Source organism: Malus domestica, chromosome 03 (genome assembly GCF_042453785.1).
Source record: "Malus domestica chromosome 03, GDT2T_hap1".
Lineage (NCBI taxonomy): Eukaryota > Viridiplantae > Streptophyta > Magnoliopsida > Rosales > Rosaceae > Malus > Malus domestica.
The window spans coordinates 5,795,815-5,867,903 of record NC_091663.1 but is presented as its reverse complement, the minus strand read 5'-3'; the positions used below and the strand labels follow the sequence as shown (position 1 = coordinate 5,867,903).

The 72,089-nt window shown below is 35.2% G+C and overlaps 3 protein-coding genes, 2 long non-coding RNA genes and 3 pseudogenes across 13 annotated transcripts; 1 reads left to right on the top strand and 7 right to left on the bottom strand.

The window, feature by feature from the left end:
- Positions 1-5,547: 5,547 nt before the first annotated feature.
- Positions 5,548-9,643, bottom strand: LOC103427111 (beta-glucosidase 13-like). Of its 2 annotated transcripts, XM_070818196.1 has the most exons (14): positions 9,562-9,630; positions 8,609-9,421; positions 8,417-8,486; positions 8,213-8,271; positions 7,990-8,065; positions 7,744-7,821; positions 7,521-7,608; positions 7,121-7,376; positions 6,905-7,020; positions 6,587-6,804; positions 6,464-6,495; positions 6,271-6,373; positions 5,943-6,051; positions 5,548-5,844 (listed from the first exon to the last, which is right to left on the bottom strand). In XM_070818196.1, the coding sequence occupies exons 2-14, from the start codon at positions 9,185-9,187 to the stop codon at positions 5,679-5,681; spliced, it is 1,950 nt and encodes a 649-aa protein (XP_070674297.1). In that variant the 5' UTR covers positions 9,188-9,421; positions 9,562-9,630; the 3' UTR covers positions 5,548-5,678. The 2 variants fall into 2 exon arrangements, with proteins under 2 accessions (XP_070674297.1, XP_008363403.2); XM_008365181.4 differs by having other exon boundaries at positions 8,609-9,643.
- A 505-nt stretch (positions 9,644-10,148) lies between these two features.
- On the bottom strand, positions 10,149-11,229 carry LOC139194047 (uncharacterized). Its single transcript, XR_011578736.1, has 3 exons — positions 10,942-11,229; positions 10,584-10,809; positions 10,149-10,438 (listed from the first exon to the last, which is right to left on the bottom strand). It is a non-coding gene; the product is annotated as an uncharacterized lncRNA (long non-coding RNA).
- Positions 11,230-12,393: 1,164 nt separating this feature from the next.
- Positions 12,394-15,205, bottom strand: LOC139194616 (uncharacterized). Its single transcript, XM_070819501.1, has 2 exons — positions 12,533-15,205; positions 12,394-12,414 (listed from the first exon to the last, which is right to left on the bottom strand). The coding sequence occupies exons 1-2, from the start codon at positions 15,203-15,205 to the stop codon at positions 12,394-12,396; spliced, it is 2,694 nt and encodes an 897-aa protein (XP_070675602.1).
- Positions 15,206-15,534: 329 nt separating this feature from the next.
- On the bottom strand, positions 15,535-17,411 carry LOC139194045 (uncharacterized). Its single transcript, XM_070818195.1, has 4 exons — positions 17,231-17,411; positions 17,056-17,139; positions 16,657-16,815; positions 15,535-16,559 (listed from the first exon to the last, which is right to left on the bottom strand). The coding sequence occupies exons 1-4, from the start codon at positions 17,403-17,405 to the stop codon at positions 15,607-15,609; spliced, it is 1,371 nt and encodes a 456-aa protein (XP_070674296.1). The 5' UTR covers positions 17,406-17,411; the 3' UTR covers positions 15,535-15,606.
- A 668-nt stretch (positions 17,412-18,079) lies between these two features.
- Positions 18,080-21,776, bottom strand: LOC139194044 (uncharacterized). 8 transcript variants are annotated; one of them, XR_011578730.1, is made up of 10 exons: positions 21,468-21,776; positions 21,132-21,334; positions 20,927-20,985; positions 20,365-20,679; positions 20,008-20,066; positions 19,792-19,876; positions 19,299-19,391; positions 19,124-19,217; positions 18,732-18,827; positions 18,080-18,335 (listed from the first exon to the last, which is right to left on the bottom strand). It is a non-coding gene; the product is annotated as an uncharacterized lncRNA (long non-coding RNA). The 8 variants fall into 8 exon arrangements; XR_011578734.1 differs by having other exon boundaries at positions 19,792-19,883; positions 20,359-20,470; XR_011578733.1 differs by having other exon boundaries at positions 20,359-20,470.
- Positions 21,777-34,073: 12,297 nt separating this feature from the next.
- On the bottom strand, positions 34,074-36,454 carry LOC108170163 (beta-glucosidase 12-like; annotated as a pseudogene).
- A 7,819-nt stretch (positions 36,455-44,273) lies between these two features.
- Positions 44,274-45,463, top strand: LOC103427110 (probable pyridoxal 5'-phosphate synthase subunit PDX1; annotated as a pseudogene).
- Positions 45,464-47,984: 2,521 nt separating this feature from the next.
- LOC103427152 (beta-glucosidase 12-like) lies at positions 47,985-51,913 on the bottom strand (annotated as a pseudogene).
- Between the last annotated feature and the right edge of the window lie 20,176 nt (positions 51,914-72,089).

Below are 72,089 nucleotides of genomic sequence, written 5' to 3'. Positions count from 1 at the left end.
GCGACCGAACTAAAAGCTGAACACAATAATATTTTTTTTTTGAACTTGCACCTAACGGAAAGCCTGTTACCTTATTAAATATGAAGGTGATGAAATGGCGTCCACCATCCCACTTTCATTATTCCAACTACCACACGTGCCAAACTAATAAATAAAACCAATTGTCCTTTGTTTCACTATGGGTATGTAGAAAACTTGATTTTTAAAGTGAGCTTTATAAGATTTTTGTTTTTTTAATTCATAAAATATAGCTATTTATGTATGTTTTTCTAATTCATAGAATATTGCTATTTTTGTATGTAAAAAGATTTAATGGTCCTGTAATTTAATTGCAGTCAAATTGTTTATTTATTTTTTGTTGCTCAAGACAGTTTTGATACATTTCTCAACGGTCCTTATTTCAATTTTTTTTCCAGACACTGCTCCTGACGGAAGAATCCCAAAAGGGCCATGAATACTAAAAAGGAAAAACATATTTATCAAAATATTATATGTTTTTGAAACCCACAAAAAAAAAAAAACACCATAATTTAACATGAGATAGAGGAGAGAGAATAGAGAAGAGGGGACTGAAAATTTCATGAAGCTGAATTCAAGCTGTTATACATAGCCAAATCAAAAGTAATCCATATATATATAGATTCTACTATTAAATAGCAATATATATGACCACCATTTTTTGGAGAAAGACATGCGATCAATCAAGATTCAAGATTGGGTTATTTTGTCAAAACTTTGTCTTTATTTTGTTCATTTTCAAAAATAGTGTGAGTTATTTTAGTTTAATTTTTGAAATAGTACATGGTTATTTTGGTTCAGTTTCAGAAATAGCGTGGATTATTTTTCTGTAGTTACCAAAACAATGGAATTTCGTTAATCGGACATCACATATGGAATTGGGTATCAAGTTTAACCTAGGAAGGTCAAGGGATGCCTCGACCCACGCGCCTCCGTATCCGGCTATTGACCGCCCCCACTCGCCGGAAAGATAAACTATTTCTAAAAATTCTCAAACTTCACCGAAATGAAGATCTCAATGAGTAGAGCAAGTTTTATACCTGCGGCCAAGTCCAATTTGGCCGGGAAGAACTTCAAATCGCCAAGAACTCGCCAGAACCCTAGAATTTGGGTGTCCTTTAATTCGATCAATCCGCAACACCACGGCCCCTAAAAATGTTTGGGCTTTGTTCTTGACCTCCAGAGAAGTGTTTTTGTGGTGGTGATTGAAGGTAAATGTTTAAGAAATGGGTGGATCGCCGCCTAGTACCCACGAAGTCGTGTGTCGGCCTTCACAAAATTAGAACCAAAACTCTCTGTTTTTGGGCTGAAATGGTGGATGGGAGGCCATATGAGTGATTTTCAGGTGATGGTGGTGATCAACGAGAAAAATGGCGGAAATTCGTCGGATTTGGAATCGGGTCGAAACTAGGTTGTGCACGGGTTGAAAGGGAAAGGTTTATGATCCCGTGCCTCTCACTCCTTTCTCCTTTCTTCCCTTCTCTTCCTCCCATTGGTCCACTCACCTCCTCCTTCTCTGGTTAGTCCACCTCCTATCAGATGGGGACTTCCTCCCCCGTACCACCTTCCTTCCCTTTCTTCTCATTTTCTGATTGGTCATCTCTTTCTTTTAACTTAGTGGTCCCTTATTTCCTTCCCTTACTTCTGATTGGTTACCATTCCCCATGGTATAAAATATTGATGATATCGGAAATATCGGTAGTCCAAAAACATGGAAATTTCGATGGAAATATCGGGATATTATCGATATCGATAAAAATTGAATAAAAACCACGGAAATTGTAAGAAAAACTTGGAAATTTTTATTGAAACTTTGGAGAAAGTTTATTTAGTCAATTATCTATTAGTTGATCGTAAAAAATTAGAAGGAAATGCATTGCATGATGGATTTAACTAATTTAAGTTGATTATACAGCGAGCTAGCAAACATTGTAAGTGTAGAAAATATGTAGTAATTAATGAAAAAAAGATTAAACACACCATAATCATTTATATATAATGATTTACTACAATATTTTACACTTTATACATTGCATGATAAGATACATGAGTGATTTAGTACCATATAAAGTTCCTATGAGGTTCAAATTTTCACTATCTTCATCATCTCTATGTGTAGAGTAAGTTTATTGTGAAGAGTATTCATCAAATGATAAATCCCCAAAATAGTTTTGCATGTAATTATTAACATGCCACTCATATAAATTAATAAATATAAATATTTTAGCATATTATCACTAAAACATAAGTGATATATCGTGGTTAAGGTGTTGGAGGAGTAAAATGGGAGGGGTTCAAATCGCTTTTGTGTTTTTTTTTCCTCCCTTTTTTCCCCTTTTTTCTTCTTTTTCTTTTTTTTTCCCTTCCTTTACATCGATATTTTCGATATTTTAGCGATATTACACCAATATTTTGCGATATTATCGTCGATATTGTCGATATTTGTACGATATGTACATGGATATGTTCCGAAATATCCGTGATTCGAAAAAACCGAAATATCCTCGATATTTCGTCGATATTATCGATATTTCAGACTATACCATTTCCAAATAGTGGGAGTTCAAATAATTTATAATCTAAAATGTAAGTAATCAATTTCAAAAGTCTGTAACTATACCGTTATAATCCGGACTCGCAAACGGTCTTCGCCTATGCGTTCATACCATCGAGTACTACGCAAATACGCCAAAAGAATAAGTCATACGCTTTTTTAGATGATGGTCAACAGAAGTCAAAATCCTTGCCTTTAGGGCATTTTCGTCAATTCACGCTTTTAAAATTAATAAAAACGTAAAATTAGGAACGGGTTGTCACAGTATGAGTTATTTTAAGGAAAATTAATGAAAAGGGTTTGAAAACTTTGAGTTTTAACGATAAGGACAAAATAAAGTGTAAAGTGAATAGTACCATGATTGACTTTTTAGTGTAAAAATGCGGTTTTCATTAAAGTGAACAGTACCGGGAACTTTTTGTTAAAGTTCCCAAATAAATTACGTTTCAAAAATAGTGTCAATTATTTTAATTTTTTTGTTTATCTTGAAAAAGAGTTAAGTGTTATAATGGAGTAGAAGCATAAAGGCATCCTTCTCCTTCATGATAAATTCCAAACGTTAACGCGAATAAGGAAATTTAAGGATTCTGTTTAGTGTGGGTGAATACATATAAACGCGACAAAGTATAAAGGCTTTCCTGTTTGTAGCTTGATTCATTCCTTGTTTTAATATAGTCGATGATGTTTTCCTCAAGTCATGCATCGATTCCATCCCCTTATATATGCAAGAGATGAAGAAGCTAATTAATGCTAACAAAAGTAAAGAATGTAAAGGAGAAAAAAATAAGAGAAAAAAGAAAATAATATTGCAGTCCTATCGGATTAGGAATGTGATTGTGTAAATCCTAGTGTATCTAGGAGTATCTTGTATATTCCCTTTAGTAGTTTAATTCCTATTAGAGATGTAATCCCATTAGGCTACGGATTCTACCTATCCTACTACTATCAATAAAGGTATAAGGGGATGATACAACATACAACTTTGAATTACATCTCTCTTTTCTCTCTATTGCCGCCGACCCCTCTCCCTCTCTGTCCTTTGTACAGTTCAGTCAAATAGGCCTACAACGCGTTATCAGCACGCTCTTGGCAGAAGCTAAGGAACTAAAAGATCGTGGATGAGGCTTTCTTCTACAAATTCAAAGACTTTCAATTGATTTCTGCCAATCAGGTTCTTTTAAAATAAATTAATATATTTGAAAAAACCTTGAAGCATGAAATAGGATTTCGAGTGCCACGTGTCGAGATGTAATTAGTTGTGTAAATTTTAGACATGATCAAGTCTTTCTTGAGGTGGATGTTGAAATAACACCCACCCTTTACAAATTTCCCAACAATCGTGATGCGTAAAGGGTTTTTTCATGTCCTCCATATACAATTCCTCCGCTTGGTGTACCTAGACAATATAATTACGAAAATTAAAGGAAATTAATTTATGAAATTAAATGTAATATAATTAAATATTTAAAACAACTTGTGAAAACAATTATTTCGTCGTAGTTTTGGGGATTCGATGGAGTGGTGCCTTCGTAGAATTCATAGTACTTTTTGGACGTACGAGTCCAAACACCTTCACTTGTTTAAGAACTACTCTTGACACTATCTTCCGAGACCCATCTATAAGCCATGCAAAGAGCTTCATCTTCTTTTCAGGTCCAAGCCTTTCCTTTCATTGCAGATGTGGCCCTTTGAAAATTGTTGAAAAAATTGAATGAAAGATTATTGGAAGAGGTAAGATAGTATGGAATGGTGAAAATGATGTGAGAAATGGTGTAGGAATGACTTAGGTATTTATAGGGAAAAAATGCTAATTTTTTTTAAAAATTCGTCCAAAAAAAAAAAATTAAATTCCAATGGTAATCTGACGTCAACTAGCCGTTGGCTGTCAAGTGGGCTGGGCTGCAGGGCTGGCTAGCTGGCTGGAAATGGCCAACCCGCTGGCCTGATTTTGGTTTTTTAGCCCAGTGGGGCCCAGAAACCCTTTGGCCTAGCCCTCGGTTAAAAACGGTTTTCGTGTCATTTAGAGCTATTTTTAACCCTACGACCCTTTGACTGGGTCGATTGGAGATGGCCTAACCTAGTAAATTGTTCTCCTTTTTTCTTCAAAATCCCATGTTCTTATATGTTTTGAATCATCAATGCGTAAATGCCGTGATCAGTTCTAACATGCTTGATTTCATCAAGAATGCCCTTAATTCATGTGATCGTGGAATTTAGGTGTAAAACTATGTGTGTTGTATGCGAATGCGGATTTATGGTTTGAAAGGTTAATCAATACGAATGCATTACCTCACTGGTGTAACCCTAAGAAAGAATGGTGCGATGTGAGCTACATCATGAACTATTCTTGACGAATAGCCTATGGCGAGGCGTTAAGAAGATAAGTTTCTAATGAACGCGTCTATGTGTAGACGGTGGCGTGTATGCAAGATGAGCCTCTGTTAGGCGTAGAGAAAATATGCGTACGATAGTTATAGAGAAGATGAACAGTTGTTCATAGTCTTGGTAGGGAGAGTAAGCCTATCAAATCGGGAATCTAGGATAAGATATCCAATCTTCTTACGATTATGATTGCATTATCTAATTTCTAAGATATCCTAATTTGACTTGAATTAGGGTTTTCTTACTTAGGAGACAAGTAACATCTTCAATGTGTAGTATGTCAGACTAAGGACTACGCTCATGGGTTACAAGTATTCTGGTCCCTCTTGCCACCCGAGATGCCACATGTTATAAGGACCATTTTTTATAGGGACCATTTTTTATTTTGTCCATACACATGTTATAAGGACCATTTTTTATAGGGACCATTTTTTATAGGGACCATTTTTTATTTTGTCCACCCGAGATGCCACATGTTATAAGGACCATTTTTTATAGGGTTTTCTTACTTAGGAGACAAGAAAATCATATTCCCACATCCTGTATGTTATAGGGACCATTTTTTATTTTGTCCATACACAAAGAAACATCCATATATAATTGGCATATTTATTTTACGAAAGAGGAAGAACATTCCTAAAGGAATACAATTATGAAAATAGGGAAATGATATGCTTGGCATATTTATTTCACGAACAACAACTGCAGCAGGATATCTTCACCATTATCCAAGGAAATATTTGAACCAGCTTGCTGAGAGTTTTGGGTGCCTCTTAAGTCCATCATTGTAATCTATATAGACGAAACCAAATCGTAAGGTGTATCCAGCAGCCCATTCAAAATTGTCCGTCAATGACCATGCAAAGTATCCCTTCACATTTACACCATCACTGCACAAAAAAGGCGAATTTCAAATGTAAGTATGTCTAGTGTAGTGATAAGTAAAAGATATAAGTTAAACCTTATTTAACTTTTCAAAAGAACTTACTCGATTGCTTTTCGAAGATAGTCGAGGTGGTGGTAGTGGTAATCAATTCTGTGGGTATCATTGAGGGATTGCGGAAGTGACAATTTGGGATCATCGAACTCATCCATGCCTGCAATATAATTAATTTTTTATTTAATGTTTTTTATTGAAGAAGAGGCGAAGAATTATAGATTCATCATTTCATTCCTATCGATTCAACAAATTGCTAAATGTTTGAGAGTTCCCATCTAGTTTTATATGTAGATCACTTATAGATGTCAATTGCATTTTACACCATATACATGTGAAGCATTAATTATTTAGTTAATTAAGGTTTAAAAATAATTACCGTTCTCAGTAATGTAAATGACCGGATTATTATATTTGTGCTTTGCGTAAAGTAAAATCTCTCGAATGCCTTTTGGATAAATAACTAGCCAGCTTGAAGCAGCCTGCAACCCCAATTTATGAAGGTAAGTTAACTAAATGAAAAACAATTACTCTTTGAATGCAAATAGTTTAGCTAATTGTTCGATGCGTACCGGAGGACCAATGGGGACTCCATTAAGCTCGGCTGCCACAACATTTAGGAATATGAGATTTTAAATATTTTGATGAACTTAAATTAGTCAAATTAAATAATTGGTTTTTCATTTTGTACTCACTTGATTCAAAAACGCAAGCATCGGTCAAGAAGCTTGGATTTGCAGAATTATTATCAGGTTGATCGCTTGAATAGTGAGTAGTATAATAATTCATTCCAACAAAATCAAATGACCCTTTTATTAACTTGGATTCTTCTTCTGTAAATTTAGGTAATCTTTCTTTAACAAGAACTTGCATACTGTGCGGATATTGGCCGCTTGTCAATGGCTCCATAAACCTATATAATCATTGAAATTTCGTCACTAAATTTTGTATTATTATCGTATAAATGAACATTTAATTGGGTTGATATATAAGTTTGGAACAAATAAACTTGCCATCCAAACATAAAATCCAAAGATCGATTTGCAGCATTCTGATGACGAGTTTCGTTAGAAATTGGCACAAACCAATTTGCCGCTAATGTTATTCCTATCACGCCTTCTTGAGATGCCTGCACATCACCACCCAAACTTGATTAGTTACGGTATGAAAAAAGGTAAATTAACCCTATCTCATTAATTTAATATTACAACATTGAGTATTAATATGACCTGATATTTAGTCTTGTACACTTCAACAGCATGTGCATGAGCGAGGAGGAAGTGGTGTGCTACTATATAGGGTTCGGTAGCCGAATCACCGCCGGTGCAGTTTAAGTTCTGCCAAGCAGAACATCGCCCAGGTGCTAATTGTCCTGATGCATAGCCAAAATTAATAAAATTATATGGCTCATTTAGTGTGATCCAATGCTTTACCCGATCGCCAAATAACTTAAAGCAAAGTTCTGCATAGTCTCGAAAATGATTGCTGCAACATGGAAAATTAAAAATCAGTTGCACGCTGATTTTGAAGGTTTATGCATTATAGCAATATACATTTGAATATGTAAACGATCAATCATGAAGAAGATAAAGAATTATTATTAATTAGAGAATCAAAGTCTACACTTACACAATTTGACGGTTTAAGAAACCACCATATTCTTCTTCTAAAGCTTGAGGAAGATCCCAATGAAAGATTGTCACATATGGCGCTATACCTGTGCATGATCAATAAAAACAACACGCTCGATTATATAACATGTAACTCTTAATATGTATCTATGTATATGTGTGTGTCTGTATATATATATTTGTAAGGTGGGATGATATATGAGATTAAGCTGTTGCATCACCTTTGTTTTGGAGTTCATTGATGAGATTGTTGTAGTATTGTACTCCTTCCTTGCTCACACCCCCACTTAGCTTTCCATCTAATTATATAATTAAAATTAAACAAGAACATAAGCAAATACATTCGGAAGGGGAACAAAATATGTTAAACTACATATATTATTGGTTATATTACTCAGGGCAAACATCATGCATGGACACACTACTTCGTCCCAACTAATTAACGCGAATGCGGATGATCAACTTACTTGGTAACAATCTGGACCATGAGATAGAGAACCTATAAGCATCCAATCCCATATCCTTCATAATCTTTACATCTTCCTATATAGAATAACACAATATGTGTTATAAGAAAATGCCTCATCTTCAACCTCCTTAATTTTCTTAAGGCCGTAAATTCTTTAATTCTCCTTATACTATTGAATAATTCAGAAGGACTGGAGAACAAAGTTAATGAAATTTTTGAACCTTATAGCGGTGGTATTGATCATTAGCCACGTCCCCATTGCTTCCATCACTGATTTTTTCTGCAGTTAACCATGTAAAATTTTCATTATCTTCATAAACCTCATGGTTTAGGCCTCGTCCCCCATCAATGTCTAACCCTTGTAAAGGTTAAGTATAAATCTGTATTAATCAAGGTTCAATTCAATCTGGCACCGGTGTAGGTACCTGGATACTGGTGGGTGAAGTTATCCCATATGCTTGGTCCTTTACCACCTTCATTCCATGCACCTTCATACTGAAATTAATTTACACATATAAGAGTTCAAAATGAGCATCTTAGTATTTTCCTGCATGTATGCTAATAGGGCGGACATTAAATGAAAACCCTAACAACTTATTAAGTGCAGAAACACTAACTTGGTAAGATGCTGAAGCTGAACCAAATACAAAGCCTGATGGAAAACTGCTCCTGTTCAGGGAAGCACTGCTTCTGTTCAGGGAAGCACTGCTATAACGACTAGGTATATTAGTTAGTAGTTTTTCCACCGGCCTCTCGAATTCCTCACTCTCCCTCTCACTTCCAACCCCAGTAGACCCAAACCCACCAGCCCCTTCAAACGAAAGCCTCCCCTCACTCGCTCCGAACCCGCCCACCTGACTCACCAACTCCCCCTGATCCCCGGCTTCGCTCTCCACCCTGCTGGCCACCACCCCTTCCTGCTGGTCCGTACTGTCGGAGCTCTGAACCGGAATCACATCGCACTCTTCTCGCTTGACCGCCGAGTTCAAAACCCTCCTGCCTTTCTGTTTGTTTCTGGGGAAAGTTGGGTTTTTTGGGAGTTTGGAGGTCAAGATGGGTTTTGGGTGAGCGGCAATGCGTTTTCTGGGTTTGGGGTTCGGGAGAGAGAGGAAGCTCTGAGCTGCTATGGAGTGGATGGCGGCCATGGCTGACCGTTGGGACAGAGTCGGGAGGGGCACCGAGTTAAGTCTGAACATTGTATCTCGCCGCGTTGGGACGGGGAAATGCGATTGGTTTGGATATGATAGCTGTGGCGGGAGATGCGATCAAGTGCGCTAAGGAATATAATTTCAGTTTGGGGAGCCGTTGGGTTTTGTAGATGTTCTGAGATGAACGGATGGAGGTTTTGTGGTTGATCTTGAAGAGGGGTGCAATCGTGTAGGATTTTAATTGGGTGAAAAGAGGGTGGTGTAGATTTTTATGATGAGGTGCTGTGTTGAGGATGTTGTTTTGTTTTTTAGGGAGAATATGGTGATGAAATGCAGGCCACATGAAAAAGATGATTGTTTGTTAAGCCAGACAAAATGGATAAATTAACAAATTTGAGAGATGCAAATAATTGGACGTTGACCTGAATATTCCCAGGAGAACGATGTCGTGCTGCTCTTTTACTCATACCATTTACTCTTTTTTCTAAGTTGGCCATATAAGCTGACGATATGGTAGATATGTCCTATTTTAACATATATTTTTAACATCTCATCATGTATGACATGTGTTACGTGGTGTACATTTTTTTCTAATATCTAAAAAATTTGATACCAGTCAATCGATTCCAGATAGATTTCCAGATAACTTTGCAACACATGTTTTTTGCTGCAATTTTGTATGCCATTCAAGTTTCCATGGTCCTCCTTAACACAAATGTAGTCTTGTTTTGTTGTTTCTCAAAGTTTTTGTTATTTCATTCATGGAATATGATTGGTTCAGTTTTGTCTCGTCAAATTGAGGAATCAGAGTTTTATTAGTTTAAACAATCTTGAGCGTCTTTATCTATTGCTAATATAATCGATGTTGGACGTTCACATTGTAATAATGTAACTGTCAACCAAACCATTCATATTACATTTTGCAAGTAATTTTCAGTATAAATTGTGAAGGAAAGGACGTCGATGGAATGAAGACTCTCAACTTCCAACCAAAACAGTGGGAGTGTAATTAAGTTGTTGAATGAGGTAGAAAACATCAGATAAATGTTCTTATAACTATTTGCATGTATAACATTGGAATTTGTATCATAAAATGCAAACACATCCGGCAAGTGGCAATGCTAAAGCTTAAGGGAAATTTTGGAAATATCTCGGTGCCAAAAGCAAAAGGCCACCTATTATGGTGTTCACACCTTTCCTTTCTTCAGCTCACTGCCAACAGGACTTCTACGACAAGAATAGACTTTCTCAACTTTCTTTTTGTTCGAGCCCTAACAAATGGGTCAGCAACCAATGAGTCTGTACAACCATAGAAAGCCATGAAATTTTTTGTTAGTAACATGAATTGATGTTTTAAAAACTGTAATCGGATTTACGAAAAATGGAAGACAACGAAAAAAGTACATGTGAATGACTAAAAACAGTAATCAAAATTATTCATTACTTCAGCAAAATTAATCAGAATTTCAAAACACCAATTTTGTTTTATATCTTCTTGTTGCTTCTGGTGACATGGGAACGAAAGGAGGATGGTGGTATGTTGTTGCCGCAGTGAATCAGGGAGTCAAAGCTCTTTGCCCGGAATTTTCTTCATCCTCTGCCCCTCCCCTCCATCAAGGTTAGTAGGTTAGAAGTTGATTTGAAATGTGGAATCAATCCAAGAACCTAAACTGCAGCCAAAATCATATCCTTTGTAAACAAAGAGTTGAACATTTCCTGATAACCCAATTGGATGAACAAATAACTTTTATCGAATTTACAAAAGTTGAAGAGAACGAAAACTGAAAAGATGAATCACTAACCCGATGAAATTTTTTGATTTTTGGAGAAAAACTTGTTCCGAAAGCTCAAATCTTTTACTAATTTCTGTCACTGAGTTTGTCGATCCTTTTTTGTTTGGAATGAACTGAAACCACACAGCGAACTCCTGAAAACCAAAATTAGCCTCCTTCCGATTACACATCTCTAAATACTGGTGGTATTCAGGTGGTTAGTGTTGAACCTTCTCACCAAACTCAGATCGTGGAAATCTTTGGGGGAGAAAATTGCCCACTACTGCTTAGCAGTTTGAGAGGCTTAAGCACGTCTACTTGTTTTTCTTCTTTTTTTTCAAATTTCTGTTTTCTTTTCCAATACTTTTTAAATTTTTTAAATTTTATATTTTTATATTTTCTTTATACTGTAACCTTTTTTATACTTCTTTTTTACATATATGGTAAATATATATATATTTTTTAGTTTGTGTTTTTAAACTGCCCACTACTTCTTAGCAGTTTGTGAGGGTTAACTGTTAAGCACGCATGTTTATAGATTTTATTTTATTTTATTTGTTTTCTACCCAATTATGGTGTTTTTACGACTTTGTCCTCATTTTCTAAACTTTTGTGGTTTTTAATTGTGAATGAAGCAAAGGGCAATATTGGGTTTACTGAATGTTTCACCAAACTGGGGCTCTCACTTTATATATATACTAGCCTCTCCGCACGCACGTTGGCATTTTTGCATCACGGGCGCTACGCGCCCCTAAAGGTGTATTGTGTTATTCTTTTTCATTGTGATTGTCAAGATATATTTTAGATGTATTGAGCAAAGAGGAACTTTATCTTTATCATGCACGTCTTAAAAAATTGTCATATTTTTTGTTTTCACTTTGCTTACAGTAATGATTTAAATGTTATTCATGCAATTGTCAAACAACATCATCTGGAAGCAAGTTCCTACCTTGTGTTCATAAACAATAGTAAGTAGATGTGAATAAAAAAAAGTAGATGAAAACATTAAGTACTCGTAGCAAAATACAAATAACTTAAATGTCAAAATATAAAACCGACATCACAATATGTACATTTTTCACAATACCCATAAAGTCTATATGTCACTGTTTCTTTTGAAAAGAAAATTGACATCAATGCTGCAATTTCCACCCATTCGTTCCTGATTGACACTTCAAATTTTCATTGCCAATCTACAAACAATAGTGAGAAAATTAAAAATCAAATAAAAAGAGTTAAATGATAAGTGAGAAATGCATATTGAAAGATTATCGTTAATAAAGTTGTTACCTATTAGGAATCACCATAATTAGCTGGAATGAAGCAAGACTTCTTTGTATACTACATTCCGTGTAAATACACCTTGTTGGCCGACTATGGAGCCATTTTTTACTAACACAGTTGTGGTTGACTTTGAGACCCCCCTCGATAAAGCCACATATAATTGTCCATGACTGAAGACGTGATCTGGAAGGTAAACGTCTACATGTGGTATTGTCTGACCTTGAGATTTGTTTATGGTAATAGAGAAACTTAGTTTCACTGGAAACTGCTTTCTTGTAAGTTCAAATGGAAGCCCAGCAGTATCAGTACTTTTGAGAGGGATTCTTGGTAAAAATACTCTGGATCCGGCAAATTGTCCAGTTAGAATTTCAGCATCAATAAGATTTCGGTAAGAACCACGACACAATAATCTTATACCATTACACAATCCCAATTTTGGATCAATATTCCTTAAAAGCATGATTGGAGCACCTTTTTTTAGAGTTAACTTGTGCGGAGGCAAACCACCAAGTGAGATTGAATTCAAGAACTCTGGCTGATACAAATTCCTTTCATCATCCTCAACTGAATCAAATGAATACATTGTCTCTTCTAAACCTGGAAACATATTGATTATCTTTTCATTTAACATATCAACGTCTTCATTTGTAGGAGTTACCACTGCCCTTTCCACCATGTAGGTTGCATCATTCATATGATCCTCTAAGTTAGGGAAGATTTTGGCAATTAATTGATTAATGGAATGCTCACTCTCCCATGGTATCACCATGCATTCAAGTAGTTTTACCATATCATCCATAATAACATCTTCATTCCCATCACCAACACGAAGTAAAAATTCTGAAAATTCACGATCATTTATGGATCTCATGTTTTGTTTGAGTTTTAAAATCTTTACTTGTGACCAAAATGATGCCTTAACAACACTTGCTTGGATTAGTTCGTACTTGGTTCCTTTCCGGATAACAGGAAGAACTTGTCGAAAATCTCCCCCAAATATCATTATTTTCCCCCCAAATGGTAAGTTAATATCTGTTAGGTCTCTAAACGTTCGATCAAGTGCTTCAAATGCATGACGATGCGTCATTGTTGCTTCATCCCAGATAATTGCCTTTGCCTTTTGTATTAGCTTTGCTAAATCGGATTGCTTACCAATTGAACACATCGATGATGCATCGAGACTAAGTGGTATCTTGAATTTAGAATGTGTTGTCCTCCCACCAGGCAATATCGTAGCTGCTATTTCAGATGATGCTGTTGCTAATACTATGTGCCCCAACCTTCTCAAGCTTGCTAACAATGCGCGATATAAGTAAGTTTTTCCAGTTCCACCGGGACCATCCACAAAAAAAGTTGCATTCTCTGATCGTTGAACTGCACCCATTATTATGTTAAACGCACTTCTTTGGTCATCATTTAAGCGTTCAATTGCATCAAGATCTTGTTGTGGAATACGTATGGATATCTCATCTTCAATACATCTTGTCATTCCTGAACTTGATTCATTTCCTCTTGTGATTTGGGGGAAATCAAACTCGTTTATACTCTTATTAAATTGAACCAAAAGTATGTTCAACTCACGCAAGAGTTTGTTGGTAGCAAGTGTGGGAGTTATGTTAGTCATGGAAACATAATCTTCTATCATGAATGGATAGAACTCATCCCATAACCCTCGAACACCAATTGGTGCACAATATACCAATATGGTGACGAATAATCTTTTTAAAGCCGATGACATCTGAATTGTGGAGGCCTCTAGCAAACATTGTCGAATACTGTCATCTCTTTCTAACAAACCTCGTTGTTCTGCTGCCTGTTTAAATGTTGGATGCAAAACCCCATTAACTGTTCTCAAGTTTGTGAAGGATGTTGGTCCTCTAACATGATTAAGAAGAATCCGAAGGTAAAATTTTTCACCTTCAGCAGGTGAAACTGCATATATTCGCCCAATAACCTTATTACGATTCATTCTTTTAGACCACTTTCTTTGAGCTTGAATCCATTTGTAATGTGATGGGATTTCCATGTATAAGTACCGTCGCGCTTCTGCATCCACATGATTAAGTGTAAAAAATTCAGTTAACATTGTCTTTCTTGTACTCTCATCATGTAGAATATTTATTATGCTCTCGTCGACACGAAACTGAACTTGGTGCATATTAGGAAGATGTATTTGCAATCGCTCAACAGATGGGTAACTTCGATTAATAATGAACTTGAATATCTTGCATAATGCCTCTGGTGCGCAAACCCATCTTGCATCATGAAATTGCTTTATTTCATCGTATTCAGGGTCTGATTGCACTTCGACTGTCACTCTATCTGGGCCTTTGTAAACATACTTATATAAGTACTTGACACTTTTTATGCTTGCACAAATTTCAACATTGATGTGACAATCATACCTTAACAGCAACCATGGATTATATGGAATGACCCAACTATTATCAACCATTATGTTTCCTTGTCGATTAAGAGAGACGGGCAATCGATTTCCTCGCCTTTGATAAATTGGGTACGAATCATTCCCTTGAACAGTGACTGGTGCAAATGGTTTGGGATACTTTCTCTTACAGCTCCCATTTTTCATACATGGAGATTGAGGATTATGCATCCCACACGAGCCATGAATCATATGCTTTAACACCACATTGTAAAGTAGAGGCTCTACGTCTTCGTTTGGTATTTCAGCTCTAACAATTCTGTCATACTCATCTGGGTTATTGATCTTATCATTTTCATCTAACACCACCAGCATATGCACATGTGGAAGACCACGTTTCTGAAACTCAATAACGTATGCATAGGCAACAACACTGCCCAATACCCCCTTTTCAATGATGTCTTCTTTTAGTTGCTCAAGTTTTGCATGAAATACTCTAGTGAGTAAGTAAGGGCGATCTTGTGGAGTTTGTCCAGCGAGTAATTCACTTTTGATTTCTTCCCAACTTGGGTTACATGTCATGGTAATAAAAAGATCTGGCTTTCCGAATCTTTGAACCAGAGTCATTGCATCTTGATATCGTTGGTACATGTCACGTGGGCTTCCAACAAATGATGATGGTAAAATAATTCTACGCCCAATGCTACCTGTTAATTTTTTATTTTCATTTAACTATATATATTGTACAGATTTTGAACAAAGTTATATTTTAAATAACGATAACTGAAATGATATATATACCTGCATTGTGTTGACCTGCATTTAAAGAGTCTTGAAGTCCTTTATAGAGATCGGCTCTAACTGTGGCTTGATTAGAACGCAGCCATTGAAGTTTTTGTGATTCAATTTTAATGTAGTTATCTACAGCATATTGTTGCAAGAGACTGCCACCTCGAAGCAAAAGTGATGATCCATTATGGCGTATCTGTAGAAGCAAATTTCATATATTGCTTTTAATATGGGAATCATCATTCATTTATATATATTGGGAAGTAAATTATGTTATCGGTACAAACTTGTAACATATAAGCATAATAGTCGCAACATGTTATTGCTCTTCCACCATCATCACGACTATTAACATCCCAACCATATGTACCGTAAGGTAGCAATAGTGGATACTGTAACGGATCATAAAATCCGACATAGTCTCGGACGTGAGAAAGTCTTCCACTAATTGTCTCGACCACGATATCCCTTCCATTTGCAATGGTGGCATCATCTCCATCTATTATAATTGCTGCAACTTGTGATGCTGATGGTAGACTATACTGACGCCGATCTATTGGTTGCTCTTTTAGGATCAACTTGCAATTCGGCAAATCTTGGCATTGTCCGAGGCTTCGCAATGTATGAACAAAAGGATTATGGTTGTTCAACATCTGTTGTATCTTTTCAACCACACATCTATCTAAAACTTCACTTTCACACATTCGGTTTTCAACTTCATGCTCAGTGTCATATATATAGGCTTGTAAAAATCGCGGTCTGTTTCCTTCATGTGGTAAAAGTCCACCAATCTTATGATATAATGCACCTTGAGCACGAAATGTGTAAATCCCACGGCCACCAATATTTATTCTTTCATCCACGTGTACTCTCATTGAAGTGAATGCAAATGCGTGATTGTAAGCTCGAATATTTTGCCTGAAGTGTCTACCCTCATTTGTTTGGTCAGAGAAAAGAGCAACCATTTCTGGTGGAGACTGTATTGGGGGTAAAGCAACTTTTTCTTTCAAGCAACACATATTCAAAGTTTCTCGAGTAAACAATCGTGCGTAGCAGTACGGACATGTGGTTGGAGCAGGTAAGCGGCAACCTAGGATACCCCGATTCTCATTATAATTTCTAGCACAATTGTGGTTTCTTCTTCCTCTACTTTGTCGCACATGACGATTGGTTCTAGTTGCATGTTCTTCTTCTGATATTTGTACATGAATATCCAACACTCAGTATAAGAATTTCCTTTGTAACTAATAATATATCTATATATAGATAGAATTATATACTAAGCTCACCATTATGGGGAACAGTTGAGAGCATCCCATCATATATTTGTGACCTATTCGAATGTGTCAATTGTCCTATATGAGTACGCATTCTAGAAGAAGTTTGGTCATCACGATTTGTGATATTTGACAGAACCCTTGAACTCGCGCTTTCATGCTCAATTTGTTCTAATAAATACATCACATTACAATATGATTAGTTAAAAAATTAATGTTTAATATTTAATATATTTAGTTGTGGTCTAATATTTTGTAAGACTACCACTAAAAATAACTACAACATTGAGATCAATATGAGAGTATGAACAAAAGAATAAAATGAGATTTCAATGCACAAAATAGTGTTCTAAAAATTGTCTAATTTTTATAGTGTGAAACAAATACAAATAAAGAAATTTAAATAAATACCTGGAATTTGTTGTTGTATATTACTGGGGTTGACCTTAACATCATAGTTAGCCAAATGAACTCGTTCTTGTATATTACTGGGACCTACTTGTTGCATAGTTAAAAAAAAATAGAAATTAGATGTTTTTAATTTTTTTAATTATGAGTTTAAGAAAAAAGAATATGAAATAAATACCAGGAATTTCTTGTTGTATGTTACTGGGGGATGTCATAGTATGATCATCACTTGGAGTTGGAATTTGTTGCCTTTTTTCTTGTGCTATTAGACGTCGTCGAGCTAGATATCTTTGACGTTCTTCAGGACTCAATGATTGACGCCATTGTCTTGTACGACTTTGAGCACGCTCCATGGAAAAATTTATCTAAAAAATTAATAAACATAATGAACCTAAATAGAATACAAATTTTGTGACATTCCACAAATACGAAAAGGTGTATCAGATGCCTACGAACTGAAGAAAACAAAAGCTTTATGTACACAACACTATAATACAAAAGAACAAAATAAAATAATCGCAAAATATTTTTGAAGTGTAATAAGTATCAATGCAAGAAAATGACGGGCCTTTATACACTTGCTGGTTGGTGTTAGGCCTTGGATATAATTTAGCCTTAAGGGTTTTTTTTTTTTTTTAAAAAAAATTATAAATTAGCGTAGTTTGTATCGTTTTAATTTTTATGTCAACTGGATGAGTAGAATTTTAAACTTTTTGTAATAACCCTAAACCCTATCATATCATTGTTTAATGTCAACATTCCCTATTGCACCAGAGATATGTTTCTTGTCGAGTTAGCTTAATGTGAATGCCTCTAATTTATATATGGACATGATATAATTGTCAAGTATTTAAAAGTCAAGCATTTGGTTGGAACATATTTCATTTAATATTTTTTAGGATTATAAGGGAGTGGGAATAGATGAAATATCGGATAGAGTTCAATAATGGGTAGCTTTTTGACCATCGATTTCGACTGCGAAGGCAAAATGTAAATTTATATTCATTTAGAAACATAAAGGTGTAAATTGAATAAAATAACAATCAAATTTATATGCTAACATGATTAGGTACGTTTTCACATTGAATTAGGGTTCAACATTAGAAGTTCTTTTCTCAAGTCTCAACATTCAGCAAAATGAAGAAAACAAAAGGCCAAAAGCAAAAAGCCACCTCTTCCACTGTTATCACCCTTCCTTTTCTTCAAGGCTCACTGGCAACATAAAAGCTATGGCAATAATACAGTTTCCCCCTTCCTTTTTGTTCGTGCCTCGACAAATGGGTCTGCAACCAATGAGTGTGTAAAAGCATCAAAGGTTTTGTTGGTAACATGAATTGTATGTGTTTTAAAAAACTCGGATTTACGAAATTTGAAAGAGAACAAAATGTTAAAACATAAATTAGTAAAAGAAAAACATATATGAAAGAAAACAGGTAATCATGGAGTTGAGGATTCTATTGTGTAAATCATGAACACATTGTACGCAGTGAGGCAGTGAAAAATGACTACCTTGGTTCTTAGATGTTTAAGCTAAAAATAAATTTGTAAGCTTATAAGCAAGCAAGACATTGATATTTCAAAATCCCATGACTTTCGGCAAGTACGTACTAAATCTTAAGTCCATATAACAACTCAAAACATTTTGTATTGCACTAAAGAGAAAAAGCTAGCAATCATACCTCAGCTAACCGAGCAGCAATGACTTCAATTGACACAAAGGTCCAAATCTAATCAATGTTAACAAAAAATTACACTTGCCAAAATCAATCCAATACCTGTTGCACAATCACAAAATGTGTTAAAACCCGAAAATGGGCGAAAAAGCAAAGAAGAAGCATTGATGAGATTAAGGCATTTAAATAATTGGATGAAGTGGACAAAGATCAGTAAAAAGTTGGGGAGAGAAGTTATAATCTCTACAGTGGTTGCTTGGTAATAAATAATGACACTACAAATTGACATAGTAAAATTATAAAACCATCAGAAAATTGGAATTAAGCCAAGAAGTTTTTATTTTTTTATTTTTATAATCTTAGATGGTAAAATGAAAATGCACCAAACCAATATATACCTTTCTGATCCCCACGGTCACTGAAATCATCTTATCACTTCTTCATTTGCCAATGCAGTACCAAAAGCGGGCACCAATTAACTGGCACTTAAGCCTGAATGTAACAAAGTAGAGTATCAGATCTGTGCACTGGCGGAAATGATAGAAAGTACCATCGCCAATACCTTATGCATACCTGATACGCCAATCCCCTCTTTAATCGCTGAAGGAAGATCCATTGGGTCCATCTATAATATTCATGATCTCAGTCGTATGAGAATCATAATGACTTAAGCAAGCAAAATACAAAATGTCAATATATAAGGAACAAAGAATACAATTTAAAAACTGAAAATGGACAAAAAAACAAAGAAGAAGCATTCAAGAGATTAAGGCATTTAAATAAGTAGGACGAAGTGGACATAGATCAGTAAAAAGTTGGGGAGGGAAGTGATAATCTCTGCAATAAGGCAGTAAAAAATGAGTCCAACTAATTCAATCTATTCCCTTTTGTCTACTGGCTATTGTGCCACACAATCCCATTGTTGAAATTTTCCAATTTCATATTTCCAGTAAATGTGTCAATCCCATTTAAATAATTACACTTGAAAGACAATTCAATGAGAAAAAAAAATAGGAAAAGTAATTTGAAACTCTTGAATGGAAAAGGAGAAGGGGCGGAGAATTACCGTTTAGTTCCGTTTACGGTTTCAGAGAGTAAGGGAGGTCTTCTTCGCAACAACTTTATTTACATCACTATAAATCGCATAAACCCTACAAACTTCCATTACATGTCAAAAAAAAATTCCGTGAAAATTGAAAGGAAAACTGATGATTCAAATGGAAGAAAGACAAAAGCCCAATCACATACTCAAAAGGAACACGACATATAGCTGTAAACGTACCTTTGTCGACCTTCTCTTTGAGCTTTAGGAACTGGAATTGCATTTACTATAAAGCCGAACTGAAATGAAAACCAAATGAGGGGAATCACTGATCAAAGCAACATCCTTCTTTGAACGTGGTGATTCTTTTCATATATTACACCAACCTTAATTCACTGGATTACTGATTAAACTCACAAATAGATTACAACAACCTTAATTCACTCGACTTACACATTCAAACAATCGAAACTAATTCCCGGAAACAGAACTAAGTACATTATCGATTTCTGGCATTTCTACTACAAAATTACCAAAACATATAAACAAATTGAGCTTTATATAATAACTTATCATAAAGGGTGAACATACTGCAACCTGATCAAACAGAATGATCGGTACAACTCGGGATTGAAGAATCTTTGATTACTTTGAAAACTTGGTGAAGTTACTCCTCCAGAACTCCATGAAGAAAAATGACAGGCTGCAGGATAAGATTCAAAACGTATTAAATAAAAAACCAATAAAGATGTCCTCTGCCCAACTTTTCTGAATGAGATTCCTAAAACATGCAGAATATTTAAATTCCTTTATTTTACGTAGGCGATCTATATTTATAATTAAACTCAATTTGGCTCAAAGCTCCTCAATTTCTTTCTTTTGACGCTTGAGAATAGCAACATCTGTTAGAATCTGCCAGGAATGACATACTTTAAAATAATAACAGTTAAAACATATGATACAAATAAGAGAACAATTTCTTTGTCCAACATATACAAACTTGGGAGAATATGAAGAATTAATCCAAAAAAGATTGCAAACGAAGCCAAGAGAGAAATTTAAAGTACATCAGAGAAAGCAAATAAGCTTGCTTGCAATCAATTAAAATTGCATGGCATGTATAATTAGTATGTTCAATGTCAGATCAAGACAAACAAACCTGTTCAAAGAACAGGGGCGAATTATTAAGGTGCCTTAACGGGTCAGCAACCAATCAATCTGTACAACCATAGAAAGCCATGAAATTTTTTGTTAGTAACATGAATTGATGTTTTAAAAACTGTAACCGGATTTACGAAAAATGGAAGACAACAAAAAAAAGAACATGTGAATGACTAAAAACAGTAATCAAAATTATTCATTACTTGAGCAAAATTAATCAGAATTTCAAAACACCAATTTTGTTTTATATCTTCTTGTTGCTTCTGGTGACATGGGAACGAAAGGAGGATGGTGGTATGTTGTTGCCGCAGTGAATCAGGGAGTCAAAGCTCTCTGCCCCTCCCCTCCATCAAGGTTAGTAGGTCAGAAGTGGATTTGAAATGTGGAATCAATCCAAGAACCTAAACTGCAGCCGAAATCATATCCTTTAAAAACAAAGAGATTGAACATTTCCTCAAAACCCAATTGGATGAACAAATAACTTTTATCGAATTTACAAAAGTTGAAGAGAACGAAAACTGAAAAGATGAATCACTAACCCGATGAAAGTTTTCGATTTTTGGAGAAAAAATTGTTCCGAAAGCTCAAATCTTTTACTAATTTCTTTCACTGAGTTTGTCGATCCTTTTTCGTTTGGAATGAACTGAAACCACACAGCGAACTCCTGAAAACCAAAATTAGCCTCCTTCCGATTACTCATCTCTAAATACTGGTGGTATGCAGGTAGTTAGTGTTGAACCTTCCCATCAAACTCAGATCGTGGAAATCTTTGGGGGAGAAAACTGCCCACTACTACTTAGCAGTTTGAGAGGCTCCGAGACTACATGCTTGTTTTTCTTCTTGTTTTCAATTTTTTGTTTTCTTTTCCAATACTTTTTAGATTTTGTTTTCTACCCAATTATGGTGTTTTTACGAATTTGTCCTCATTTTCAAAACTTTTGTGGTTTTTAATTGTGAAGGAAGCAAAGGGCAATATTGGGTTTATTGAATGTTTCACCAAACTGGGGCTCTCACTTTATATATATATATATATATATATATATATATATATATATATATAGACATAATATATATATATATCTATATATATATATATATCTATATATATATATATATATATCTATATATATAGACATAAAGTGAGAAGGATAAAAAGGTGAAACATTCAAAATACCAAAGATTGTCTGTCAAAAATTCTAAAAATTACAATTGAACCATAAGAATTTAAAGTAATTCACCACATTTTAATTTTGAATGAATTTTAAATTTAAAACTTTAATTAAAAAAAAAACTCTCATGTTAGTGGGTAGTTTCATGGTTTTGTTTTTTTTTTTTCTGAATAATTTTTTAATAAAAATATAAAATAGTTAACTTAAAAAAAATTAAAAGACATAATCTAATATAAAAAGGTCAATTGCCACACGCGAATGCGTGTGGCAAGAGGCTAGTAAAGAGAAAGTATGTATGAGGAAAACATGTAACCGTTAATCTATATCTATATATATAAAGTGAGAGCCTCAGTTTGGTGAAACATTCCAAAATACCAAGAATATCCTTATATTTTCTTCACAATCAAACCCAAAAAAAATCAGAAAATAAGGACAAACTGGTAAAAAAAACCAAATTCATCATCCCAAAGGGTAGTTTGATAATAGTTCTCACTCTTTCACAACTGCTACAACACGTTCCCGCTGTTTCACAACTGCCCGTGCCAATTTGCATCAACCTCTGCTCCTCCCTCTTAACCTTTGGCTAGCGTAAAACTCCATTCAATTTCTTCCTCCATTAGTTCTTCAATCATCTCACGTATTCAAATATTATTTTTGTTTTTTTTTTGTTTATGCAGTTTTAATTTATTTGGGAACTTTTTTAGTCCCCTAGATTCTTCTATTGCTACTCAATTCCGAGATTTGATCGTGCTTTTTTGAATTGCAGCATAAAGAGGTGATGAGGCTTTCAACCCATTTACAAAGGATATATCCCAATGCCATTGGGTGTTTGAGTGGTATTTTCGTTTCTATTGTCTCTGTCTTTTTTATCATATCAATTCACAGGCAACAATCGAGTCCTCTCTCCCAAATCGTCCTAATTGGTCCCTTTATAAACTCCTTTTATTTGGGTTTTACAACAATCTCATTATTCATTTAGCCTATATAAGAGGAGTATTTACACAAGCTCATTGTTCACAGCCGTTTGGTAATTGTTCCACTGGTAATTCTGATGTGAATCTCTCATATGCATAACATGTTAATAGCACATGGCATGGCCGTTGACATCTATTGTATTTTTTTTATTTCAGTTTTACAGAGGTGCAGCCGCTGAGTCCCGACCACGACGCAGACGAAGTTGTAACGACAGTCTAAAAAGGTATTTCTACAAAATTCAGAGCATTCTTAACCTCACACCTCTCTTTCATCCTATTCATGTATGAGATATTTTTCAATTTGATTCTTTCATTGTTTGGGTTGTTTAGTTTAGTTCTTGATTGATTGAGAATGGCTGGATATTAGTTACCTCCATTATTGCGTTACAACTCCTTTGTTATTTTCTTATATTATTGGATATTTCAATTTCTGATTGCAAGAATCTTGCAATCGACTTTAATTTGTAGAAATGTGCCGATGCACTTTTTTCGTTCTCTTTGTTTCTTTGCAGATTTACGAAGAAGGATCTGACTTTGAAAAATCACTTCAAGCTTTGGAAAATTTATCTTCCATTGAGAGGTTTTTAGAATGTTGGATGACAACATTTGAATCATTTATTCTCAAATGGTAGTTTATTGACTTACTAATTAGTATGGTACATTGACAACATTAGTTAGTTATATTCAATGAATTTTATATCAACTCGGAGTGTGCATGATTCCTTTGTTCACATCACCCATGCTAAAAGCTCTACTTCACAGCAGGCTACGTGAGACGGGAAGAAGAGCTTGCAATATCTTTTTAGTTCTTAATTAGGTCATCGAGTAAAGCCTCCAAATCCATTTCTTAATTCATATCTATTTTCTTATGGGTTGTGCCGTACAAAGTTATCTATTTTTCAAATCAAATTTTTTTTTGAATTTTTGTGTTTGTGCTTAATCGAGTCTGCAGTAGAAATGAAGTCAGATGACGTTGTAAACTTCCACCCCCGTTTCTTCAAAAGGTGTGTGAATTCTTCATTACACCAATTGCAGGTTCTCATACTATTTCCAATTTTTGGTATCGCACATAAGAAAGGATGGAGTTCTTGATTTTTCATATGCCTTCATATGTTGAATGTGATCTGAATTTAGTTGTAGTTAATTTGTCAAAGTTATTTGTCGTAACTTTTTGGAATGGAAGTCTTAGTATTTGCCCAGCAATTTTTGTGAATTCCAAACTTTGCTTACAATTTTAGTCACGTATAAACTTCTAATTGGATTTGTTCCCCGACCATACTAATATAATAGTTGTTCTTTTGCTTTTATGTAGAAGTAAGAAGATTGTTTTGCCCTTATGTATCCTGCTTCTTTCTGTTCACGAAAATGCCAAGAAAAAAGTACTTTGTGATCATTTTCTTTTCTTCTTTTATAGTATAGTGATGTGTGGATAAAATTTGTCTTTTTTTTTTTTGTATTAGCAACCTATTACCCATCCTTAAGCATGTTCTGTTAAGAAACCTTTGATTTTTCTTTTGTTTAATTTCTCATCCGATAGGTTCAATATTAATAGAGTCTACTTGACATCCACATTGGAACGACAGTCTATAAATGCAATGACATGCTTCTAATTCCATCCTCATTAATTATCTTAGTAACAATCGAGAATTTGAATGACATGCTTCTGATTGTTTTGTTTCTGTTACAGTTACAGATATTCAATGATGACCAAAGCTTTTCTACACTTTTCTTTGGAGAAACATATGCATGCAGATAAAAGATGCAATTGCCTAGAACCTTTGTTCCAGTTGAAGCATGTCTTGAAAAAGAGTAGTCAATTAATTGTTGCAGATTGATATTAGGTCTTGAAAATAATTTTGGCTTTTAGGTTTTTTAATAAGTTAAAAAAAATTTTACAGAGTTTTATTTTATGTAAAATTGGTGAAGTGTGTGTGTATATATATATATATATATATATATTGTAATAATGTTTGTATGGTTCCATATACCAAATGAAGGATGCGTTAGAAATGTGTAATACAAGGCTACTACATGACATATGTGGTTTTGACATGCATAAAAGATCGTAGGGCCAGTGATAAAAAAAAATGCCTCTCGCATGCACAGAAGCATATATAGACTGGCAATGAAAATCTAAAGCATCAATCATGAAGAAATGGGTAGAAATTGCAGCATTGATGTCAATATGTAAACTTTCTTTTCAAAAGAAACAGTGTCATATAGACTTTATGGGTATCGTGAATAATGTACATATTGCGACGTAGGTTTTATATTTTGACATTTAAGTTGTTTTGTATTTTGCTACGAGTACTTAATGTTTTCATCTACTTTTTTTTTTATTTACATCTACTTACTATTGTTCATGGACTTTAGGTAGGAACTTGCATCCAAAATCCCATGTTGTTTGACAATTGCATGAATAGCATTTAAATCATTACTTTACGCAAAGTGAAAACGAAAAACATGACAACTTTTTAAGACGTGCATGGTAAGGAAAAAGTTCCTCTTTGCACAATACATTTAAAATATATCTTGACAATTACAATGACAAAAAAAATTAACACAATACACCTTTAAAGGCGCGTAGTGCCCGTGATGTGCATGCGGAGAGGCTAGTATTTAATTAAGAATGTGGATCAATACAGATAATAAATAATTAGTAAAAGTATATATCGTAAATAAGTACCAAAAGTCTTCGATATCAATTGGCTAGACACCTTCGCAACATTATAAATAATTTAGACTATCACGAGAATATAGCCCTATATAATCTAATCGTGATAAGGTCATGACTTGCATAGTTGCATTAAGTTGCCCTATATAATTTAATCGTGATAAGGTCATGACTTGCATTAAGTTGGGAACGTGCACATAGCGTACATGAAACTTAATATCTTGGAGATTTCAATGAACAGATTATGGTGAGGTGAAAATTTTATTAGGGATGGGATAAAAAAAGCAGGGGGTGAAAGTCTATTTCTTCACGTTTTTCCTCCAAACCTATTGAAATGTGTAACAAGTTAAGAGGTACTGTACATACAAAAACGAAATAAGTACTTGTTTGTGGGAACTAGATATACTTGTTTGTTAAAATTAATGTTGTTCCATATTTTGTAATTATTTTAGAGTTAGATATGTTTACTTCCTGCTTGGAATTTGACAATTTGTTAAGGAAATTCAGCTGGTCTCAATAACATAATAAAAGACTACAAAAGTGTTCTAGAGGGCTGACCACTACACCAAAACTGTCAAAAAGTGGATTGAAATAGACATGTATCCCTATGCTAGTTTGGAGGGTCCGCGCCTAATCCATCGCTACAACAAAATTGTCAAAAAAATTAGTTATATTGTAGAAACTGTCAAAAAGTGGATTGAAATAGAGATGCATCCCTATGCTAGTTTGGAAGGTTCGCGCCTAATGCATCTGTCACATTCCGGCCCGGGTTAACCACATCCCGAGCCTACTCCACCACCATAGCACGATATTATCCGGCACATCCCGGGCCCACTCCACCACCGTAGCACGATATTATCCGCTTTGGGCTTACCATTCCCTCACGGTTTTTTTTTTTTGGAACTCACAAGCAACTTCCCAGTAGGTCACCCATCCTGGGAGTGCTATGGCCTCCTTCACGCTTAACTTCGGAGTTCCTATGGAACCCGAAGCCAGTGAGCTTCTAAAAGGCCTAGTGCAAGGTAGGGATGAGAATATACATTTAAGGATCACTCCCCTGGGCGATGTGGGATGTCACACTCCACCCCCCTTAGGGGCCCGACGTCCTCGTCGGCACACCACAGCCAGAGTTAGGCTCTGATACCAATTTGTCACATCCCAGCCCGGGTCCACCATATCCCGGGCCCACTCTACCACCGTAGCACGATATTGTCTGCTTTGGGCCCCGACTACGCCTTCACAGTTTTGTTTTTGGGAACTCACGAACAACTTCCCAGTGGGTCACCCATCCTGGGAGTGCTCTGGCCTCCTTCTTGCTTAACTTCGGAGTTCCGATGGAACTCGAATCCAGTGAGCTCCCAAAAGGCCTCGTCGCTAGGTAGGGATGGGAATATACATTTAAGGATCACTCCCCTGGGCGATGTGGGATGTCACAGCATCGCTACAGCAAAATTGTCAAAAAAATTAGTTATATTGTAGTTATGATAGCAGGCAATGGGAACAAAAAGGTTCCACAATTCTGGTTCTAGACTTCTAAGAGAGTAATTAGAATATGAGAGTGTAAAGGGTAAAGTCTTAGTTCTAGTTCTATACTTTCTTGGGGCAAAGGTTTTATATACACGAATTCACACATCCATCTTGAATAAAACTTTTTTTTTATTTTTTTTATTTTTAAGAAACGTCTGCGATACAAGAGAATTTTATTGGTAACAAAAGAACGTTACATCTAGTTAAAAGGGACATAAACTTTACCTCTCATAATACAAGGAAAAAAAAAGAGGCTTTAATGAAAAGAACTTGGACCTAACTTTAATTTAACCAAATACTACCATAAACTATTATTTAACCAAAAAAAACTTAAAATTTAATCTTAATGACAAATTATTCATATACCAGCCCTCCAAACGTAAAAGTTGGCGACCGAACTTAAAGCTGAACACAATAATTTTTTTTTTTTTTAGAACTTGCACCTAACGGAAAGCCTGTTACCTTATTAAATATGAAGGTGATGAAATGGCGTCCACCATCCCCACTTCCATTTTCCATTGCCGTCCACCATCCAACTTTCATTATTCCAACTACCACACGTGCCAAACTAATAAATAAAATCAATTGTCCTTTGTTTCACTATGGGTATGTAGAAAACTTGATTTTTAAAGTGAGCTTCAGAAGATATTTTTTTGTAATTCATAAAATATAGCTACTTATGTATGTTTTTCTAATTCATAGAATATTGCTATTTTTGTATGTAAAAAGATTTAATGGTCCTATAATTTAATTTCTGTCAAATTGTTTATTTAGTTTTTGTTGCTCAAGACAGTTTTGATACATTTCTCAACGGTCCTTATTTCAATTTTTTTTTTTCCAGACACTGCTCCTGACAGAAGAATCCCAAAAGGGCCATGAATACTAAAAAGGAAAAACATATTTATCAAAATATTATATGTTTTTGAAACCCACAAAAAAAAAAACACCATAATTTAACATGAGAGAGAGGAGAGAGAATAGAGAAGAGGGGACTGAAAATTTCATGAAGCTGAATTCAAGCTGTTATACATAGCCAAATCAAAAGTAATCCATATATAGATTCTACTATTAAATAGCAATATATATGACTACCATTTTTTGGAGAAAGACGTGCGATCAATCAAGATTCAAGATTGGGTTATTTTGTCAAAACTTTGTCTTTATTTTGTTCATTTTAAAAAATAGTGTGAGTTATTTTAGTTTAATTTCTGAAATAGTACGAGGTTATTTTGGTTCAATTTCAGAAATAGCATGGGATATTTTTCTGTAGTTCCCGAAATAGCGTGGATTATTTTTGTTCAGTTTAAAATATTGTGTGGCTTATATTGTTGTAGTTATAAAAATAGAGTGTGCTTTGTTCCCTTCAAGAAATAGTGTGGGTTATTTTGGTTCAGTTTTCAGAAATAGTGTGTAATTTTGCTATAATTCCAAAAATAGTGTTGGTTATTTTGCTTTAGTTTTAGAAATAGTGTTTATTTTGTTCCCTTCCACAAATAGTGTGGGCTATTATGGCTTAGTTTCAGAAATAGTATGTGACACATCCCAACCCGGAATGTCCATAAGGATTCCGAATCGAGCTGTGATGGCCGACACCTGGAAGGCGACGAAGCCATTAAGTGTAGTGATGTGGAAGATATGAAAAAATTTAAACCTAAAAGTGCCTAAATACAGAGTAAGCTGTGAGCAGGAATGAACCCAATTCACACATGATGACAGAGCATAAGTACAGTACAGTAAAATAAGGTGAGAATTATACCATCGATGGTAATCGTCTACACCAAGATTTGCCAATAATCCTCGTCGGTACGAAACTTTGCTACTAGAACATGGGGGGGGAGAAAAACAGAAGGGTGAGTGGGCAAAATAAAACTTTAGAAAACACAATTCTCTTTTCTAAAAGTAATAACCCCTCACTGTAAAACCCGTATAATTTCCCAGAAAATAATAACACGTAGGTACATAAGGATAATGCTTAGAAGCAGAGAAAACAGAGGTATGCCAGGTCAAGATGTTCAACCATAAAATGTGTAAGCATGGTGATAAGAATCAATGTAAAATTGTATGCCAGCCGAAATCACCTAATGTGACCTGTATGGCTGAATCTGAAGCTCGTCAAGTATACCTGCACACGAGTCGGAACCACCTATTGTGCTCTGTACGATAATGCTGGGTATAGATAAGTACGCTCAAGTGCTACGATTACGTGAAGGCTGTGCGAATAATCGCGGGTCACCTACGAGTCGAAACCACCTATTGTGGTATGTACGACAGAGCTGTGCACCAAACTTGGATCCAAGGTGAGCGTGCGGTGCGGGAGGTGATCATCACGTGAAGGACTGTGCCTTGGCCACGGGCGGGAGCACTAACCCCGGGGTGCAGGATAATGAGCTCTAAATGCATCTACGTATAATCATAACAATACATTCCACTATCATAAATATATATCACTTGAAGCTTACTTGAGCGTCCGCAGCGTCAAACAACAACATGCATATCTATACTAATGCATATTCTAAAATGTAATACAATTGACATGGCATTTAAAATCGTAAATCCATTTAAAACAATTTATGGGAAAATGTAGAGCATATATACGTATATAGAAAACCAAAAGCCCACTCACCAGGAGTCCGCGCTACAACTCCCTTGCACAAATATCAAGGTGTCACGAACGATCGTTGACTAGAAAATTCATCAAATAACGTCTCAGAATTTTATCGATAGAACACGTAACTTACATAAAACAGATCCCCAAGGAAGTTCTAAAATGATTCGAAACCCATTGACCAAAAGTCAACCGTCGGTTAAAGGTCGACGGTAGGGTCCGTAACCCTAAGTAACTCGATCTGGAAGATCCATACCTCGGAGTTTATATCCGTAACTTCCAAAGATCTACATTATGCTTTTACAACATCATACTAAATTTTCATTATGATCCAACGGTTGGATCTCCGCCAATTGCAAATTCAAGTGGCGGTCAACATTTTATGTTACAAACTTACAAATCCAATTTGGGAAGATCCGTATGTCAGATTCCCAATCTGTAAGTTCCTAAGGTCCTCAAATATTACGAATAATAAGCTATTAAAGTTTGGTGACAATCCAACAGTCGGATCATCGATTCTTATAAGTAACGGACCTTAGCGAAATTGTACCAAAACAATGGAATTTCGTTAATCGAACATCAAATATGGAATTGGGTATCAAGTTTAACAGAGGAAGGTCAAGGGATGCCTCGACCCACGCGCCTCCATATCCGGCGGTCGACCGCCCCGACTCGCTGGAAAAATCAACTATTTCTAAAAATTCTCAAACTTCACAGAAATGAAGATCCCAGTGAGTAGAGCAAGTTTTATACCTGCGGCTAAGTTCAATTTGGCGGGAAGAGCTTCAAATCGCCATGAACTTGCCTGAACCCTAGAATTTGGGTGTCCTTTGATTCGATCAATCTGCAACACCACGGCCCCTAAAACTGTTTGAGCTTTGTTTCTGACCTCCAGAGAAGTGTTTTTGTGGTGGTGATTGAAGGTAAGTGTTTCAGAAACGGGTGGATCGCCGCCTAGTACCCACGAAGTCATACGCCGGCCTTCACGAAATTGGAACCACAACTCTCTGTTTTTTGGCTGAAATGTTGGATGGGAGGCCACATGAGTGATTTTCAGGTGATGGATGGTGGTGATCAACGAGAAAAATGGCAGAAATTTGTCAAATTTGGAACCGGGTCGAAACTCGGTTGTGCACGGGTTGAAAGTGAAGGGTTCATGATCCCGTGCCTCTCACTCCTCTCTCCTTTCTTCCCTTCTCTTCCTCCCATTGGTCCACTCACCTCCTTCTTCTCTGGTTTGTCCGCCTCCCATCAAATGGGGACTTCCTTCCCCGTACCACCTTCATTCCCTTTCTTCTCATTTTCTGATTGATCATCTCTTTCTTTTAACTTAGTGGTCCCTTATTTCCTTCCCTTACTTATGATTGGTTACCATTCCCACATGGTGGGAGTTCAAATAATTTATAATCTAAAATGTAAGTAATCAATTTCAAACGTCCGTAACTATACCGTTATAATCCGGACTCGCAAACGGTCTTCGCCTATGCGTTCATACCATCGAGTACTACGCAAATACGCCAAAAGAATAAGTCATACACTCTCTAGACGATGGTCAACAGAAGTCAAAGTCCTTGCCTTTAGGGCATTTTCATCAATTCACGCTTTTAAAATTAATAAAAACGTAAAATTAGGAACGGGTTGTCACAGTATGAGTTAGTTTGCCGTGGTTTCAGAAATAGTGGGAGTTATTTTAAGGGGACTTTAACAAAAAGTTCCCGGTATTGTTCACTTTAACGAAAAACCGCATTTTTACACTAAAAAGTCAATCATGATACTATTCACTTTACCCTTTATTTTGTCCTTATAGTTAAAACTCAAAGTTTTCAAACCATTTTCATTAATTTTCCTTTATTTTAATTACGTTTCAAAAATAGTGTGAATTAGTTTAGTTATGTTTCAAAAATAGTGTCAATTATTTTAATTTTTTTGTTTATCTTGAAAAAGATTTAAGTATTATAATGGAGTAGAAGCATAAAGGCATCCTTCTCCTTCATGATAAATTCCAAACATTAACGCGAATAAGGAAATTTAAGGATTCTGTTTAGTGTGGGTGAAGAAGCTAATTAATGCAAGAGATGAAGAAGCTAATTAATGCTAACAAAAGTAAAGAATGTAAAGGAGAAAAAAATAAGAGAAAAAAGAAAATAATATTGCAGTCCTATCGGATTAGGAATGTGATTGTGTAAATCCTAGTGTATCTAGGAGTATCTTGTATATTCCCTTTAGTAGTTTAATTCCTATTAGAGATGTAATCCCATTAGGCTACGGATTCTACCTATCCTACTACTATCAATAAAGGAATAAGGGGATGATACAACATACAACTTTGAATTACATCTCTCTTTTCTCTCTATTGCCGCCGACCCCTCTCCCTCTCTGTCCTTTGTACAGTTCAGTCAAATAGGCCTACAACACGTTATCAGCACGCTCTTGGCAGAAGCTAAGGAACTAAAAGATCGTGGATGAGGCTTTCTTCTACAAATTCAAAGACTTTCAATTGATTTCTGCCAATCAGGTTCTTCTAAAATAAATTAAGATATTTGAAAAAACCTTGAAGCATGAAATAGGATTTCGAGTGCCACGTGTCGAGATGTAATTAGTTGTGCAAATTTTAGACATGATCAAGTCTTTCTTGAGGTGGATGTTGAAATAACACCCATCCTTTACAAATTTGCCAACAATCGTGATGCGTAAAGGGTTTTTTCATGTCCTCCATATACAATTCCACCGCTTGGTGTACCTAGACAATATAATTACGAAAATTAAAGGAAATTAATTTATGAAATTAAATGTAATATAATTAAATATTTAAAACAACTTGTGAAAACACTTATTTCGTCGTAGTTTTGGGGATTCGATGGAGTGGTGGCCCTTTGAAAATTGTTGAAAAAATTGAATGAAAGATTATTGGAAGAGGTAAGATAGTATGGAATGGTGAAAATGATGTGAGAAATGGTGTAGGAATGACTTAGGTATTTATAGGAAAAAAAATGCTAATTTTTTTTTAAAATTCGTCCAAAAAAAAAAAGTTAAATTCCAATGGTAATTTGACGTCAACTAGCCGTTGGCTGTCAAGTGGGCTGGGCTGCAGGGCTGGCTAGCTGGCTGGAAATGGCCAACCCGCTGGCCTGATTTTGGTTTTTTAGCCCAGTGGGGCCCAGAAACCCTTTGGCCTAGCCCTCGGTTAGAAACGGTTTTCATGTCATTTAGAGCTATTTTTAACCCTACGACCCTTTGACTGGGTCGATTGGAGATGGCCTAACCTAGTAAATTGTTCTCCTTTTTTCTTCAAAATCCCATGTTCTTATATGTTTTGAATCATCAATGTGTAAATGCCGTGATGGGTTCTAACATGCTTGATTTCATCAAGAATGCCCTTAATTCATGTGATCGTGGAATTTAGGTGTAAAACTATGTGTGTTGTATGCGAATGCGGATTTATGGTTTGAAAGGTTAATCAATACGAATGCATTACCTCACTGGTGTAACCCTAAGAAAGAATGGTGTGATGTGAGCTACATCATGAACTATTCTTGACGAATAGCCTATGGCGAGGCGTTAAGAAGATAAGTTTCTAATGAACGCGTCTATGTGTAGACGGTGGCGTGTATGCAAGATGAGCCTCTGTTAGGCATAGAGAAAATATGCGTACGATAGTTATAGAGAAGATGAACAGTTGTTCATAGTCTTGGTAGGGAGAGTAAGCCTATCAAATCGGGAATCTAGGATAAGATATCCAATCTTCTTACGATTATGATTGCATTATCTAATTTCTAAGATATCCTAATTTGACTTGAATTAGGGTTTTCTTACTTAGGAGACAAGTAACATCTTCAATGTGTAGTATGTCAGACTAAGGACTACGCTCATGGGTTACAAGTATTCCAGTCCCTCTTGCCACCCGAGATGCCACATGTTATAAGGACCATTTTTTATAGGGACCATTTTTTATTTTGTCCATACACATGTTATAAGGACCATTTTTTATTTTGTCCATACACATGTTATAAGGACCATTTTTATAGGGACCATTTTTTATAGGGACCATTTTTTATTTTGTCCACCCGAGATGCCACATGTTATAAGGACCATTTTTTATAAGGTTTTCTTACTTAGGAGACAAGAAAATCATATTCCCACATCCTGTATGTTATAGGGACCATTTTTTATTTTGTCCATACACAAAGAAACATCCATATATAATTGGCATATTTATTTTACGAAAGAGGAAGAACATTCCTAAAGGAATACAATTATGAAAATAGGGAAATGATATGCTTGGCATATTTATTTCACGAACAACAACTGCAGCAGGATATCTTTACCATTATCCAAGGAAATATTTGAACCAGCTTGCTGAGAGTTTTGGGTGCCTCTTAAGTCCATCATTGTAATCTATATAGACGAAACCACATCGTAAGGTGTATCCAGCAGCCCATTCAAAATTGTTCGTCAATGACAATGCAAAGTATCCCTTCGCATTTACACCATCACTGCACAAAAAAGGCGAATTTCAAATGGAAGTATGTCTAGTGTAGTGATAAGTAAAAGATATAAGTTAAACCTTATTTAACTTTTCAAAAGAACTTACTCGATTGCTTTTCAAAGATAGTCGAGGTGGTGGTAGTGGTAATCAATTCTATGGGTATCATTGAGGGATTGCGGAAGTGACAATTTGGGATCATTGAAGTCATCAATGCCTGCAATATAATTAATTTTTTATTCGATGTTTTTTATTGACGAAGAGGCGAAGAATTATAGATTCATCATTTCATTCCTATCGATTCAACAGATTGCTAAATGTTTGGGAGTTCCCATCTAGTTTTATATGTAGATCACTTATAGATGTCAACTGCATTTTACACCATATACATGTGAAGCATTAATTATTTAGTTAATTAAGGCTTAAAAATAATTACCGTTCTCAGTAATGTAAATGAGCGGATCATTATATTTGTGCTTTGTGTAGAGTAAAATCTCTTGGATGCCTTTTGGATAAACAACTAGCCAGCTTGAAGCAGCCTGCAACCCCAATTTATGAAGGTAAGTTAACTAAATGAAAAACAATTACTCTTTGAATGCAAATAGTTTAGCTAATTGTTCGATGAGTACCGGAGGACCAAGGGGGACTCCATTAAGCTCGGCTGCCACAACATTTAGGAATATGAGATTTTAAATATTTTGATGAACTTAAATTACTCAAATTAAATAATTGGTTTCTCATTTTGTACTCACTTGATTCAAAAACGCGAGCATCGGTCAAGAAGCTTGCATTTGCAGAATTATTATGAGGTCGATCACTTGAATAATGAGTAGTATAATAATTCATTCCAACAAAATCAAATGGCCCTTTTATAAACTTGGATTCTTCTTCTGTAAATTTAGGTAATCTTTCTTTAACAAGAACTTGCATACTGTGCGGATATTGGCCGCTTGTCAATGGCTCCATAAACCTACATAATCATTGAAATTTCATCAATAAATTTTGTATTATTATCATATAAATGAACAGTTAATTGGGTTGATATATAAGTTTGGAATTAATAAACTTGCCATCCAAACATAAAATCCAAAGATCGATTTGCAGCATTCCAATGACGTGTTGCGTTAGAAACTGGCACAAACCAATTTGTCGCTAATGTTATTCCTATCACGCCTTCTTGAGATGCCTGCACGTCACCACCCAAACTTGATTAGTTACGGTATGAAAAAAGGTAAATTAACCCTATCTCATTAATTTAATATTACAACATTGAGTATTAATATGACCTGATATTTAGTCTTGTACACTTTAACAGCATGTGCATGAGCGAGGAGGAAGTGGTGTGCTACCATATAGGGTTCGGTAGCCGAATCACCACCGTTGCAGTTTAAGTTCTGCCAAGCAGAACATCGCCCGGGTGCTAATTCTCCTTATGCATAGCCAAAAGTAATAAAAGTATATGGCTCATTTAGTGTGATCCAATGCTTTACCCGATCACCAAATAACTTGAAAGCAAAGTTCTACATAGTCTCGAAAATGATTGCTGCAACATGGAAAATTAAAAATCAGTTGCATGCTGATTTTGAAGGTTTACGCATTATAGCAATATACATTTGAATATCTAAACGATCAATCATCAAGAAGATAAAGAATTATTATTAATTAGAGAATCAAAATCTACTACTTACACAATTTGACGGTTTAAGAAACCACCATATTCTTCTTCTAAAGCTTGAGGAAGATCCCAATGAAAGATTGTCGCATATGGCGTTACACCTGTGCATGATCAATAAAAGCAACACGCTCGATTATATAACATGTAACTCTTAATATGCATATATGTATATGTGTGTGTGTGTGTATTTGTAAGGTGGGATGATATATGAGATTAAGCAGTTGCATCACCTTTGTTTAGGAGTTCATTGATGAGATTGTTGTAGCATTGTACTCCTTCCTTGTTCACACCCCCACTTAGCTTTCCATCTAATTATATAATTAAAATTAAACAAGAACATAAGCAAATACATTCGAAAGGGGAACAAAATAGGTTAAACTACAAATATTATTGGTTATATTACTCAGAGCAAACATCATGAATGGACACACTACCACGGCCGGTCCTGAGTTTTTGGATGCCCAGTTCGAAAACTCAAAATGTGCCCTTTTTTAATACTAAAATATATGTTTGAAAAAAAAAAATTTAATGAGGGCTGGAACCCAGTCGAAGCTAGGGGGCTAGGCCCTCACGCCCAAATTATATTACTTGAGAAAATATACAACCAAGGGGGGGAATTTCCTATCATAAATTTCACCTGTTGGTAATTTTCGATCATAGTAGTGTGAGGAAAATTTTCTAGAGAGTTTGTCCTTAGGATAAATGATATTAGTTTCTCGAATTGGTCTCTTTTCTACAAGTCTCTCATTTCTGCATTAAGATCATCCCAAACTCTTGGATCATAAATGTTTAAATGGAAAATAGGTTCAGAAGATTCAATATTTTCCTCTACACCAATATGATCATCATCAACATTTAAATTCACATCACCACATTTTCATGGTCTTCAGACGCATCAGCAACATTTTCTTCTAAATCACTACTATTTTCATGATCATGAGACTCCGCAACAACATTTTGTGATTCTTCACCAACATTATTTTCTCTCAAATTTTCAACTGACTCATTCTTTGTACAGAAAACTTTATGAAGAGATCCTCTTAAACTTTCGGCAATTTCTTTATCCTTTGCCTTTTTTTTTCCTTTTCATATTACCAGAGAGTTGTTTCCTAAAAGACATGGCTTCCATAATTTGTTTGCAAAAATTACCTAAACATGATATAATAAAAATTTCCTATCAAAATTATCATTCCAACACATATTATATATTATAAAAATACTAACACATAGTCTAACATATTATAAAAATTGAACCTAAAAATTGGGTTTGAAATGAAATCAGTAATTCAATTCATCAACAATAACAATTCTATACATCAATTATCATATAATTCTATGTCACTTGCAAAATTTTATATTAAATTATGAATTGATAATTCAAATTTTAAAAATTAGTTTACCTCAAAACTCAAAAGAGTTGGTAGTGAGTGAATGCTCTTGGCACTTGCACTTGCAGCAACCAATGAATGGTGAATGGGCTTGGCGCTGCTGAGGAGGAGGGACAAGGACCTCCAGTCCTACAAGAGATTGCAATTGAAAATGGACTCAGACGGCAGGGAGGGAAGTGGGGAACCAGGGGGGAGGGGGGGTTGGGGAGGGGGGGGGGATATCGGGAAAGGGGAGTAGGGATATGGGAATGTAGGGTTTGTGGGGACCGTGTGGTCCCTTTAAATGTCATTTTGTAATTTTTTTTTTTATATAAAATTAAACCTGGGCCTTTTTTTCACTTTCCTTGGGCTCTTGCCCTCCAGCCCCTAGTTGGGCTTGGGACCTTTTTTTTTTAATACCTAGTTATTTGGGTTTTTTTTTTGTGCCCCATTTAGTTTTGGGCCCTGGACAGTTGTCTTTGTGGCACTGGGCCTGGGCCAGGCCTGCACACTACTTCGTCCCAACTAATTAATGCGAATGCGGATGAGCAACTTACTTGATAACAATCTTGACCATGAGATAGAGAACCTATAAGCATCCAATCTCATATCATTCATAATCTTTACATCTTCCTATATAGAATAACACAATATGTATTATAAGAAAATGCCTCATCTTCAACGTCCTTAATTTTCTTAAGGCCGTAAATTCTTTAATTCTCCTTATACTATTGAATAATTCAGAAGGACTGGAGAACAAAGTTAATGAAATTTTTGAACCTTATAGTGGTGGTATTGATCATTAGCCAAGTTCTTTTCATTAAAGCCTCTCTTTTTTTTCCTTGTATTATGAGAGGTAAAGTTTATGTCCCTTTTAACTAGATGTAACTTTCTTTCGTTACCAATAAAATTCTCTTGTATCGCAGACGTTTGTTAAAAATAAAAAAATAAAAAAAAGTTTTATTCAAGATGGATGGCAATTGCTAATTAGGGCTTTTGGTGAACTGGAATGGTTTTGGCCTTCCTCGCGTGGCGTTTATATAGAGAAAGTATGTATGAGGAAAACATGTAACCCTTAATATTTAATTAAGAACGTGGATCAATACAGATAATAAATAATTAGTAAAAGTATAGATTATAAATAAGTACCAAAAGTCTTCGATATCAATTGGCTAGACACCTTCGCAACACTATAAATAATTTAGAATGTCACGAGAATATAGCCCTATATAATCTAATCTTGATAAGGTCATGACTTGAATAGTTGCATTAAGTTGCCCTATATAATTTAATCGTGATAAGGTCATGACTTGCATTAAGTTGGGAACGTGCACATAGCGTACATGAAACTTAATATCTTGGAGATTTCAATGAACAGATTATGGTGAGGTGAAACTTTTATTAGGGATGGGGTAAAAAAAGCAGGGGTGAAAGTCTATTTCTTCACGTTTTTCCTCCAAACCTATTGAAATGTGTAACAAGTTAAGAGGTATTGTACATACAAAAACGAAGTACTTGTTTGTGGGAACTACTGGATATACTGGTTTGTTAATATTAATGTTGTTCCATATTTTGTAATTATTTTAGAGTTAGATATGTTTACTTCCTGCTTGGAATTTGACAATTTGTTAAGGAAATTCAGCTGGTCTCAGTAACATAATAAAAGACTACAAAAGTGTTCTAGAGGGCTGACCACTACACCAAAATTGTCAAAAAGTGGATTGAAATTGAGATGTATCCCTATGCTAGTTTGGAGGGTCCGCACCTAATCCATCGCTACAGCAAAATTGTCAAAAAAATTAGTTATATTGTAGAAACTGTCAAAAAGTGGATTAAAATAGAGATGCATCCCTATGCTAGTTTGGAGGGTGTGCACCTAATGCATCGCTACAACAAAATTGTCGAAAAAAATTAGTTATATTGTAGTTATGATAGCAGGCAACGGGAACAAAAAGGTTCCACAATTTTGGTTCTAGACTTCTAAGAGAGTAATTAGAATATGAGAGTGTAAAGTGTAAAGTTTTACTTCTAGTTCTATACTTTCTTGGGGCAAAGGTTTTATATACACGAATTCACACATCCATCTTGAATAAAACTTTTTTTATTTTTTTATTTTTAACAAACGTTTGCGATGCAAGAGAATTTTATTAGTAACGAAAGAAAGTTACATCTAGTTAAAAGGGACATAAACTTTACCTCTCATAATACAAGGAAAAAAAAAAAGAGGCTTTAATGAAAAGAACTTGAACCTAACTTTAATTTAACCAAATACTACCATAAACTATTATTTAACCATAAAAACATAAAATTTAATCTTAATGACAAACTATTCATGTACCAGCCCTCCAAACATAAAAGCTGGTGACCGAACTAAAAGCTCAACACAATAATTTATTTATTTTTTTTTCAAACTTGCCCCCTAATGGAAAGCCTGTTACCTTATTAAATATGAAGGTGATGAAATGACGTCCACCATCCCCACTTCCATTTTCCACTGTCGTCCACCATCCCACTTTCATTATTCCAACTACCACACGTGCCAAACTAATAAACAAAACCAATTGTCCTTTGTTTCACTATGGGTAGGTAGAAAACTTGATTTTTAATGTGAGCATTAGAAGATTTTTGTTTTTTTAATTCATAAAATATAGCTATTTTTGTATATTTTTATAGTTCATAGAATATTGCTATTTTTGTGTGTGAAAAGATTTAATGGTCCTGTAATTTAATTGCGGTCAAATTGTTTATTTATTTTTTGTTGCTCAAGACAGTTTTGATACATTTCTCAACTGTCCTTATTTCAATTTTTTTTTCCAGACACTACTCCTGATCCCGTGCCTCGCACTCCTCTCTCCTTTCTTCCCTTCTCTTCCTCCCATTGGTCCACTCACCTCCTCCTTCTCTAGTTCTTCCGCTTCCCATCAAATGGGGACTTCCTCCCCCGTACCACCTTCCTTCCCTTTCTTCTCATTTTCTGATTGGTCATCTCTTTCTTTTAACTTAGTGGTCCCTTATTTCCTTCCCTTACTTCTGATTGGTTACCATTCCCACATGGTGGGAGTTCAAATAATTTATAATCTAAAATGTAAGTAACCAATTTCAAACATCTGTAACTATACCGTTATAATCCGGACTCGCAAACGGTCTTTACCTATGCGTTCATACCATCGAGTACTACGCAAATACGTCAAAAGAATAAGTCATACGCTTCTCTACATGATGGTCAACAGAAGTCAAAGTCCTTACCTTTATTGCATTTTCGTCAATTCACGCTTTTAAAATTAATAAAAACGGAAAATTAGGAACAAGTTGTCACAGTATGAGTTAGTTTGTCGTGGTTTCAAAAATAGTGGGAATTATTTTAAGGGAACTTTAACGAAAAGTTCCCGGTACTGTTCACTTTAACGAAAAACCACATTTTTACACTAAAAAGTCAATCATGGTACTATTCACTTTACCCTTAAATGGAGATGTATCCCTATGCTAGTTTGGAGGGTTTGCGCCTAATCCATCGCTACAACAAAATTGTCAAAAAAATTAGTTATATTGTAGAAACTGTCAAAAAGTGGATTGAAATAGAGATGTATCCCTATGCTAGTTTGGAAGGTTCGCACCTAATCCATCGCTACAGAAAAATTTTCAAAGAAATTAGTTATATTGTAGTTATGATAGCAGGCAACGGGAACAAAAAGGTTCCACAGTTCTGGTTCTAGACTTCTAAGAGAGTACTTAGAATACAAGAGTGTAAAGGGTAAAGTTTCAATTTTGGTTCTATACTTTCTTGGGGCAAAGGTTTTATATACACGAATTCACACATCGATTTTGAATAAAACTATGTTTTTTTTTTAAGAAACGTCGGCGATACAAGAGAATTTTATTGGTAATGAAAGAAAGTCATCTAGTTAAAAGGGACATAAACTTTACCTCTCATGATACAAGGAAAAAAAAAATAGATGAAAAAAGGGGAACATTAACCATATCCCTCTAGAAACAGAAACAAGAAAGATACAAGGAATGTAGGAGGGGGACATTAAACCTAACCCATCTAAAACAAAACTTAAAAAGTAATAACATGTGAAACAAGCTGCAAAAAAATAATATAAAAAAATTTAAAAAAAAAAGATCATTAAGGAGGAGAGACAAGCATGTAGGTTGGGATATTGAGAAAAATTGTTTGGAGAAAATGAGAGAACATATGCCATATTAGGGAACAGTGGCGGATCTAGGATTCTCACATTGGGTGGTTACCACCCAATGTAAAACGTCCAAAAAAAAAATGATAAACTTACAAAAACTAAATAATAATATTTTTCATTCATAAATCAAAGTAAAAACAAAGCTAGGTCATCATGAATAAAATCCCTTCTTCTAATTTGTAAATACTTGCTACTTAGTACTACGGTCTAGTGGTATTCCTCTTCACTTGTAAGTGTTAGGTTTTAGGTTCGATTCAGGTTCGATTCTCGCCAAATGCAAATTTGAACCACATTATTACTAGCCCATTTTAAGGCTAAACCCACCCCCTCCCCCTTAATGTAGAATAAAATCCCTTCTTCTTTCAACTGTTAGTAGTATTCTATATCATGTTCTCGTTCCTGTTGTTACATTTTGCATCAGTAATGTACAATTCAGTTTTACCCCGGCTTTCCCTTCAAGTTTATATCTTCTTTTGAAAAAAAACAACATAATCGAGGCTAAAATATACTCCAATGGCTGAACAGGCTAAGGCAATGGGACAAAGAGGGCAGGATTTCATGGAAAGCCTAAGCATGGATCGGGTCTATGATTACATGTTTCACCTCATCATGGAGTACTCTAAGCTGCTGGACTTCGAGCTAGACATTCCAGCTTCTGCTATGGAAGTATGTGCAGAATCCCTGCTTTGTCTTGCTGACCCGAAACAGAGAGAATGGCTTAAAAGGTCTACCGCGTACCCTTCTCCTAGCCCGCCGTGCACTCTCCGGTCGGCTGATAGTAATCTCATCAAGAGATGGAAGCGGAAAAAACAAGAAACGATGGACGCCGTGGAGGACATGAATCCGAAGGGACGGAGACGATGAAACTAGGATATATGCTGTCGTAGTGTAATAATCCTAATTCTTTGAGTTTTCATTTTTGTAATTAAAATAGTATAATTATTCTCTTCCCATGAAAAGGGTATTATTTTTAGCTTTTTCTTTCTTTTTCCTGACTCTATGATGTTTGGATCAATGTCGATTGCGTGAGTCCACTGCTGCTAGATCCTGGTAGTCTACTCTCCGAATAGCCGCCAAGGTGGTCATTATCCGGAGAATTACCTATGTGATATTCAAGTTATTATTAGGTCACTTGATAAGAATTTTTTAAGATAATGGATTTGACACGATATTATTTGTTAAGATAATTAGTATTATACGAACGACAGAAACATAACCCGTTTACTCGGCCTAAAAAATGTTTGTTTTTGTCCATTGATATTGAGTGTCACAATGGTAGAACACTATATAGATTGATACTATTTTAAAACTCTTGAGAAAATTAGAAACACATAGCCTATTTTAAAAATCATCCCGAACATAGAGAGTTTGAAATGTAACAAGTCCTTATTTTATTTTTACTTTACCAGTAATATATTTAAAGGAACACTTTGGATGCGGTCCCTAGCTATCAATATTCTTTGATTGAAACCTTGTTAGTTTTTAGTTTTTTATTGAGGTCCCTGACATTAATGTAATAAAGTAAGTTACTATTTTTTTTAATTAAAAGTTAAAAATTGAAATTTGTAATTGTTTATATTAATGAGATTTTAAATAAAACCCATAATTTATGGGATTAAAAATAATAAAATATAAATTATACTCTCTATTATATTGTGTGTGTGTGTATATATATATATATACATATATGTATGGGTACATTAACCAAAATTAACAAAAAAAGTTATTGTACCAAAACATGGATACATTCTTAAATCAACGAAAAAGAATGTACCCATATAATTTTAAACATGGATTAAAAAATTTGAATGGATTTTATATTAAAAAAGGTACATTTTACATATAACAAATTGATATATTTGAGAATGGGTACATTTAAGATTAAAAAAATTGAAAAATTATATGAATGGGTACATTTAAGATTAAAAAATTGAGAATCTTTTTATATATATAAAAAAAAACCTAATAGGTACAAACTTAATTTAATTTAATTTTTTTTATTTTGGAAATGTTTGAATTGAAAATTAATTAGAAGTTTAATAGAGGTGTGAGTATTAAACCCTAAATTAATTACTATTTTTTATATTAAAAAAATTATATAATAAACATGTAAATTCATTATCACATTAATGCTAGGGACTTGAATCAAAATTTGAGAACTAATAAGGTCTTAGTCAATAAATAGTAAAAATTAGGGACCGGATACTAATTTTTCCATATTTAAAATACATGTAGAATACGTGTATCACCGAAACTAGTGTGAAAATTTCGTGATTTAAACGTAAAAAAGATAAATAAAAAAACGTAATTTAATGAATCAACCGTATACTAAAAACTCCATTTTAGGAAGAGTAATGATATTCATACCATGTTTTTGTACTACATTTTCATACCACCTTAGGTGGCTATCCACATCACACGCCAACTAAGGTGGTATGAAAATGTGGTACAAAAACATAGTATGAATAACATTACTCTTTTAGGAAAAATACAAGTTGCCAAAAATAGATACGGGAAATTTGAGTAGCAGAGTGTGTGTGTGTATCCCTGTTCCATACCATTATTTATTTTATACCATTTCCATATCATCATCTTCTTCCCCACTCACTTTCCACTATGCACCACCTTCCTCCTCCTTTCTCGCGAAATCTCACATTCCACCAATTCCCCAGAGAATGGCTGATAAAAGCAGCGTCGTCACCGTCTATGGCAAAGGCACTTTAACATTACACATCGCCTAGGGGAGTGGATCCTGTAAGCCTTATATGTATATTCCCATCTCTACCTATCGCAAGGCCTTTTGGGAGCTCATTGGCTTCGTGTTCCATTGGAACTCCGAAGTTAAACGAGTTCGCATGAGAGCAATCCCATGATGGGTGACCCACTGGGAAGTTGCTCGTGAGTTCCTAGAAACAAAACCGTGAGGGCGTGGTCGGGGCCCAAAGCAGACAATATTGTGCTATGTTAGAGTCGAGCCCAGGATGCGGTGGGGGCCCAGGCCGGGATATAACAGGCACCATATACGAAACCACCACCAAGTCTTCCCCATTCGCCATCAAAGTCGGCTTAGCCCAAATGCTCCGCGGTGGCGTCATCATAGACGTTGTCAACCCTGCCCAGGCCCGCATCGCCTAAGAGGATGGTGCTTACGCCGTCATGGCCCTGGAGCGCGTTCCTGCCGATATCTGATCCCAAGGTGGTGTCGCCAGAATGTCCGACCCCCATCTCATCAAAGAGATCAAGCGCTCTGTCACTATCCCCGTCATGGCCAAAGCTCGCATTGGCCATTTTGTTGAGGCCCAAGCATAATTTTCGACGAGGAGCACCACATCAACAAGCATAATTTTCCAGTCCCATTCGTCTGAGTATGTCAGAATCTCGGTGAGGCGCTCCGCAGAATCTGCGAGGGCGCCATGATGATCCGGAAGAAGGGGGAGCCGGCACCGGAAACATCGTAAAGGCCGTTCGACACGTGCGTCACATGATGGGGGACATCAGGGCCTTGAGGAACATGGACGACAACAAGGTGTTCGCGTACGCGAAGAAGATCTCGGTGCCGTACGATCTCATGATGTAGACGAAGCAGCTCGAGAGGCTGCCGGTGGTGCATTTTGCCATTGGTGGCGTGGCAACTCCCACAAACGCGAAGCTGATGATGCAGTAGAGGTGCAATGGGGTTTTCGTCAGGTCGGGCGTGTTCAATAGCAGTGACCCTGCCTGGAGAGCCTAGGCTATTGTGCAGGCTTCAACCTATTATAGTGACCCGGATGTGCTGGCGGAGATCAGCTGCGGATTGGGCGAGGCAATGACCGGGATGAATCTGAATGACGAGAAGGTCGTGCAATTCGCATTTCGGTCTGATTGAAAAGTAAGATTCGAGTTTAGAGCTTTCTGGTGATCTCCAGATGACCAAAAGCTAAAGGTTCCAACTTTTAGAAGAAAACGAACATTGCCCATATATACCATTTTACATATTTTGATTTCTTAGCTGTGGTACGTAAATTTAAATTTCATGGCTCAGTTGGATTTATTTATGGATTTTTTATTTTTTCTTTATTTCCGGATTCTGCATTAATTCAATGTGTTTTGCCCAATTTTAGCTTGATTGTTGATGAAGCATTAAGACATTTGAGTTTGCTAACGCTATTGAGCTCGCGTCATGTCATTTTCCACTTTCTGCTTCTGTTTCAGACATTAGCTTTTCCTTTCTATAGTTCTAAGACTATCTCCAACTGAATGATGGTCAAAGGGCTATGTTTAGCCCTATACAAGAAATTATATTTTCATAAACAATGTCAGACCATATTTTATACCATCTCCAACCGAGGGGGGCAAAAGGTCATAAGCTAAACATAGTCATTTGACAAAAAACTGATCTCCAACCGAGAAGGCCAAACGGGCCAAACATAATTTATTATTTTAATTTAATTAATATGGTTAATTAAATTAAACTACCATATTAAAATAAGGTTTTCGAACATATTTTGAGTGTCACTTGTCGCCAAATGAATAAGCCTCCAAATTTTTTGTTTTTATAATCTCAATAATTTTTCAAATAGGATTTCGAGTGACACGTGTCGTTAAAGTGAGTAACTCTCTTGATTTCTTATCTTTATGTAATCTTAGTAATTTTTCGGATAGGATTTTGAGTGTCATGTGTCGAGATGTAATTGGTTGTGCAATTTTTAGATAGGATCAAATCTTTCTTGAGGTAGATCTTGAAATAACACCCACCCTTTACAAATTTCCCAATAACCATGATGAGTAAAGGGTTTTTTCATGTCCTCCATATACAATTCTTCTGCTTGACGTACCTAGAAAATATAGTTACGAAAATTAAAGGAAATTAATTTAAGAAATTAAATGTAATATAATTAAATATTTAAAATAACTTGTGAAAACACTTATTGGTTGTAGTAATTGGCTCTGCTTTCATTTCTCCTTTCGTCGCTTACCACGGCTTGATGTCATTTATTCAAACTTGGTTGAAGATGTTTTTTTTCATCTTGAAGAACAACTCTCGTGGTTTCAGTGGAGTGGTGCCTTCGTAGAACTCATAGTACTTTTTGGACGTACGAGTCCAAACACATTCACTTGTTTGAGAACTATCATTGACACTATCTTCCAAGACCCATCTATAAGCCCTGCAAAGAGCTTCATCTTCTTTTTGGGTCCAAGCCTTTCCTTTCATTGCAGATGTGGCCTTTTGAAAATTATTGAAAAAATTAAAAGAAAGATTATTGCAAGAGGTAAGATAGTATGGAATGGTGAAAAAGGATGTGAGAAATGGTGTAGGAATGACTTAGGTATTTATAGGAAAAAAATTAGCTTTTTTTTTTTAAATTCGTCCAAAAAATTTTTCAAATTCCAACATTAACCTGACGTCAGGTAGCCGTTGGCAGTCAAGTGGGTTAGGCTGCAGGGCGGGCTGGCTGGCTGGCTAGAAATGGCCAACCAGCTGGCCTGATTTTACCTTTTTGACCCAATGGGGCCCACAAGCCCTTTAGCCTAGCCCTCGATTAGAAATAGTTTTCGTGTCATTCAAAGCTATTTTTAGCCCTATGACCATTTGGCTGGGTCGGTTAGAGTGGCCTAACCTCCTAAATTGTTCTCCTTTTTCTTCAAAATATCATGTTCTTCTATGTTTTGAATAGTCAATGCGTAAATGTTGTGATGGGTTCTAACATGCTTGATTTCATCAAGAATGTCCTTAATTCATGTGATCGTGGAATTTAGGTGTAAAGCTATGTGTGTTGTATGCAAATGCAGATTTATGGTTTGAAAGGTTAATCAATACAAATGCATTACCTCACCGGTGTAACTCTAAGAAAGAATGGTGCGATGTGAGCTACATCATGAACTATTCTTGACGAATAACCTATGGTGAGGCGTTAAGAAGATAAGTTTCTAATGAACGCGTCTATGTGTAAACGGCGGCGTGTATGCAAGATGAGTCTCTGTTAGGCGTAGAGAGAATATGCATATGATAGTTGTAAAGAAGGTGAACAGTTCTTCAGAGTCCATCTTCATAGTCTTGGTAGGGAGAGTAAGCCTATCAAATCGGGAATCTAGGATAAGATATCAAATCTTCTTATGATACCTATTTCTAAGATATCCTAATTTGACTTGAATTAGGGTTTTCTTACTTATGAGACAAGTAACATCTTCAATGTGTAGTATGTCAGACTAAGGACTATGCTTCATGGGTTACGAGTATTCCGGTCCCTCTTGCCACCCGAGATGCCACATGTTATAGGCCCAGAAAATCATATTCCCACATCCTATATGTCATAGAGACCATTTTTTTATTTTGTCCATACACAAAAAAACATCCATATGTAATTGGCATATTTATTTTACGAAAAAGGGAGAGCATTCATAAAGGAATACAATAATGAAAATAGAGAAATGATATGCTTGGCATATTTATTTGAACCAGCTTGCTGAGAGTTTTGGGTGCCTCTTAAGTCCATCATTGTAATATATATAGATGAAACCAAATCGTACGGTGTATCCAGAATCCCATTCAAAATTGTCCAACAATGACCATGAAAAGTATCCCTTCACATTTACACCATCACCGCACAAAAAAGGCAAATTTCAAATGTTATTATGTCTAGTGTAGTGATAAGTAAAAGATATAAGTTAAACCTTATTTAACTTTTGAAAAGAACTTACTTGATTGCTTTTCGAAGATAGTCGAGGTGGTGGTAGTGGTAATCAATTATGTGGGTATCATTGAAGGATTGCAGAAGTGACAATGTAGGATCATTTAACTCATCAATGCCTGCAATATAATTAATTTGTTATTTGATGTTTTTTATTGACAAAGGGGCGAAGAAATAGATTCATCATTTCATTCCTATCGATTCAACAGATTGCCAAATGTTCGGGAGTTCCCATCTAGTTTTATATGTAGATCACTTATAGATGTCAACTGCATTTTACACCATATACATGTGAAGCATTAATTATTTAGTTAATTAAGGCTTAAAAATAATTACAGTTCTCGGTAATGTAAATAAGCGGATCATTATATTTGTGCTTTGTGTGGAGTAAAAGCACTCGAATGCCTTTTGGATAAACAACTAGCCAGCTTGAAGCAGCCTGCAACCCCAATATATGAAGGTAAGTTAACTAAATGAAAAACAATTACTCTTTGAATGCAAATAGTTTAGCTAATTGTTCGATGCGTACCGGAGGACCAAGGGGGACTCCATTAAGCTCGGCTGCCACAATATATAGGAATATGAAATTTTAAATATTTTGATGAACTTAAATTACTCAAATTAAATAATTGGTTTCTCATTTTGTACTCACTTGATTCAAAAACGCGAGTATCGGTCAAGTAGCTTGCATTTGCAGAATTATTATGAGGTTGATCTCTTGAATAGTGAGTAGTATAATAATTCATTCCAACAAAATCAAATTACCCTTTTATGAACTTGGATTCTTCTTCTGTAAATTTAGGTAATCTTTCTTTAACAAGAACTTGCATACTGTTTGGATATTGGCCTCTTGTCATTGGCTCCATAAACCTACATAATCAATGAAATTTCATCAATAAATTTTGTATTATTATCATATAAATAAACAGTTAATTGGGTTGATATATAAGTTTGGAATTAATAAATTTGCCATCCAGACATAAAATCCAAAGATCAATTTGCAGCATTCCGATGACGCGATGCTTTAGAAACTGGCACAAACCAATGTGTCGCTAATGTCATTCCTATCACACCTTTTTGAGATGCCTGCACATCACCACCTAAACTTGATTAGTTACGGTATGAAAAGGCAAATTAACCCTATCTCATTAATTTAATATTACAACATTGAGTATTAATATGACCTGATATTTAGTCTTGTACACTTTAACAGCATGTGCATGAGTGAGGAGGAAGTGGTGTGCTATAGGGTTCGGTAGCCGAATCACCGCCGGTGCAGTTTAAGTTCTGCCAAGCAGAACATCGCCAGGGTGCTAATCCTCCTGATGCATAGCCATAAACAATAAAAGTATATGGCTCATTTTGTGTGATCCAGTGCTTTACCCGATCGCCAAATAACTTAAAGCAAAGTTCTGCATAGTCTCGAAAATGATTGCTGCAACATGGAAAATTAAAATCAGTTGCATGCTGATTTTGAAGGTTTATGCATTATAGCAATATACATTTGAATATCTAAACGAACAATCATCAAGAAGATAAAGAATTATTGTTAATTAGAGAATCAAGGTCTACTACTTACACAATTTGACGATTTAAGAAACCACCGTATTCTTCTTCTAAAGCTTGAGGAAGATCCCAATGAAAGATTGTCAAATATGGCGTTACACCTGTGCATGATAAATAAAAGCAACACGCTCGATTATATAACATGTAACTCTTAATATGTATATATTTATAGGAAAAATTAGTATCCGGTCCCTAGTTTTTATTGTTCATTGACTAACACCTTATTAGTTCTTAAATTTTGATTCAAGTCCCTAGCATTAATGTGATAATGAATTTACATGTTTATTATATAATTTTTTTAATATAAAAATTAGTAATTAATTTAGGGTTTAATACTCACACCTCTATTAAACTTCTAATTAATTTTCAATTCAAACATTTCCAAAATAATAAAAAATTAAATTAAATTAAGTTTGTACCTATTAGTTTTTTTTAATATATAAAAAGATTCTCAATTTTTTAATCTTAAATGTACCCATTCATATAATTTTTCAATTTTTTTAATCTTAAATGTACCCATTCTCAAATATATCAATTTGTTATATGTAAAATGTACCCCTTTTTAATATAAAAACCATTCAAATTTTTTAATCCATGTTTAAACTTATATGGGTACATTCTTTTTCGTTGATTTGAGAATGTATCCATGTTTTGGTACAATAATTTTTTTTGTTAATTTTGGTTAATGTACCCATACATATATGTATACACACACACACACACACACACAATATAATAGAGAGAATAATTTATATTTTATTATTTTTAATCCCATAAATTATGGGTTTTATTTAAAATCTCATTAATATAAACAATTAAAATTTTCAATTTTTAATTTTTAATTAAAAAATATAGTAACTTACATTATTACATTAATACCAGGGACCTCAATCAAAAACTAAAAACTAACAAGGTTTCAATCAAAGAATATTGATAGATAGGGACCGCATCCAAAGTGTCCCATATTTATATGTGTGTGTGTATATATTTGTAAGGTGGGATGATATATGAGATTAAGCAGTTGCATCACCTTTGTTTAGGAGTTCATTGATGAGATTGTTGTAGTATTGTACTCCTTCCTTGTTCACACCCCCACTTAGCTTTCCATCTAATTACATAATTAAAATTAAACTAGAACATAAAGCAAATACATTCGAAAGGGGAACAAAATAGGTTAAACTACAGATATTATTGGTTATATTACTCAGAGCAAACATCATGCATGGACACACTACTTCGTCCCAACTAATTAATGCAAATGCGGATGATCAACTTACTTGGTAACAATCTGGACCATGAGATAGAGAACCGATAAGCATCCAATCCCATATCCTTCATAATCTTTACATCTTCCTATGTAGAATAACACAATATGTATTATAAGAAATGCCTCATCTTCAACCTCCTTAATTTTCTTAAGGCCGTAAATTCTTTAATTCTCCTTATACTATTGAATAATTCAGAAGGACTGGAGAACAAAGTTAATGAAATTTTTGAACCTTATAGCGGTGGTATTGATCATCAGCCACGTCCCCATTGCTTCCATCACTGATTTTTTCTGTAATTAACCATATAAAATTTTCATTATCGTCATAAACCTCATGGTTTAGGCCTCGTCCCCCATCAATGTCTAACCCTTGTAAACCTTAAGAATAAATCTGTATTAATCAAGGTTCAATTCAATCTGGCACCGGTGTAGGTACCTGGATACTGGTGGGTGAAGTTATCCCATATATATGCTTGGTCCTTTACCACCTTCATTCCATGCACCTTCATACTGAAATTAATTTACACATATAAGAGTACAAAATGAGCATGTTAGTATTTTCCTGCATGTATGCTAATAGGTCTGACATTAAATAAAAACCCTAACAACTTATTAAGTGCAGAAACACAAACTTGGTAAGATGCTGAAGCTGAACCAAATACAAAGCCTGATGGAAAACTGCTTCTGTTCAGGGAAGCACTGCTATAACGACTAGGTATAACAGCAGTAGTTTTACCATCTGCCGCTGCAAAGCCAGTTATTAGTAGCACACCCAACAGCAGTGACTGTAACCTCATTGCCATTGCTAATTAGGGCTTTTGGTGAACTGGAATGGTTTTGGCCTTCCTCGCGTGGCGTTTATATAGAGAAAGTATGTATGAGGAAAACATGTAACCCTTAATATTTAATTAAGAACGTGGATCAATACAGATAATAAATAATTAGTAAAAGTATAGATTGTAAATAAGTACCAAAAGTCTTCGATATCAATTGGCTAGACACCTTCGCAACATTATAAATAATTTAGAATATCACGAGAATATAGCCCTATATAATCTAATCATGATAAGGCCATGACTTGCATAGTTGCATTAAGTTGCCCTATATAATCTAATCGTGATAAGGTCATGACTTGCATTAAGTTGGGAACGTGCACATAGCGTACGTGAAACTTAATATCTTGGAGATTTCAATGAACAGATTATGGTGAGGTGAAAACTTTATTAGGGATGAGGTAAAAAAAGCAGGGGGTGAAGTCTATTTCTTCACGTTTTTCCTCCAAATCTATTGAAATGTGTAACAAGTCACTAGAGGAAAAAAGCTCATTTATCACGGTGGATGCCCGTGATAAATTGCAATCTACCACGAACATTATGCCCGTTAGTATTCTGGATGTGATAGAAAGTTTTTGTTTCTACCACGGACTATGCACGTTATTAAATGCAGTGTAACAACGGATTGTGCCCGTAGTAGATTGGGATTTAACACCACGTGCTATTGCCATTGTGGATTACAAATTGATCACGGCTAATGCCCGTTATAAAAAAAATTTCAAAAATTAAAAAAATTAAAAATGATTTAATAAATTAAAAAAAAAAATATATATATATATATATAAAGATATTTATATACAAAATTGCAAATTTAACTTTATTAAAATTCATATATTCAAATATTACACTAAAATTAACAACAAAATGAGCACCTATTTATCCAAACTTGAAAGTAAATGAACCAAAAACCTAACACAACTTTTAGGAAGGCTGGGTGGAGGGATAATCTGTAGTTTGCATGCTTTTGTACCTGCAGGGATAAGTAGCATATGAGAAAAGATTGAACTTGTAGTGCCGCAACTTATCATGATCAATAACTGAACTAAAAAGAATAAATATGAAATTATTCTTATAAGATTACAGACTGAATAAGCAACATATGATATTATTATGAACGAGAGTGATAGAAAAGCAACACGCAGGGAGAGAGAAGGGGAGGAAGAATATACCTTTTTGAGAGATATTTATCATGTTCATGCAACACAATTTTGATTCTAAAAAACCTGTCATGATTCATAAATAAAAAAATAAAATCCGATAATAATTTCAAAAGCACATAAAAGTTGTGTAAACAAATTTACTCTCTTGACTCTGCTTGCTTTATGTTTCTACATCGAACAACAATAAAAAAAAATTATAAATAACTTGAGAGAAAAACCCAAATGAAAATTAAATAATACCAGCAGTACTCCCTGCATGCGTTTTCAATCCTTCTACCCTATTCTTGGATTGTTGTGTGGACCATAATTGGGAGAGGTAGTAATGGGTATCATTCACTCCTGATAAATTGAGTAAGAAAAGAACCTGAATTGATGGAAAACTTTGTAGAACGTGGCGCTAGTTTTGGATTTGAATCCCACGATCGGCGGTTATCTCTTTTCTGCAAAACTCCTTCCCCTTACACGCTTAACCCACATGGCTTTAATCCATTTTATTTAGTCCTTTTAAAAAAAAAAATTTATTTTTTATGACAAAATTACCCATGAGAATTTGGTTCTATTATTTTCAGCCAGTTTTGGGTTTTTTTTGTTTAAGGGGCTTTTTAGTCTAATTATTTTTGGTGAAGCCTCGAGACACCAAGCTTGATTTCTAGCTTTCTAAGATTAGAGATTAGAGATTAGAGATACTAGTTGATTAAAAAATAAAAAATTTAAATTACAAAGATAAGAATTACAGTCCGTAGTAAAATTAAAAAGGCAATGTTGTTAAATCTTTTTGCCACCACAGGCTTTCCTCGTGGTAATATTTCACTAAATTGCAACAGGCTTTAAGGGCGCACGTTGTTATTTTAACCATTTCAACCACGGGTTTGTTTATGCCCGTTGTTATAATAATTATTTACCACGAACTTCAAATGTCTGTGGTTAAATTTGACTTTTTATAACGGACTTTATATGTCCGTGGTCAATTAACCGTGGTAGATGTAGTGTTGTGGCGTAGTGAGTTAAGAGGTATTGTACATACAAAAACGAATTAAGTACTGGTTTGCGGGAACTGGATATGCGGAGGTAGAATGGTCTTCATGAGATATGCTAAAGTGAAATATTGAAGTGTGAGCATCTAGCACAAAGTCACTTGGCAAGGTCTTAGATTTTAATGTGTGATATGGATCTCGACGAGCGAACATTCTGACTATGTATTCATTAACATAATTAATTACTGTATATTGAATTTTTAGAATATCTCCGCAAGGTCCTGAATGAACTTTAAAAATCCTATGGTGCTGGAAAAATTAATGCTACGAAACTAGTTTTATGATGGTTTTTCTTTCTAGTATAACTATAACGTCGGAAAAAAATAAAAATAAATAAAAACACAAACAAGTAACAGTTTGTGGGGGAAATACCGCGTTGAATTTGCAAGATCCTTTGGATGCGCAAATATATCTGCAACGTCCTGCTTTAAGAGGAGGCAGATTCTCTGCCCTGCTACTTCCCGTGCCCTCCTGTTTATGTGATCATGGTTAAACCACGTAAATAATTTATATTACTATTTCTTTTTTGCTTATTATCTCTATAAAAAAATAATATAAAATGCTAACGTGGCTTAACAGTGACCACACAAAACAAGAGGCACGGGAAGTGGGAGGGCAAAGTAGACCCAGCAGTTTCTGACACGACACAGTAACACGACACAGAAATAACGGGTTTCAGGTCAACACGATAACTTATCGGGTCATTATCAGGTGACTCGTTAAGAACTCGTTCTTAATAGGTATATACACACAGGTAACACATGGGTAACCCGTTAAGAAAAAAATTATTTTGAGAATTTTATAGTTTAATTAATAAAAGATTTATTATAAAATACAATAACCATATTAATATATACAATATATTCTATATTAAATATATAGTTTTATATTATTATTCTATATAAGTTTTAAAAAAAAATTAGTCATTGTTTATTTTTATTATGAGAGTTCCTTATTATCATTACTAGAATAAATTTTACTTAACATGTTGATGTCCAAAATTAAAATAAACTAATATAGTATTTGTATAGGCAAGAACTAAGAAGACATACATACAAGTATGAAAAATGTGAAAGAATATATTAACACTCGTAATTCATCATTATTCCTCTACGAGTTGATAATGGTTACACTTACATTATCGTTTAAATTTTTAAAATCCTCCAAACCTTCATGAATAATATTTTTTTATTTGAGGGAAAAATTAATAAAATAAATAATAATTATTGTAGAAGTGTAAAAAATATAAAAATATATATATATACAATCACTCATAGTGACAAATTTTACAACTTTCATGAAGGGGTCAGCTTCGAAATCCAACATTATAATTCATGAACCTTAAATTTATATTTAATCGTCAATTGTCATTTACACTTTATTCTTCTTACTGAATTTCATTTTTTAAATTTTCTTTTTTTGAAAACATCTTCATATGGCGGATGTAAGAAGATGAACGGTTCAGATCTTTGATATCACGTTTCGATATTTACGGTTAACTGAAATATGAGTCGATGTCATATAGTTTGTAGAAACTTTATAAACATCAAGCAATATTTTCACTAACCGTAAAACTCTGAATATAATATCAATGATCCAAATCGTTCATCTTCCTGCTTCCTCTAATAGATCAAGTTTTCAAAAAGCAAAATTTGATGAAAACAATGAATCATAAATGTAAACAACAATCAACGATTAAATTTTGATATATGATTTATATGATTATAACGGCGAATTTCGAAGTTAAGCTCTTCATGAAAGTTGTAAAGTTTATCATTACGAGCGTTTATATATTTTTTTTCAATATTTTTTAACACTTCTACATTAATTAAAAAACTATTAAAGACTTTAGGTAAGTGAAAATATACTTAAAAGAAAAATGTGTTTTTATGTTTTGAATGTAATAATATGGTATGTATATACTTATTTAGTATTATGTTTTTCATTTGATTATTTATTGGTTTAAAATATATTTTCCTTAACGGGTAACGAGTCGGGTCATATTACCTGTTAATATTATTGGGTCGGATTATTTTAACAAATGTTACACGACACGACCCGTTAAAATATCGAGTATGACACAAAAACACCCAAATGCCAAGTCTAAAGCAGAGAATCTGCCTCCGCTTTAAGAAGCTTATGGTGCATAAAAAAATGTCAAGAGAACGTATTTTAAAATAGTTTTTGCAGAAAATGGTTCCTGAAAATCATGATGAGCCTGACGAGCATGGTAGATTGTGTTTCATGAGGACGTGTACAATATTTTAATGAAAAATATATGTTCTTATTTTTCTATTTGACTCGACATTCGACATAATACATGTAGGGTTGTGCTATTCACACATCAATTTTTACTTTTCACACACATTTTGTTAATTTTTGTTCGTTGATATTCTTCAATTCATCTGATCCAACGGTCAAAAATTAGAAAAGTGTGTGAAAAGTAAAAAAAAGTGTGAGGATATTACACCCCTACATGTAACCTATAAATTTTTAGAAAAGACTCTTAAAAGTAGAAATTCCAATGAACTTTATGTAACGTTATGTTTTTTGCTTAATGTTTAATAATATTGGTATGATACTTCACGTTAAACTATAAGGTGATAGATAGTTCATAGAGAGTTTCACTTAAAAAAAAATCTTCCTAACACCTCGTATTTATCAATGGAGGTGTATTCAATTGAGAATTTGAGAGATTATGGATTTATAAATCCATGGAGTTTATGGGAGTTTAATTGATTTATACATATTCTATAAAAAAAATTAATTTAATTCCCTCGAAATCTCAGGGGAAGAGGTGAGATTTGTGAATACTTAAATTGCATTACGAAATCTCTCCAATTCCTTAACTTTTTAAAATCCTTTAAATAAATTCCTAATTGAATACACATAAAATGTTATAAACTTCTTTGATATCCTAATTGAATACATTCGGATTTCTAAGAATTTTAATAAACTATCTTAAAATCCTTATTGAATACACGTTGAATTTCAGAGAACCACCTAAAATCCTAATTGAATACCTCTAAATTCATTAAATGAATTAAAATTCTTTAAATTTTCAATTGAATACACCCTAAACCCATAAAAATAAAAATCAAACATTGCAAACAATACTTGCATTTTGGTTTGTTAATATTAATGCTTTTCCTTCACAGGAAACAAAAATATTTAAAGGCATGGTAGATTTGCCAAAACCATATCATTGAACGCTAAAAACTAATTTAAATGGTAAACCTTGATATTTTATAAGAGTTAATTAATTAGAACAATGGTCTTTTAACTTTAGTTGAAATTGGAGCTTTAATCTTCAAACTAAAATCCCATAAATATTTGTCCTTAAACTGATTACAGCGTGTAGCAATAATCATTTTGGTTTACTATGTTATAATTTTCCTCCATTTTTTCTTCTTTAACCCCTTTGCTTTGGATAAAATTTCTAACTGTGAATGATCATTGCTCTACATTATGACAAATTCATGAACCAATACTTATATCTTTTTAGATCAAGAACCAAAGCTCTAATTAGACCAAAATCTGTAACCAACAGTGGTGGAGATAGGATTTTGTGTGTGGGAGGGCCTCTCACATATATAGGTAATTTGAACTTAGAATATGAGAGATGGAGTAATTTGCATAAAAATTGAAAGACCCTAAATTCAATAAGGAAAACAAAAACATTGTACAAAACCCAGAAACCCGAATATGAGGTAAAAAGTAAGCAAGATTTTTTTTTTAAATATAAGTCAAAGCCAAAGAAAAGTTAATGGGAAAATGAAAGGAAGTAAAGACTGCACTGCAATCAGAGGGATGAAGAGAAAAATGAGGTCTGGCCTAGAATGAAAAAGAGTTTAGAGTGAGGACACATTTAATTTTTAAGGGTATTAGATTGAAATGCAACATCATTTGTTAAGTAGCAAGAAGAAAAAACAAAGGCAAGATGGGCCATGGATCCTTTTGGTCCTTAAGAGGACTTCCACCGAGGGTGGGATAGGTCGGCACACAACCAAAAAAATGGCCTAGCACCTAGGGAAATCTCTCTAGCCCACAGGATTGCCTGGCACCCAGCTCAAGTTGGTCTCCAGGCCAGCCCAAAATTGACAGACCTTGGGACCGGCCTACATGACGTCAGGCTGACGTCATGATCTGAAATTGGTGACGACGAACTCCATCTTCGGCGAGGAAGACGGCTGGACGACGCTACCTTCGAGGACGAGGCTGCCGACTCGAAACTTGTTTTTGAAGACGAGCTGGTCTTGGAAGCTGTTGAGAAAGATGATATACAAATCCAACGATGCAGCTAAAGGTCAGGGCGTAGGTCCAGAAGCGGCGGGTTTGAAGCTGGCGAGCCCGGGCGCCGATGTCGACCAATTTGGGGCGGGTCATACTGCGGAGGGCGGTGGAGAAGAAACAGAGAGTGAAGGGGAGGTGGGTATTTGATGGAGGGTGGAGATGGGGGGGATGGGTCGACGTGCTCTGGTCTGAGGAGCATTTTTTGGGAGAAACTCAGAAAGTAAAATTCAAATTATTAATTTTTATTATTTTATAATTAAAATTAATAATATTTTAATAAAATTGACTAGGCTATTTAGTTTTAGGGGTAGAGATGTTTTGGCCTATTACTATTCATTGGAGTCTATTACTGTTCACTTGAGTGGATAAATGCGCTAAATGCTGGCACAAAGTCTTTAGAGATGAAATTGCTCTTAGTGGCTCCACTACTGATAACCAATGCTCTAATGTTCTAATTCACACCTATTAGATACATCGATTATTTGTCCAATACTTTCTTTTTAATGCAATGATAGGATTTCATTGATAGAGCCAAAAGGTTTTACAGCGAAAAGCCACAACAAAGCAGCAGACAACTAAAAACAAACTGGCAGAAACTAACGACGATCTTTCAACTAGTAAGTCACCAAAGTTTTCCAAATGGATTAGAAACATTAGACGCAGCCTTAGCAACCTTTTCTTGAGATTCACGAGCGACGTGATCATGGGCGGAACCACTAAGGGACCTGACCTATTCTGCCTTTTTTTTCTTGCTAAGCTAACAGATGTTGTTGCTGCATATCAATCTAATACCCTTAAAATTCAAGTGAATCTTTAATCCAAACTTTTTTCCGTTCCAAATCAAACCTTATTTTTATTTGAATCCCTCTCATTGGGGCACGGTCTTGCAAAATATGAGAATCCTTTTTCTTAAGGGATATCATTTTCTTTTAGTGAGGTGATATCATATCAACTAGTACTAACTTGATGTGCCCTCGTACTTGGATTCAGGACAAGTACATTTCTACACGTCAAATTTAAATTAATTTTCTCACATTGCACTCCAAAACTTGAAATTTGATAAATTTACATCATCTGTTAAATTGTAGTCATGGCGGGTCAAAAAAGGGACACATCCAAAAGGGCATGCCATGCATCTACCAAAAAAGAAGAAAAAAACATAGCAACCCATTTCCATATTTTGTAATTATTTTGGAGTTAGATATGTCTACTTCCTACTTGGAATTTGACAATTTGTTAAGGAAATTCAGTTGGTCTCAGTAACTTAATAAAAGACTACAAAAGTGTTCTAGAGGGCTAACCACTACACCAAAACTGTCCAAAAGTGGATTGAAATAGAGATGTATCCCTATGCTAGTTTGGAGGGTTCGCACCTAATCCATCGCTACAGTAAAATTGTCAAAGAAATTAGTTATATTGTAGTTATGATAGTAGGCAATGGGAACAAAAAGGTTCCACAGTTCTAGGTCTACACTTCTAAGAGAGTAATTAGAATACGAGAGTGTAAAGGGTAAAGTTTTAGTTCTGGTTCTATACTGACACGCCCCAACCCTGATATTCCCTGATTACCAGGATAGACACGTGTTGGCCGACACCCGAGGGTGACGAAAGCCATTAATTGATACAAAAGCTAAGAATAAGAAATAAATAAGGGTTATGAATTTAAAATACCATGAACTAACAATTTAGGAACGTGTTCAGAGCATACAACTAAACCTAATCACTAAAAAGAATTAAGATAAAATTAAATGAATAAAGGAGTGAGTCTTACATCAAGAGAATCTGAAGATGTTGCTGCAGAAGTTTCTTGACGCCGGGATTATGTGCCTTGATTCTAAGTCCTGAATGAGAACGCAAAACAAAGGTGAGTGGACCAAGTTTACATATATAATAATAATAAAACAGTTATCAAGATACTAACCCCCACGGTTTATATATAATGAAAACTATTAGCATAATAAATGAAGGATTTAATAAAAATCCTAGCATGCCAAAATATCTCAAAAGCCATATTGCGGAATATCATCGCAGAAATCAAAACAGTAAACGTCTCATAAATCGTCTCGTAAGCGCGGTGTGCTGCTAGAAAGATCACTGAATAAATATAACTCCCGGCCCAATGTCTGCTCCGTGGTCTCTGAGCCCGTAGCCAGAGATTACCAACTCCCGGACCAATACCTGCTCCATGTCCCTCAGCCCGTAGCTAGGGATTATTTCTCCCGACCTAAATGCCAACACCAGTTCCTCGCCCCAGGCGGCATAGTGTCTACTAGGTATGCACAAATATTTACGACTCTCATAAATAACCACTTCATAGTATAAAGTCATCCATCGTCTATACTATAAAGAGGGGTTTCTAAAACATGTTCTAGCATCCTATCGTCATTCATCGGATAGTCTACCAGTTCATGGTTTTTATAGAAAATACGATATATTAAAATATAGCTCAAACTAGGCTAACAATTTATTTCCTCACCAAAACACGAGACGAAAATCAATAAATTCAGCAAACAAGATTGATATAAATCAATTCGCAAAATTCATAGGCATGCTAATCATTTATGCAATTGCTATAAAATCATGTAATTTTAGAAATGGTCCACTCACAGTACTTAGCCGCCAAAAGCTGCGCCACTAGCGAAGACAGAAACATCACAATAATTGCCCCTAAGCACATTAAATGGTACAATTAATAAAACTATATAATAGCAATTGAATTTGGGAAAACAGACATTAGAAACGGATTCAGAACGTCGAATTACCTTCAGAAGGGGTCTCGGACGAAAATCCGAAAAGTCAACCCTAAAGTCAACGTTGACCGGGGGTCAACGGTCAAATTAGGTCTAACGGGTTTTAAGCTTGAAATCCGGATTAGGATTTAGGTTAAATAGGATTAGGATCTATTGGGTTTGAACTAAATAAGGGAATTGAGTTGGATGGGTGAGGCCCTAATAGATTTTAGAACCCTAGGGTTTTAGGGTTAAAAGGGTATTAGGGTGGAAAATTGGTGGTTTGGGCTTAAGCCCAAACACACACACATGCACGGCATGCACATGCATGCATAGCATGCATATACACACACGTACACATGCACTTAAACACACACACACACACGCCTAAATACACACACACACACACACCACAAAGGCCTTAAGGCCTCATTAAAGAACAGAGTTTTAAGCCCTTTAAAAGGAACTGGCCCAAGGCCAATATATATAAGGCCCGAGGCCTTATGATGTTTTAAAAACGATAAATAACTAAAATTAAAACTAAAAGGGCTGGGGTTTTGGGCTAAGACAACACGGGCCTAAGGCCCGAGGGGGTTCTAATGGCCTGAAAGGCCTGGTTTTGCCGAAGAAGAAAGCCGGAAACTCGGCCGGAAAATCACCCAACTTTAAACGGCCATAACTTTATCACTACTGAACGAAATCCAGCGAGACAAAAACGAAAGTTGTAGCCCTCAAAGAGACGAAGAGAATGGTACCTGCACGATGTCTAACTCGCCGTGGTTTGGCCAGAAAATGCCTTGAAAGCTGTCGGACTCGCTGGAAACTGGGTAAGATTCAAATGAGTATAACTTCTTCAATACTCAACGAAATTGGATGAAACAAAAAGGAGAGTTGTAGTTCTCAGGGAGACAAAGAGAATAATACCTTACGCCAGCTAACTAGCCGTGGTTTGGCCGGAAATTGCCTCGAAAGGGGCGGTGCTCGCCAGAGGCTCCTGGGATTTCGTCGTCCTTTCTACACGAGAGAGAGAAAACTGCAGAGGTTGTGATAGTAATGTCCTCAGCAGACGGAGTGGCTGAGTGTTGCTCGGGGAAAAGGGAGTTGCAGCGAGGGAGAGAGATGAGGTCCGAGAGAGAGACACGGGAGAGAGAGTTGCGGAAGAGGTGAAGGAGAAGAGATAACTGAGAGAGGAGAGACCGGAAAAACATAAAATAAAACAAAATGGGCCCCACGGGCTCACCAATTAAGGCTTTTAAAATAATTTTTAAATAAAAATGGGGTTGGGGTGTTTCAATCTACCACCTTTAAAAAAAATTTCGTCCTCAAAATTTAAAATAACATACTACACTGAAAACTCGAAAATAGGAAGAAGAAGAATATACTTATATGCAACGAAGATATTAGGTAAGAGCGGTTACAAAAAAGAGAAAATGTCACGCCGTCGCGATCGGCTGCAATTATTCCATCTTTCATGTCCCCAGGCTCATACTTTATTTCCCCCATCTGTGTAATAGTAGAAATCATACTTTATAAAGATATAAAGTCGAAAACATACATTGACGTAAGGTCAAAAATGAGTACGCAAAATACTATAGCATCAAAATAGATATGTACTACTAACATATAGTTCAAAAACTCGAATCAACTTAAAAATGAAAATAGAAATATTTTTCCAAAAACATTTGTAACTTCGAAAATACAAATAACTAAAGTAAAAGAAGTTAAAATACTTATACTGAAAATCCAAAACCAAAAAATAAGAGTGGTTCTTGTCCAAGAATTCGAAACGTCAAGTACTCCGAGAATAGATGTGTCTTTGGATTAAGTCCCAAGAATAACAATTCTGAATCTGCATCAGCTGCTGGAGACGAATCTTCTTGTCCACTTGCTTAACGAACCCAACAAATAAGCTATCGATATCGCAATCTGCAGCCCGCAATATCAACCTCACATTTGTTGTCTCGATAAGCAAGCAGTAATTTCCTGAGGATGAATAATTTCACACATCGTAAATTCGATCCTCCGAATATAAGCTCGCACAACTCCTCTATCAACCAATGTTGCAAATAGCAACTTTCATACCATGTCGCAAAAGTGTCATATCCCTTACTGAACAAAACAGAGACTATCGTCGTAGAACTCTATCCAGCACCAAGCATTCCATCCTCCTCAGTTCTTCCAAATGTGACCAACTACTCCAAAATTTTACCAATAAATAACCCATTCCAAAATTTCTCTGTGCATGTGTGTGGGAGTGGGAGAAGGATCGAGAGACCTTGGGTCTCTGTGCGTGTGTGTGTGTGGGAGAAGGATCGAGAGACGTGGGAGATCTGTGTTTGTTGTGGCCTGTGGGAGAATGGAGAAGGGGGAAAAGGGAGCTCAGAGTCAGAGAAGAGAAGAGATAAGGTTCGAGAGTCTGAGAGATAGACTATATGCGTGTGAGGTGAGTGTGCGTGTGTTGTGTGCGTGTGTGGTGTCATGTGTGTGTGTGTGTGTGTGTGGTTGGGTCATCTCATCTGAGATGCCTGACTGATTTCACAATATGTCAATAACTTTTTGTAGTTTCAGACCATGGACATCAAATAATACTGCTTTTATAATGAAACCATGTGCCACTGTGAGTCCGTGATATTCTTTCACATGCAGAACAGTGTGCCATTGTCTATTATATTCTTTCACCTTATCAGATGTGGAGTATCACTATCAGAGGCATTTAGAGCATTTTCGTTTCTTCTTCTTCCCTTACTATTTTCAAAGACATTCCAGATCCATTCCAAAGCTTGAACACAAAGGGTTCCATATTTAAGGTAAGTTTACAAACTTATATTTATATTATTGTAATTTATACAACAACAAATAAATTTGTGTGAACTCGTATGTTAATTTTTTTAAGTAATTAATACTTGCATGTTACTTTTTGTAAGTAATTAAGTAATGTTAACAATTACATGTTAATTTTTTTAAGTAATTAAGTAATGTTGTATAATTATTCCCTAGGATAATTTTAATATGTTTAATTTTATTTATTATTTTATTAATATTAGGTTTTATTATCAAATTGGATTATTATTCATTGATATTAGGTTTTTTTTATTATCAAATTGGATTATTATTCATTAATATTAGGTTTTATTATCGAATTGGATTATTCTTCATTAAATTGGATTATTCATTAAATTGGATTATTATCAAATTGGATTATTATTCATCACCATGTTTTATATTAGGATTATTTTTTTATCAAATTGGATTATTATTCATTAATATTAGGTTTTATTATCAAATTGGATTATTATTCATTAATATTAGGTTTTATTATCAAATTGGATTATTATTCATTAATATTAGGTTTTATTATCAAATTGGATTATTCTTCATTAAATTGGATTATTCATTAAATTGGATTATTATCAAATTGGATTATTATTCATCACCATGTTTTATATTAGGATTATTTTTTTTATCAAATTGGATTATTATTCATTAATATTAGGTTTTTTTTTATTATCAAATTGGATTATTATTCATTAATATTGGGTTTTATTATCAAATTGGATTATTCTTCATTAATATTGGGTTTTATTATCAAATTGGATTATTCTTCATTAAATTGGATTATTCATTAAATTGGATTATTATCAAATTGGATTATTATTCATCACCATGTTTTATATTAGGATTATTTTTTTTATCAAATTGGATTATTATTCATTAATATTAGGTTTTTTTTTATTATCAAATTGGATTATTATTCATTAATATTGGGTTTTATTATCAAATTGGATTATTCTTCATTAATATTGGGTTTTATTATCAAATTGGATTATTCTTCATTAAATTGGATTATTATCAAATTGGATTATTCATTAAATTGGATTATTATCAAATTGGATTATTATTCATCACCATGTTTTATATTAGGATTATTTTTTTATCAAATTGGATTATTATTCATTAATATTAGGTTTTATTATTCCAAATTATTTGTATAATTACTTAAATTTTTATAATCATTTTCTTTACTTCGTATTTAATTCTTCTGTAGAATAACTTTATTATTTAGGTTCTCTTATTTTATCAAAAAATAATTGTCTAATTTTCATGAAAAATAAATATAAGTACGTTTAACATGTCCAGTGGAGTTACTAAACGTGATCCAGCTTGGGAACATAGAGACCCAATAGACGGAAACAAACATGGCATAATTTGTAAATATTGTGGTCGGGTAATGAAGAGTGGCGGAGTGACACGACTTAAGTACCATCTTAGTGGATTAGATCCAGCAAAAAATGTCCAACGATGCGATAATGTCCTCCCAGAAGTGAAGGCATTCATCAGCATATTATTAAAAAATAAAAAACAGCAGAAGGAAAAGATAACACATGGAATGGAAAATATTCGAGCTGGGCTACGAGGAGAAGTCTATGGCCAAGCGGTTGACAGTGATGATGATGACGATGAGGACGAATGTGATGATGACATGGGACCTGAAGAACAAAGCAGTTTGAAACAAGCATTACGTGCCTCCAAACAGTCAGCATGGGAAAGAGAACACCTTCATAAAATTCCTAATAGAGCACAAGGTTCCGGAACAAGTGGTGGTGCACAAATGAGACGGGGAGGCAGTCTTAAAGAATCACAACCAACACCACCAATAGCCCTAAGTTTATATAAGTCATCCAAAGCACGTCAAAAGAGTGTTTGGAGTTATTTCACTGAAGGTAATGTGAAGGAGGGAATGGGGCGTCTAATTAGCAAGTTCTTTATCTATGAAAATGTCCCTGTTGAGAAAGCATCATTACATCACATCATTTCAAAAATATGGTAGTGGGATGTCAATAGGCCGGTGTTGGAGTACAACCTCCCACTCCCTATGAGATAAGAAACAAATATTTGGATATGGAGTATAAAGACATTGGAGAGTATGCTAACAAGTTGAGGTCAAAGTGGGAAACTAATGGTTGCACAATCATGTGTGACGGATGGACCGGCCCGACCAGATTGTCTATCATAAACTTCATGGTATACTCAAAAGGAAAGACAATTTTTTTGAAGTCTGTTGATGCTTCAGACCATATAAAGAACTACAAGTATATTTACAAATTATTGAGAGATGTAATCATGGAGGTGGGAGAGCATAATGTTGTCCAAGTCGTGACCGACAACGGTTCTGCATTTGTCAAAGCTGGAAAAAAGTTAATGAAGCATCATAATGTGTTTTGGACATCATGTGCAGCACATTGTATTGATCTCATGTTTGAGGCAATGGGGAAAAGAGAGAATGTTGCTACTATGGTCAAAAGAGCTAGAACGATCACAAATTATATTTACAATCACGGTTGGTTGTTGGCAAAGATGAGTGAATTTTGCAAAGGAGAAATTATTCGTCCAGCTACCACTCGATTCGCCACCAACTATATTGCATTAGACAGCCTACTTAAGAAGAAAGCAGGGTTGAAGCAACTATTCACTAGTGACGATTGGGCCAACCACAATTTCAGCTGCTCAAATGCAGGTCGTATGGTGGAAAGTATAATGCTTGATCATGCTTTTTGGACTCAATCAGAACACGTGTGCCAAGTGTTTGAACCTCTTTACAAGGTTTTACGGATTGTTGACACATAAGTGTATCCTACTGTTGGGGCAGTATATGAGTTGATGCGTGTAGTGAATGATGAATTGGAAAGAAAACATGGTGCAAGGTGGGTCATAAAGATAATTGAAGACCGGTGGTATAAAACATTATACCACGATTTGCATGCAGCAGGTATAAATTATGTCATTATTTGCAATTCATTTCTTTAGTTGCATAAGTATTATTTCTCTTATTAGAGTATGTGTTTCTTTGAACAGCATATTATTTGAATCCTCGATACCAATATAGACCTGGTGTTAGAGATGATAGTACCCTTATACGTGTTGTACATAATGTATACTCTAAATTAGACCATGCATCACCAGCAGTTGGCTAATTTGGAAATGAGGTACACAATTACTTAAATTATAATAATTACTTTGTTGGATTAAACTAACACGATTTATTGAATTCAGCTAACATGGTTTAAAGATGCAAGAAGAACTTTTGGAGAACCAACATCAATTGCTGCTCGAACAACAATGTCTCCTAGTGAGTGTAAACATATTTCACTATAAGTTTATAATAGAATTTGTTGGAGTTATTAGGCTTATCAACATTGTTTTTCATTGTAGCTGAATGGTGGATCATGTAAGGGACCGATGCACCAACTGTGAGAAAGTTATCAATCAAAGTATTATCACAAACAGCTTCCTCATCTGCTTGTGAAAGAAATTGGAGCACATTTGCACTCATACACACAAAGCAAAAAAATAGGTTGGCTCATTGTAGGTTGGAAAAATTAGTGTATTGCTACTACAACATGAAGCTTCAAATTCGAGATAAGGAAGCAGAAATAGATCATGTCGACCGTGGTGACCCACTAGATGTGTTTGATATTGTTGGTGAAGATGATGATACAGACGGTAACCAACTTTATCAATGGATTAGACCTCTTCATTTAGATGATGATAAAGGCAACCCAACTCCCAGAGTTGCTGAAGAAGCACGTAATTAAGGGATAAATGTAGAAATAGTATTAGAGGAGGAGGTGGGATCTAGCAGCGCTGACTCTTTGGAAGAACTTTTACGCCCAAGACCAAGAAACACTGGAATTCCACCTTCTTCCAATCCTACACAACCACAACATCGTGCTGATACTAATGATAGCTCTAGTACAAGATCAAGAGACTCACCTACCACCGGAGGTGGGAATGATGAAGGATACATTGGAGCTGGAGGTAGTGGAGCTAGAGGTAGTGGAGCTGGAGGTAGTGGTGGTGGATATGAAAACTATTATGGACCACCTCCCAGATTTATGAGCCCTTTCACTGGTGAGGCAAACTTCACGCATGCAACACAGGATGATGACCATGGCAGTAGGCGGGCAGGACCAGGAATTGGTGCCATAGGGAAGGACTATACTCGTAGAGAAAAAGGCAAGGGGATTTTGTCAAGTCAAGAAGATGACTCGTTATCTAGAACTTTGGACTCTGTTAGATTGAGAAGTAGTAACTATGGTTATACTCATAACCAACCATTTCCCTACCTTTCATATCCCATTCCTGTTGGGATGGAATCGAGCGACTCATGGAAACAATTCCATACTCAATCTTCAAATGATTTTTCTTATGGACAACCTCAACCAATCTCGGATCCATATGGGTGGCATGTTAACAATTACATGCAAAACTATTTTGGGGATTTATCATTGATAACTACTCTTCACAATACACTCACTCTACACATAGAGATGATGAAGATAGTGAAAAATTTAAACCTCATAGGAACTCTATGTGGTACTAAAGTGTAAAATATTGTACTAATTCATTATATATAAATGATTATGGTGTGTTTAGACTTCTTTCATTAATTACTACATATTTTCTACACTCACAATGTTTGTTAGCTCGCTATATAATCAACTTAATAATGTTAAATCCATCATGCAATGCATTTCCTTCCAATTTTTTGTGATAAACTAATAGATAATTGACTAAATAAACATCCTGCAAAGTTTCAATAAAAATTTCCAAGTTTTTCTTACAATTTCCGTGGTTTCCATGTAATTTTTATCAATATCGATATTATCCCGATATTTCCGTGTTTTTGGACTACCGATATTTCCGATATTACTGATATTTAATACCTTGCTCACAATAATAAGGTTCAGAAGTGAAGCAATGGAAATATGCGTTGAGACAAACACATATCGTTGGAAAATAACCGATGTGATGCCTATGAATTCTAGTAAGATGGTGATACATTATGTTGACCTTCTGTACTAAAACTTTCAACCAACTCTTACTAAAAGATCGCTCAAACTTCACACCCACGATGAACTTTTATGGTAAGTCTGGTAAGCTTGTGAAAAGGTTATGCTCCAATCGTTCCTGTCCAAATCGACACGAACTGGATGCACACTTGCACCGAAACGATCGATCGTGAATTTCTCACTGATTAGGCGAGAAACCATATCGAGAAGGCTGAAAGAACACTCAAGAATTTGAGGGTCAAAACAAGTCCATTACAATCCAGAGTACAAGATATCAGGATTTGAACTAGAAACCATACCGAGAACAAACGTTTATATATATATATATATATATACACCCTCATGTAATGTTCCGGCATGATCCAGTTTCACATTAGGAGATGGATAAGCGAAGGAAAGTGAAGATGCAGAAATAGAAGTCACTGTTTATAATTATTTTGCAAATTATCACAATATGGTCAACTGGTTTCTTAGCCAAAAAGGAATTAGGTCTAAGCTCAAGAATAGTTAAAAACTGTTGATAATTTGACAAGGCCAAAGACATTTCGTAACAATACTTTGTGAGAGCTGCTTCAAAGTTCAGAAATTAAACATAGAACCTCTGAATCAGCAGAATGACGAAGAAGAAAGATACGAAGCAGCCTGCGTATGAATGCAGTGACACGATTGGCTATCTTAAAGTGATGCTCTTGAGCAAACCAAGGCTCAATGAGTCTAGAGAAGTTTAGAGCAAAGCTCGATCTTCATACAATAATGAATATGGTAGAGCCTCAAGCCGTTATACTGAAAATTACAAGGCTGAACAGGTAGGCTGCAAGCAAAAGACTAAGTTCACCTTCGCCGAAAAGTACGTGGACGAGGAACTAGGATTTACCACCAAGTACCAAACCCAGGTGAAGTTCAAGGAATTTGTTTATCTAAACAAGACTGGATATTCATCATCCAAATCCAACTACAACAACAACAAGAATTGCAACTCATTCGGAAAATTGGATGAGAATAGCGTCTGCTACCCAGGAGTTTCCCAAAATTTCGATGTAGAGCCGACTCCGCCCGCAATTCTAAGGAACGCATGTTGCAGAGTGGCATCACCATTTCGAATCTACAGCTGGTCTTTACCAGAATTTCTCAAATTGAGATTTCTAAAACACGTCGCTGAATATCGATCTGATGTTGAAAGTCATCCAACAATCCACTTCATCACTGTTGAGGCACAATCCCAACACGAATTCTTATATTTCAACCAGAAAGTGACAATTCAAACAGAGAGAGGTTTGCACAACTGTGCTGAATGGCACCAAACCTAGAAGTCCAGACATACAAATGATATCAAAACCGACACTTTAAGAGAATAGAAGAGAATCCTAAGTATGCTTTGAACAAACCATGCTCTGATACCAATCTGACAAGCCCCGACCCTGATATTCCCTGAATACCAGGATAGACATGTGATGGCCGACACCCGAGGGTGACGAAAGCCATTAATTGATACAAAAGCTAAGAATAAGAAATAAATAAGGGTTATGAATTTAAAATACCATGAACTAACAATTTAGGAACGTGTTCAGAGCATACAACTAAACCTAATCACTAAAAAGAATTACGATAAAATTAAATGAATAAAGGAGTGAGTCCTACATTAAGAGAATCCGAAGATGCTATTGCAGAAGTGTCTTGATGCCGGGATTACCTGCCTTGATTCTAAGTCCTGAATGGGAGCGCAAAACAAAGGTGAGTGGACCAAGTTTACATATATAATAATAATAAAACAGTTATCAAGATACTAACCCCTACAATTTATATATAATGAAAACTATTAGCATAATAAATGAAGGATTTAATAAAAATCCTAGCATGCCAAAATATCTCAAAGTCATATCGCGGAATATCATCGCAGAAATCAAAACAGTAAACGTCTCATAAATCGTCTCGTAAGCATGATGTGCTACTAGAAATATTACTGAATAAATATAACTTCCGGCCCAATGCCTGCTCCGTGGTCTCTGTGCCCGTAGCCAGAGATTACCAACTCTTGGCCCAATACCTGCTCCATGTCCCTCAACCCGTAGCTATAGATTATTTCTCCCGGCCTAAATGTCAACACCAGTTCATCGCCCCATGCGGCATAGTGTCTACTAGGTACGCACAAATATTTACGCCTCTATAAATAATCACTTCATAGTATAAAGTCATTCATCGTCTATACTATAAAGAGGGGTTTCTAAAACATGTTCTCGCATCCTATCATCATCTATCGGATAGTCTACCAATTCCTGGTTTTTATAGAAAATACAATATATTAAAATATAGCTCAAACTAGGCTAACAATTTATTTCCTTACCAAAACACGAGACGAAAATCAATAAATTCAGTAAACAGGATTGATATAAATCAATTCACAAAATTCGTAGGCATGCTAATCATTTATGCAATTGCTAAAAAATCATGTAATTTTAGAAAAGGTCCACTCACAGTACTTAGCCGCCAAAAGCTGCGCCACTAGCGAAGACGGAAACGTCACAATAATTGCCCCTAAGCACATTAAATGGTACAATTAATAAAACTATATAATAGCAATTGAATTTGGGAAAACAGACATTGGAAACAAATTCAGAACGTCGAATTACCTTAAGAAGGGTCCTGGACGAAAACCCAAAATGTCAACCCTAAAGTCAACGTTGACCGGGGGTCAACGGTCAAATTAGGTCTAACGGGTTTTAGGCGCGAAATCCGGATTAGGGTTTAGGTTAAATAGGATTATGATCTATTGGGTTTGAACTAAATAAGGGAATTGAGTTGGATGGGTGAGGCCCTAATAGATTTTAGAACCCTAGGGTTTTAGGGTTAAAAGGGTATTAGGGTGGAAAATTGGTGGTTTGGGCTTAAGCCCATACACACACACACATGCACGGCATGCACATGCATGCATAGCATGCATATACACATACACGTACACATGCACTTAAACACACACACACACACACACCACAAAGGCCTTAAGGCCTCATTAAAGAACAGGGCTTTAAGCACTTTAAAAGGAACCGACCCAAGGCCAATATATATAAGGCCCGAGGCCTTATGGGGTTTTAAA

Coding starts and splice junctions, on each gene's coding strand:
- LOC103427111 (XM_008365181.4), bottom strand. CDS start 9,187: ATGTTCAGACTTAACTCGGTGCCCCTCCCGACTCTGTCCCAACGGTCA. Junction 6,052..6,270: donor CATTTACATTACTGAGAACG/GTAATTATTTTT, acceptor ATTATATTGCAG/GCATGGATGAGTTCGATGAT. Junction 5,845..5,942: donor TATCTTCGAAAAGCAATCGA/GTAAGTTCTTTT, acceptor TTTTTTGTGCAG/TGATGGTGTAAATGTGAAGG.
- LOC139194616 (XM_070819501.1), bottom strand. CDS start 15,205: ATGACTCTGGTTCAAAGATTCGGAAAGCCAGATCTTTTTATTACCATG. Junction 12,415..12,532: donor GACAATTTGCCGGATCCAGA/GTATTTTTACCA, acceptor ACAAATCTCAAG/GTCAGACAATACCACATGTA.
- LOC139194045 (XM_070818195.1), bottom strand. CDS start 17,405: ATGGAGCGTGCTCAAAGTCGTACAAGACAATGGCGTCAATCATTGAGT. Junction 16,816..17,055: donor TATACAACAACAAATTCCAG/GTATTTATTTAA, acceptor TGTATTTATTAG/AACAAATTGAGCATGAAAGC. Junction 16,560..16,656: donor CTCAACTGTTCCCCATAATG/GTGAGCTTAGTA, acceptor TACAAATATCAG/AAGAAGAACATGCAACTAGA.